Here is a 58,496-nt window from a genome sequence, read left to right as displayed (position 1 = left end):
GCTGCAGACAAACAAATGTAGATGCTCATATAACATCTTTTTTCTCTCCTTGGTGAAGGTTTAAGAGAAATGTAGCCACAAGAGGACACAAGCCAGTCTTATTGTGCTGGTCCCGAGCCCGGATAAATACAGAGGATTGCATCGGGAATGGCATCCGGCGTAAAACCTTTGCCAAATCAAACATGTGAATCAAACCTATGACTTCCATACCTGATCGGTCAAGGCCCTGGTTAACAACGACCGCCGTCAGTGTTGTTGACCTACAGGGTGCCGGTGAAAATGGACCCGTAAGAAGAGAGAGAAGCGGAACGCTAAGAGTATAGGACTGAGAGTAGGGACGTTGAATGTTGGAACTATGACAGGAAAAGGTGGAGAGTTGGTTGACATGATGCAGAGGAGGAAGGTAGACATACTGTGTGTCCAGGAGACCAGGTGGAAAGGTAGCAAGGCTAGAAGTTTAGGAGCAGGGTTCAAGTTGTTCTGACATGGTGTAGATGGGAAGAGAAATGGAGGAGGAGTTATCTTGAAGGAGGAGTTTGTTAGGAATGTCCTGGAGGTAAAAAGAGTGTCAGATAGAGTGATGAGTCTGAAGCTAGAAATAGAAGGTGTGATGTTCAATGTTGTTAGCGGGTATGCTCCACAGGTAGGATGTGAGCTGGAGGAGAAGGAGAAATTCTGGTTGGACTTTGATGAAGTGATGCAGAGCATGCCTAGAAGAGAGAGAGTTGTCATTGGAGCAGACTTCAATGGACATGTTGGTGCAGGAAACAGAGGTGATGAGGAGGTGATGGGCAGGTTTGGTATCCAGGAGAGGAACGCAGAAGGACAGATGGTAGTTGACTTTGCAAAAAGGATGGAAATGGCTGTAGTGAATACTTTCTTCCAGAAGAGGCAGGAACATAGAGTGACCTATAAGAGTGGCGGTAGGAGCACACAGGTAGACTACATCTGGTGTAGACGGTGTAACCTGAAGGAGAACAGTGACTGTAAAGTAGTGGTAGGTGAGAGTGTAACCAAACAGCATAGGATGGTGGTGTGTAGGATGACTCTGGTGGTGAGGAAGATGAAGAGGGCAAAGGCAGAGCAGAGGACGAAATGGTGGAAGCTGAAAAAGGAAGAGTGTTGCATGACTTTTAGGAAGGAGTAAAGACAGGCTCTGGGTGGTCAGGAGGTGCTTCCAGATGACTGGACAACTACAGCTAATGTGATCAGGGAGACAGGTAGGAGAGTACTTGGTGTGTCATCTGGAAGGAAAGTAGATAAGGAGACTTGGTGGTGGAATGAGGAGGTACAGGAGTGTATACAGAGAAAGAGGTTAGCTAAGAAGAAGTGGGACACTGAGAGGACTGAGGAGAGTAGACAGGAGTACAGGGAGATGCAGCGTAAGGTGAAGGTAGAGGTAGCAAAGGCCAAACAAGAAGCTTATGATGACTTGTATGCTAGGTTGGACAGTAAGGAGGGAGAGACTGATCTATACCGGTTGGCAAGACAGAGAGACAGAGATGGGAAGGACGTGCAGCAGGTTAGGGTGATTAAGGATAGGGATGGAAGTCTATTGACAGGTGCCAGTAGTGTGATGGGATGATGGAAAGAGTACTTTGAAGAGCTGATGAACGTGGAAAATGAGAGAGAACAAAGACTAGAAGAGGTGACTGTTGTGGACCAGGAAGTAGCAAAGATTAGTCAGGATGAAGTGAGGAGGGCACTGAAGAGGATGAAGAGTGGAAAGGCAGTCGGTCCTGATGATATACCTGTAGAGGTTTGGAAGTGTCTAGGAGAGGTGGCAGTAGAGTTTCTGACTGGGTTGTTCAACAGGATCTTAGATGGTGAGAAGATGCCTGAGGAATGGAGGAGAAACTGTGCTGGTGCCCATTTTTAAGAACAAGGGAGATGTGCAGAGTTGTGGCAACTACAGAGGAATAAAGCTGATGAGCCATACAATGAAGTTATGGGAGAGAGTAGTGGAAGCTAGACTAAGGGCAGAAGTGAACACTTGTGAGCAGCAGTATGGTTTCATGCCAAAACAGAGTACTACAGATGCAGTATTTGCTTTGAGGATGTTGATCGAGAAGTACAGAGAAGGCCAGAGGGAGCTGCATTGTGTTTTTGTAGATCTGGAGAAAGCTGATGACAGGGTGCCCAGAGAGGAACTGTGGTATTGTATGAGGAAGTCTGGAGTGGCAGAGAAGTATGTTAGAGCGGTGCAGGACATGTATGAGGACTGTAAGACAGTGGTGAGGTGTGTGTAGTGCATTCGTGTGTTCTAGTGCATTTTGTGTGTATTTTCATACTTCGTCCTTGTTTATATAACATATATAATTAATTTTATTTTCCGCACTATAAGACTCACCTAAAAGCTTTAATTTTCTTGAAAACCAACAGTGCACCTTATAATCCAGCGCACCTTATATATGCAAAAAATATTAAAATACGTCATTCATTGAAGGTGTGAGAGAGGAGTTCAAGGTGGAGGTGGGACTGCATCAGGGATCAGCTCTGAGCCCCTTCTTGTTGCTATGGTGATGGACAGGCTGACAGACGAGGTCAGACAGGAATCTCCATGGACTATGATGTTTGCAGATGACATTGTGATCTGCAGTGAGAGCAGGGAACAGGTGGAGGAGAAGCTAGAGAGGTGGAGGTTTGTCCTGGAAAGGAGAGGAATGAAGGTTAGCCGCAGTAAGACAGAGTACATGTGTGTGAATGAGAGGGACCCAAGTGGAAGAGTGAGGTTACAGGGAGAAGAGATCAAGAAGGTGGAGGATTTGAAGTACTTAGGGTCAACAGTCCAGAGCAATGGAGAGTGTGGAAAAGAGGTGAAGAAGCGTGTCCAGGCAGGATGGAACGGGTGGAGGAAAGTGTCAGGTGTGATGTGTGATAGAAGAGTTTCAGCTAAAATGAAAGGAAAGGTGTACAAAACTGTGGTGAGACCAGCGATGTTGTTTGGTCTAGAGACAGTGTCCCTGAGGAAAAGACAGGAGACAGAGCTGGAGGTAGCAGAGATGAAGATACTGAGGTTCTCTCTGGGAGTGACCAGGATGGATAGGATCAGGAATGAGTACATCAGAGGGACAGCACATGTTAGAGGTTCTGGAGATAAAGTCAGAGAGGCCGACTGAGATGGTTTGGACATGTCCAGAGGAGAGATAGGGAATACATTGGTAGAAGGATGCTGAGTTCTGAACTGCCAGGCAGGAGGCCTAGAGGAAGACCAAAGAGGAGGTTTATGGATGTAGTGAAAGAGGACATGAAGGTAGTTGGTGTGAGAGAAGAGGATGAGAAGACAGGGTTAGATGGAGGACACTGATTGGCTGTGGAGACCCTTGAAGGGAAAAGCCCAAAGGAAAAGAAGAAGAAGGAGGTGAAGGTTTAAGAGTAGTGTGCCTGGAAAACAACTAATGAGCAGCTAACAATCTTCGTTAATGCTGCTACTGCTGTACTATGTATGGTACTAATGCAGGGAGAAGGGAAAATGTTTCACAGGCAGGGGGCACCAATGTTAAGATGCTTTTGAACATGTAAAACACTTTGTTACTTTCACAACATAATAGAACTGCAATTTATTTACTTCTTGCAAAATAAGTAAATATATTACATTTATATAGTATTATATTATATGTTTTATGTAGTATATTTACATATATAGTATATTTCCATATTCATGACTGCAGGTCACTGCCTCTGGCTCTGCTGTAAATAAATGAGCAGGTTTTCCATGCAGCACCACGGTGGCACAGAGGGTAGCGCTGTTGCATCTCAGCAAAATGGTTCTGGGTTCAATGCCTTTCTATGCCGTTTGTATGTTCACCCAGTTTCTGCATGGGTTCTCTCCATGTTCTGACCTCCTCCCCCCCTAAAAACAAAACCTTTCGCCCGTGGCCAGCAGGGATCTGCTCCAGTAGACCCATCACCCACAAGGCAGACGATTGTGATCGTACTCGTTCAAGGAGCATCAAGATGTCTAGATGGACGGATAGATTGATGGATGATATCGTTTACCTCAAATGAACTGTTTAGGTATTAACCCTTAGTTTGACCCATTGTGATGAATCTGAATTGCACACCATCAGTCCCTTATGCCTGAGGTTTCATCATTATATCAACTGCTATGAAAGTTGTAATAAACTATGTTGTTATTCTGAGTGTCCTTCAAGTTAGTCGTGTGATTCATGGATCAGTGGTCACCAATAACCTTGTACCTATCTTGTGTTTCTCCAATATTTATCTGTTTGAATGTCTGTATCATAGAATATTAGTTCTGTCTCTGGAGGGAAGATTAGAGTCTAGACACTTCCGGAGGCGTTTGTCACTATTAATAAGTCCTGTCTTTGTTATTTGAACATTGTCTCAGACGGCCCTGGTACTCTGACTTGCTGTTCCTCGTGCAGCTAGATAAAAACTACATAGACAGTTGAAATCATTTTATTTCTCATTATTACATTTCCAACAAAGAAGGAAACATTTTGTAGAATATGATGTTGGACTATTGATTAAGCTATGATTTTTAGATGAAACTCTATTTAAGACATAGTACAGTGACATAATAGTACTTAGTAGTACCAGTTTAGAAATGTATAGCAGCTTAGCTCTCCATTACATCAGGGTTAGAGAATATCATGATTTAGCCCAAGTCCACTGCCTGTTGTTGACTACAATCAAGGGAAACACCAACGCCTCCAGTTGTAAATGTTCTCAGGCATTAATGACCTCTTGTTAATCTGGGTCAATCTCTGTCTGCACCTAGAGATTACTTTACGGTGTTGCTCTAAGTTCAATTTTCATGCGATAAGTTCTGGGAGACATGGTAGCCCCAAACACAGGTGTATAGTCTGGCTCTCCTGCGTCCTCGGGCCAAATGAACGTAAACTTCCTCAGCAGTGTCACCACGATGATAAAGAGTTCCATGCGAGCCAGACCTTCTCCAAGACACATACGAGGACCTGAAACACAAATTCAACTCGGATCTCAAGAGTTTGGTTAAACAGAAAGTCATCTATTGTGTTATAACTGCAAATGGTTATTTGTGTTGCCTTACCAGAAGAAAAAGGCATAAACGCCTCTGGTTTAGAAAACTCTCCGTTGTCATCGAGGAAATTTTGAGGGTTAAATTCATGAGGGTATTTCCATTGTCCCTCCTCATACAACAAAGAGCTCAGATTTGGGATAATCAATGTACCCTGAACAGAGATTGAAGCAAATCAATTAAGAGGTGTTTTATTAAGGCCACTATCTGTATCATCATTTAACCATGAGATCAAACAAATCTGATACCTACACTGAACGACACTGAACAAATATTAAAATAAAGTCAATATTTATAAAGTTAGATCAGTTAGAAGTCACAGAAAATGTTGCCGAGGTTAACTTTCCTACCTTTCATCTATTTATAGGTGACTTTTACCGAATACAGACCTAAAATTCAATTCACTGTACTGTCATCATTATTTTAGCCTACTTAGTCACTTACTTTGGGAATAGAATATCCCATGAGCTCAGTGTCTTTAGTCGTACAGTGGAAGACGCTGAGTGGAACAGTGTTTGCTATCCTCTGTATCTCATGGATCACAGCCTGAAAGCACACAGATTTAAAGAAATCAAGAAAGAAATCAAGAAAAGTAAGACAGATGCTAAGTCCCCGAAGAGCACACTTGTGAAGTTGTAACCTGGGAAGCTGGTGATAACATGTACACAAAGAATAAGGACCATCTCACATCAAGAAATAATTTTAACCTCTTTCTATAATCTCACTGAAGTGCTATGAATCCCAACATTCCCTTACAGGTCTCGAATTTTCACCTTTTTGAATGATCCTCTGGCTCTTCTAGTCCAAAGTTATAATTAAAGTCATGAACAAAATGGTGTGGTGCTTCTACCTGTGTGTATGGCATCTGGTGTCTGTCATCGAAGCTGGCCTCTGTCTTTCCTTGCAACACATCGTCAATCTCCTGTTGACAACGCTCTGAGAGTTGGGGGAGGGCGGAATATGATGCCGTTAGGGTCACCTTGCATAATTCCTGAAATGATGAGTTCTAAGAAATAAAACAAGTACTTCTGAAAAAAAGTTGCCATTCAGCCAGGTTTCAAGAATACTCTTAGGTTCAAACTTAGATGTTCTGAAAAGTTTAGTCTTAAAAAGTTGGCCTTAATAATTTATAACAACTTACAAACAATTCAGCTTCTGAACAAAATCTGAACCTATTGTGTTTGTAAGTCAGGCACTGTCTGTTTATGTTCAGAAGTTTGACGTTCGTATCGCGGGGAACAGCTGTATTAAATCTCAATCTATAACTGGGAGAACAGACTGGTTGGGACGAGGGAGATGAGTGATCAAGATGCGTGCTCGACAGCGCTTGCGGCCGAAAGGAGTACTACACCCAGTTGTTCCCCGAGATATGAACATCCGACTGTTCCAAAGTCTGATGTTCGTATCTCGAAGAACCGGTGTAATCTACAAGAGGTCGATAATCTGTTAATTTTATGTCTTTGACCGTGTGACCCTGACAACATAGGCAAATTGAGTTTTAGAGTTGAGCCTTGACTTTGGCACAGCCAGAATGGTTCCATCCTATCTGAGGTGTCATTGGGAGTCAACTGTTCACTTATATACCTTGAAGGCAGAACCTGATCTGTTCTGAAACAGGAATTATGATACCATTTCTTAAACCAGTAAGAGGAATAGTGACTCCATTTTGAACCATTTAGTTTCTATGGTTGGCTAGAACAGCAGCTTCTTCCAGGCTCAGAAGTTCTCAAAGGAAGGTGCTATATAAGCATGTGTCTTCTGCATAGAAATGAAACCATAATTTACTTCACTTGAACATAATCCATATGTGAATGTGCATACCTTGTATATGTGGGTGGGTCATCAGGTAAAGGAAACCTGTCAGCAGGGTGTTGGAGGTAGTGTCAGTACCAGCAAAGTGAAGATCTAGCATAGACATAGACAGTCGTTCCTCTGAAAATGAAGTACCATCACTGACTCTCTGAAACGAGACAATAAGTGCACTTATAGCCTGTTTCCAGACACACCAGTATACACACACAATCAAACACAACTAAACACACCTTATCCATTTCATCAAGATAGCAGTCAACAAAGTCCCGTGGGTCATTAGGGACTCTGGTCTTCTTGTGCTCAGCCAGCAAGCCTTTGGCAAGATTTTGACAAGTCTGGAAAAGATAAATTACCTTTGAAAAATGTTTGGTCCTTCACGTTTTTCTTTGTACCACTGAACTTCACCTGGAGGTTCAGGAAAAAACAAAAACTTTGTTCTGATGTACAAGTTTACACACAGGGTTTATGAAAATGCGTGACAGTTAACAATCAAATTGGTGTGCCTGCTTCCACGACACATCTACAGTATATTATCAAACATACAATTACACAATTTTGATCCTAGATTATTTTACCCACGATTACTTCATAATATTTTCATGTTTAACTTACTGTCAATACACATTGACTAATCAATTCATATTTACAGTATTTCATAGTTTCCTTGCAAAGTTTAGTGACTTTACTGAGTCTTTTGGTTGTTTTTCTGCCTACACTTTGCTATGCTGGATGTCATCATTGTTCAGGCATTCTCTTTTGCTGCTATGGTTTTTTTTCTTTTCAGGTTCACCTGGCTTCCATTCTTCCTCATCAACCCGACCACCAAGCCAGCTACGACTAACTCTGTTTTATTTTTCATTAGTTTTAGAGGGAGTATTTTGTTATTTTGTTAATCTTGTTAACTCTTGTTTGTCTCATAGTTTGCTGCTTCCCCAATTTTGTGCTCTTGAGCTCCCGCCAGCAGCCACCACTAAGAAACCTACGCTATTCTGCAGCTGATGTCTACTATATGAAGTTCACAGAGATGTGGATAAAAGAAGGAGGAAACGCTGCAGAGGACGCCAGCAGGAAAGAAGAAAAGACCACAGGAAGTGACATCAGAGCAAACTGTTCACTGAGTCTGAGATTTACTGAGTCATTTTAACATGACATGTGAAATCTGAATCTATGGGTTGTTAATGTTACATTTTACAGACCGTTAGCATTAGCATTAGGCTAAATCCTCTCACCATGTTAGAATGATCGACCCTTATCCAGGGAACAAATTTCTTTGCTTAGATGAACACAGTTTTTTGTACATAAAAATATTCACAATGAATTTCCAGCATACCTCCACGTTTTTAAAGCTCTGTCTGAAGGGCAGCGGCAAGCTACGAATCATGGGGAAAGAGTCGTACAGCTGTTGAAAAACAAATAGTATTATTTTATCAGCACTGCAGGTTACAAAAAACATTTCTCAAATAAGAAGTCACAGTCGGCATTTCAATTGAAAACTTCTGATGCATTGCCGTGATGTTTGTCAAAGACGTCTGTTCTCCACCGGGTGAGCTTTTAGATTTTTGGTGACCCTCTGACTTCACCTCCAGTCTCAGTAAAACATGTGTGATATTCATAAAATGACACTACCGCCCCAATGTAGTTTCACTCCGTCCCGCAAAAATCAGATTTCATGTGGTATGGGACTGATCAGACTACAAACGAGACATGCGATATCAATCTGGATGGAATGAAAATCAGATATAGGCGACCAGTAGTGATGTGACGATGGGGATCGAAGCTCCGAAGCGTGTGCCGAGTAGGGGAGGGGCGTTCCCGCGAAGTGCGTATCGAGGCTTGCTTCATCCAAGGGAGGAGCTTAAAAGGATGACGTCCGAAGCATCGCCGGGCAGCGAGGCTTTGGGAGTGACGTTCCGTGTCGACGCTTCCATCACGGGAATGCCCCGCTACCCGGCTGATACCACGTGACTGATTCGGCTCATGATACATGCATTAACACCGATATAAAGCGATCACACTCCATTCAGAATGTGGTTGTTTGGTGGAGAGTTGTGGTTAGATAGTGTGGAGACAGTTAGGAATTTGGATAGATTCAGACATATTTTGGAGAGAGGTATAGATAGTGTGGAGAGAGTTAGTTTAGGAGAGAATCAGGAAATGGAACCTGCCACAGTGGAGAAATCGTTGTTTTTAATAATTTTATATATACTTATATATACTATAAGTACATATTAATATACTAATATATATACACTAATTTATAAATTTATAATTTATAAGTATATATACTAATTTGATCCACAAATAAAAACCAAAGATGTCACAAAATCATAATCATTGGCCATATATCAATGTAACAGAAGCACAATCATTGTCCCAACCCCAACCACCCTCCCGTCACTCTACATGCTTTTTTTCTTTTCCTCATATCCACATAATCACTTTCCATACTACCGGTCTGTGTGTATGTTTATATATACAGTATAATGTATTAAAAATCACTAAAATATACATGTTTTGCACACTTCTTTATTTTGCTGACAGTTTTATTCCCAGGCTCTCTGCAAAATGCTACACACTACAAACCCATGCTACCTGATATTTTGCCATCCAGTAGATGGCGTACTAGAGCAAATGAAGCCTCATGAAGCTTTGGACCAGGGTGAACCGATTGGGATGAAAAGCTTCAAAGCTTCACGGGGCTTCATCCGCCCATCACTAGCGACCAGTCTGAACAAGGCCTAAGGGTGTGAGGTAGGGTACGCTCCAGACGCGATGCCAGTGAACCGCAGAGCAACATATAGGACAGACAACTTACTTTCAAATGTTTCTTAAAATACAAAATAACGAGGATGTCACAGTTCGGCGTGGCAGTGCTGGTGTGTGGCAGGGAGATGGGCCAGGCTTGTGGGTGGAGCCACGGCTCCACACCTGATACTCACCCACACACCAGTAACTGAGTTTCACACCTGAACATCATTGGTGTAATCATCATGAGGCTTTTTAAGCCAGGTTGGAAGAGAACTCGGTGTTGGTTCGTTTTTCAAGTTTGGTTTGTCCTGATGTTCTGATTCTTGCCTGTCTGGAGAATTTTTGACTTTTGGATTAAATCGTGGATAAAACCTCTGCCTATGGTGTTTTGCACTTGGGTCCACACCCTGACCCTCTTGACAGAAGATCAACAAATCTATTTAGAATTGGCTAAAAAAGTAGATGAAACCAAATTGAAGTACCACCAAAGAAAAATCCTCTAGTATAGACAAATGCATTGTCACTGTTTGCTACTTAATGTTTCCTCAAATGTTAGTATTGTCATTGTCAGTATGTAAAACATTAGCATTTACCACGGTCCTTTAAAGTAGCTGTAATCAAGCCACTTCTCAAAAAACCTAACCTGGACCCTACTGTTCTAAATAATTATCGACCCATCTCAAATCTCCCGTTTTTATCTAAGATGTTGGAGAAAATAGTCGCTAATCAGTTATGTGATTTCCTTAAATCCAACAGTTTATTCGGGAATTTCCAGTCAGGTTTCAGGGAACATCATAGTACGGAAACAGCACTTGTCAAGGTTAGCAACGACCTTCTAACCGCTTCAGACAGAGGACTTGTTTCTATACTGGTTCTCTTGGACCTTAGTGCGGCGTTTGACACAATTGACCACAATATTCTTCTGGCACGTCTGGACCAAACAATTGGTATTAAGGGATCAGCACTGATGTGGTTTAAGTCCTATTTAACTGACCGTTCCCAGTTTGTTCACGTTAATAACAACTCCTCTCAGTCAACTACAGTTAGTTATGGAGTTCCTCAAGGCTCGGTTCTTGGTCCAATACTGTTTATCTTGTACATGCTTCCTCTGGGTAATTTGATAAGGAAACACTCCATCAACTTCCATTGTTATACCGATGATACGCAATTATATCTCTGGATTAAACCTGACGAAGTCAGCCAGTTGTGCAAATTACAGGCGTGTATCAAAGGGATTAAAGATTGGATGACCAATAACTTTTTGCATCTCAATTCTGATAAAACTGAGGTTGTTGTGCTCGGCCCAAAAACTGTTAGGGATGTAGTGCCCAGTGATGTAATAACCTTGGATGGCATCACGTTTGAGGCCAAAACCACTGTGAGGAACCTAGGTGTCATCTTTGATCAGGATCTCTGGTTTAACACACACATGAAGCAGGTTTCTAGAACGGCCTTTTTCCATCTCAAACATTGTTAAAATCAGACATATTTTAAAACGGAGTGATGCAGAGAAATTAATCCACGCTTTCATCACTTCCAGACTAGATTACTGTAACGCACTTTTTTCAGGCTGCCCCAAAAAGTCGCTGAAGACTCTTCAACTAATTCAGAATGCTGCCGCCCATGTTCTAACCAGGACCAGTACCAGAGACCAGGTTCTGACCAGGACCAGTACCAGAGACCAGGTTCTGACCGGGACCAGTACCAGAGACCAGGTTCTGACCGGGACCAGTTCCAGGGACCATATTTCTCCTGGCCGCCCAAAAGAGTCTGGGTCCTGCCCGGAGTTTCTTCCTCATCGAGGGAGTTTTTCCCCGCTGCTGTCGCTTATGCTTGCTCTGGAGGGTTCAGTTGGGTTTCTGTCTGTTAAAGCACTTTGAAATGTCTGTTGTCATGATTAAGCGCTATATAAATAAAACTTGATTGATTGATTGATTTAGCTCAACGTCCATGCCTAACATTCCTGAGTCAGTGTTGTTACCCGGGAAACATGCTTTTACTCACCATAGACCATGGTCCATTAGCTAACTTGGCGTTCTCATTAAAGCACTGAATGATCACCTTGATGAAGTCGTCATCATAATCGTAGCGTTTACCAAACAGAACTTGGCAGATGATGTTGGAGGATGCATTATGAAACATAAGTTGAGGGCTCATGGTTTTACCTGTAAAAGACATAATAACTATTGAAGTGTGGCCCAGTTTGGTTGAGGACACAGTTAGCACAATGCTAAAGTCAACATAGCAACACAGTTACCAAAGCCAAAGTAGCTGGTACTGCAAAACCTGCCTTCCATACGGAGATGACATACCGATGCTGTTCTCCAGTGTTTTAATGGTGTACTGTAGCTCTCCATGAATCCTCTCCTCCATGGAGGTCTTCCCCAAACCAAAGTTTCTCAAGGTCATCAGGGAAAAGCGACGATGCTCCTTCCACGGTGATCCATAATCTGCCAGAATAATTCCTGCCACAGGCATGTGGACACAGACAGAGCATGAAGGTCATTCTCTCCAGTGCTAGACTTCAGACCTCTTCTACTTTGATACCATTTTCTGCTCTATTTACATTAAAACCAACATTTAATCCTTGGAGAGCTGAGGATGACACTATAGAATGGTTGTTTCACACTAGATGTACACAGCTATCTGATTTGACAGTGATCCACTGAGATGCCTGAAACAACTCTTGCTTTCTAATTTCTCTGTCTCATCCACATATTTTTGATCATTTCATAAAAGTCTGCTTATAAACTCCATCCCCTGGAAATGACATCAGCAACTCACAACACCTTAAACATAAGGGTCTTAACCTGGCCTTGGTTGTGTGGATTAATTAATTGGGTGTATACTTTCAGAGAACAGGTGTCAGTGACTGATGATGATGAATAACAAATCGCTATAATAATAAAATAATAAACTTTTAATAGGTCTAAAGTCAAATCCAGGCAGGAGTCAAAAGCGGAGAAACAGGACAAAGACGGTACAGAGGTGGCAGGCAAGAGACGTAATCCAATAAGCAATAAGCAATAAGGCCAAGGTCATTCACAGGGTACCAAAAGACAAAAATCGTTGTCAAAAGAGGCAGAGGTCAAAATCTACAAAGTCACAAAAAGATCAAGCCAAAAGTCGTGGTCGTAAGGAGACAGTCAAGGAATAAAGATTTGGCATACAAGGATCTCTGCACAAATACGAACTACACTGTGACAGCGCTGAACTGAAATGAAGGAACTTAAATAGACCAGGGTGCTAAACTAGGTGCAGGTGGAGCTGATGATAACTAATTGGTGAAGTGTGAGCAATGGGACAGAACTAAACAGATTGGCTAAAGAGCAAACGGAACAATCAGGGGAAAACAAACCAGGTGCAAAGAATAACGAACGTAGCAGTGACAGAAAACCAGAAAGTACATGACCTGAAAACCAGATAAACAAAAGACCAAGTCAGGAACGTATGGAAAAGACAAAACAGAACGTGGCAGATGCAGATCATCATATATTGTCAGTGTCCGTGTGTTCGTCCATTAGTCCACCAAATATCTTCAAAACCGTCGCAGATAGAAAGATGAAACAAAAAGGCACATTACTCAGGCAGCAGAGGGGATGAAAATGAGATGATGACCTTGAGAAAACTAGGTCAAGGTCAAATTTCAACTTTTGTACACTCAGGAACCGGATAAAGATAGAAATAGAAATACGAGGGAGAAGGCCAGTGTGAGTGAGACCATAGATCAAAGCTAGGGCTTTGATCTACCTATGCACTAGCTTTGACCTATGGTCAAAGTTAGTGCATAGCTTTGGCCCACCCTGAAAGGTCAAACCTATGCACTTCTCAGGTACTACCTTCAGGGTACCCTGACCTACCCTTCGCAGGATGTTGCAGTCTCTGACTGCCTTGGTTCCTGTTAAATACTTTAATTGCTTCAGTCTGTCTGAGTTCTTCACACTCCTCAGCCTCCCTGGGAAAGTTTACTCCAAGGTGCTGGAAAGGAGGGTCCGGCTGATTGTCGAGCCTCAGATTGAGGAGGAACAATGTGGGTTCCGTTCTGGTCGTGGAACAACGGACCAGCTCTTTACTCTCACAGGGATCCTAGAGGGGGCTTGGGAGTATGCCCATCCAGTCTACATGTGTTTTGTAGACTTGGAGAAGGCGTCCGATCGAGTCCCCAGGGATATACTGTGGGAGGTACTGCGGGAGTATGGGGTGAGGGGGCCTCTTCTCAGGGCCATCCAATCCCTGTACGCCCAAAGTGAGAGCTGCGTTCAGGTTCTCGGCAGTAAGTCGGACTTGTTCCGAGTAGCTGTTGGCCTTCGCCAGGGCTGCGCTTTATCACCAATTCTGTTTGTGATTTTCATGGACAGGATATCGAGGCGTAGTCGTGGTGAGGAGGGGTTACAGTTTGGTGGCCTGAGGATTGCATCACTGCTTTTTGCAGATGATGTGGTCCTGTTTGCGTCATCAGCCTGTGACCTGCAGCACTCACTGGTCCAGTTTGCAGCCGAGTGTGAAGCAGCGGGGATGAGGATTAGCACCTCCAAATCTGAGGACATGGTCTGAGGCCATGGACTGCCTTCTCCGAGTGGGGAATGAGGTCCTTCCACAAGTGAAGGAGTTTAAGTATCTTGGGGTCCTGTTCACGAGTGAGGGAACAATGGAGCGTGAGATTGGACGGAGAATTGGGGCAGCAGGAGCGGTATTGCAGTCGCTTTACCGCACTGTTGTCACAAAGAGGGAGCTAAGCCGAGAGGCAAAGCTCTCCATCTACGTTCAATCTTTGTTCCTACCCTCACCTATGGTCATGAGCGATGGGTCATGACCGAAAGAACGAGATCGCGGATACAAGCGGCTGAAATGGTCTTTCTCAGGCGGATAGCTGGTGTCTCCCTTAGAGATAAGGTAAGAAACACTGCTGTTCGCGAGGGGCTCAGAGTAGAGCCGCTGCTCCTTCGCGTGGAAAGGAGTCAGTTGAGGTGGTTTGGGCATCTGGTGCGGATGCCTCCGGGACGCCTCCCTAGGGAGGTGTTTCTGGCACGTCCAGCTGGGAGGAGACCTCGGGGCAGACCCAGGACCAGGTGGAGGGATTACATCTCAACACTGGCCTGGGAACGCCTTGGGATCCCCCAGTCAGAGCTGGTGGATGTGGGGGGAAGGGGAGGTTTCCGGCTCCCTGTTGAAGCTGCTGCCCCCATGACCCGACTACGGATAAGCGGTGGAAGATGGATGGAAGGATGGATGTCTGAGTTCTACGTTTATGACTTTTATTACTACTCTTTCATATCATCTTGTATCTTATGTTTCCCATAACTGAGCACACACAGATAAAGTCTGTGTCGACAAAAAACACACTACATGCTAATGGGGATGAATTCTACAGAGTAATGAGGTGTGAAAGTCGTGGCTTCAGCCGGTCAGAAAGCGTTTCGTTGGTATGCAGGACTGGTTTCCCCACACCACCGGGTTGAGTGAGACAATGTTTGGACTAGAACTGGAGAAACAAAGCAGCCTGTCCTTCAACAGTTTGAAAAGTGAGGCCACAGTTTGCACAGGGAGTCTCCAGAGATCACAGGTATGCACCACATTGAGACTTGGACACTGCAGTGAAGAATTAACGCTAAAAAAATCTTTTTAAATGAATTTTGAATTTTGAGTTTTCCAGGAAACGGATTACTCCTCATGAGGTGTAGGATTTCATCTTATACTTGATTTGGGGTTTTTATTTGTGTAAAGATTCTGAAAATGTGTTTGAATGCCAAAACCCAGAAATTTTATCAAGGCTATTTTTTCCATTAAAACATGTTTAATGGTATGGGAATGATTTGATTCATTCAGTGGACATAAAGGCATATAACAGATAGATACACTTAATTGATCTCAAACTGATCTTAACATGTGCTCTACCTTGATTCCCGGTGCTGTCATTGACTAGAAGATCTTGGGGTCGTCCAGCAAACTCCGTAGCCTTGCTGGTTAAAGCCTCCTTCATGGCCTTCAGCCCGCTGATGACAACAGCTGGTTTGGAACCCATGAATATACTGTAGACGTTTCCATAAGCCTTCCTCAGCTAGGACGGGATAACAGTTATTGAATTACATATTTTGTAAATGTCAAACAGCTTCACATGGATTCTACTCTCTAATGGGTCTGTTAACTAAAAAAACCACAGCCTTTATTGTAAGATTTATAGATTTACTTTAATAATCCCCGACGGGAAATGAAGAGAAATTGGTTACGATTCATTTGAGTTCTGAAGTGGCATTTTGTTAGAAAACCAAATTGATTTGAACAATAAATTTGTTAAAACCGTAAGCAGAACCCAGCACTGTGCTGCTTGTTGGGTTGTGTGTTAACTTCACGGCGACTCCTGGAGGAAGACACCTCTGATAAAGTTCCAATGATGAGAGGTTGGAAGTTCATACTTACCAAAAACCCTCGGAGGAGTTTGTTGAATTTTAATGAATGGAAAACGATTAAAATCCATATTTTTATTAACAATGGTGGAGATCTTGTTTGGTTTTGGTCATGACATCAAAAGACCTTTGGTAGCTTTTGATGTCTGCCATATTTCATGCATTAAAGATCAATGGACCTGATAAACCTTTGCAGATATCCATTGTAGAAAAAGCCGTGTTTATGACATGTAATAGTAGTTGTCTATAGTCCGAGTTCAACAGCAGTAACTATTCAGATAACAGGTTATGTAACAGCTTGAGAAATACACTTTTGCTCCTTTTGAGTCACCCTTGTCCTCATTTAAAATGAAGTGCAAATATTATAGTGTTTTAATGTGACATCTCCATGTATCATCATAGTCTAAAAGACGTGACATGACATGACCTTTATACTACATGGTTACAACACACTATTACCGTCAGCTGTTGAGACAAGATGTAAATATTTAATTTTCTCAGACACATTTTAAATACCTATAAAACTAAGTTAATCAATACCAAAACAATACAAGAATCAGGAGGTCGGAATCATCAGTCTAAGGAGTGAGCTCACCCTCTCAAAGTCTTTCAAAGGGTTCTCCAGGCTCAGCTGCAAAATGTTCCCCACTATCGGCAGGGCCAGGGGACCTGGTGGAAAGTTCTTGGGCCTCCGAGATTTGAGCTGAAGAATGAAGAAGACGAGGCAGAGCCATAGCAGAAGGACTGAAGCCAGCATGGCTGAATGGAGTGGACTGAACTGCTGAGGACAAGCTGCTGGACTTTTGCTTTACAGGTGCAGATCAGCTGTGTTCACCGTCCTCCCCCTGCTGGTTGGATGAACATGTGCCGCCGTGACGCCTTGTCCTGTTTCTCTTCAATTCAAGGTAGGAAGATTTGCACTAATGGAGAGAATAACTGATAAAATGGACATCAAAACCGACTTACTCTCTTTTCCATTTCCGTCCCAACAGAACTTGGACAGCCAGTAATTGTCCCTCTTTGACTGATGCTGGTCCAACAGTCCTGTTTTAGCAGCCTTTAGATTTACTTCGAGTTAATATCCTAGTTATAGGTTGGTTGCAGTTAATGATTTTGTACCTTCTGTAGTGAGTCATTTGTGTTTAAACTGACTCGGTCGGCAGTCTGTTGTATTGACTTTTGATGGTTTATTTCCCTCTGAACCTGAGCCTGTCCAGATCTATTCTTGTTAGACGAGTTTGGATTGTGTTTGTGTTTAAAATGTACGGAAAGGCCTTATTATTATCCCTTAAATATTAAAATGCATAATTAAAACCTTAATAAACAAACATTACATTCAACCTGAAAACTTTTTCTTATGCATAGTAATATTTTGAATTCTATGCTATATTTTCCCAAACATGAACTTTTACATATTGTTGGTTTTTCATTATTTTGAAAATATTTATTTTTTCCAAATGCTACTGAAGCTAATGCTAGCCATAAGGATTTGCACACATCTGTACCAGGCTCAGCTTCAGATTAACCGTTATGAAGAAATAAATTAGCAGTCAGTAGCAACAGGATGAAGATTTGGTCCATTTAACATTATAGATTATAGTCATTTCATTGTAAATCTACGGCAGCGTAGAGCTGCCACACCAAGAAAATAAAAACCGGGACGTATCACGTTATTTCGTGATACGTATCACGAAATTCCGAGATAGGACTTTTTAAAGTGGTTTCATTTACTGTCTGCTGGCCATCAGTAAATCATGGCTCCTTTACATGATGCCATTAAATTATATTTCATGCTTGGCTTGAGACATGGTGAGATTTTACAGTTATTGGGCTCCGTGGATGACATTTATATAAGCATGCGTACCCTAAGACGACACTTGAAAAACATGGGGCTATACGGGAGGAAAAACGAGTCGGACCCTCTTGAGGTAGACTCGTTCCTCATTGATGAGCTGGAGGGACACGGCCGGCTGCATGGATACAAGCTCCATCATCTCAACTGCATCCAAGCTGGATATGTTGTCACCCAAAGTACGGTGAGGCATTTATTAAAGTTTTTCGACCCCCGTGGTGTTGAACAGAGACGGAGAAATCGCCTAACGCGGCGCATGTACTTTAACCCAGGGCCTAATTTCATGTGGCATGTTGATTCATACGACAAACTAAAACCATTTGGTGTCTGTATAAATGGAGCAATGGATGGCTTTTCAAGACTTATGATATGGCTACATGCCTATTAAACAAACAGCGATCCCAAAGTAATCGCTGGGTATTTCATAAAGGAAGTTGAGAGGAGGATGGGGACACCATCCAGAATTCGCGCAGACTTCGGGACAGAAAATGTAACAATGGCAGAAATGCAGAGGTTCTTGCGATGGAGTATGGATCGCCGCCTTGTCACCAACTGTTACATCGCTGGGTCCAGTAACCACAATCAGCGGATCGAAAGCTGGTGGGCCTTTTTGAGAAGACATCATGCCCAGTACTGGATGAATCGTTTCCAGGAACTGAAAGACAAAGACTGCTTCTCTGGAGACTTCTTGGACAAGCAACTTATATTGTTCAGTTGCCTGGCCATCATCCAGGTAAACTATGTCAGATACTGTACATGAACCATCATCGCGTGTGTGTGTGTGTGTGTGTGTGTGTGTGTGTGTGTGTTTGTGTGTGTGTGTGTCTCTCTCTCTCTCTGTGTGTGTGTGTGTTTGTGTGTGTCTCTGTGTGTGTGTGTGTGTGTGTGTGTGTGTGTGTGTGTGTGTGTGTGTGTCTCTCTCTCTCTCTCTCTGTGTGTGTGTGTTTCTCTCTCTCTCTCTGTGTGTGTGTGTGTGTGTGTCTCTCTCTCTCTCTGTGTGTGTGTGTGTGTGTCTGTGTGTGTGTATGGTCATGCGTGCGTGATCGTGAGCAGAGAGAGATAGAGTGAGCGCATCTATATACAGTATATGGTCCGTTAGCTATTCCCGATCAGAGCTGCACAGAAAAGAATCAAATTTTTTTGGAATTAGCAAAGTATTTTCTCTATTCCAATAATGGATCCCATGGATGTATTTTGTGATTGATCCATGATCTAACTATGATTTAATCCGTGGTTCAAAACAACGTTACCAAATTTTCTCCTCTCGCGAGATCTGTCCGACAATCCCACACGCACACTCTGGTGGTCTGAGTACACCGCCATCTACTGGTCAAAAGCCAGTGGGCTTTATATTGCAGCTGTCAAAATCCTATGCCTGTAAGCAACAATGTTGTCATGTATGTATGTAAATATATATTTTTTTCTTTTTTTACTACATAGGAAGAACTGCAGCAAGTTGTACATTTGTGGAACACCCATGTTATCCGGAGGAGCAGAAATGCAGTGGCTCCAAGTGGACGTCCCATTCTCATGTACACCATCCCTCATCTATTTGGAGGACAAGATCATCTGAAAGAAGTGTCTCGGGGAGCAGTGGAGGCTTGTAAAGAGGAATGCCAACAGAGGGGACCTCACCCTTGTGATGAAACCGTATTCAACATGTGTTACCTTATAATGACAGAGAACTTCTTACACTCTCCCACCACACCAGATGAAGCTATAGAGCTGTATCTTTTCCTGAGAGCATGCATTCTAAAAGACTTAGAAATTACTCTGTGATTTCTGGAATAGGCAAATAAAGCAAGCCTATATTGTTGATGTGATCCGTTTTTAACATTGAATGCATGAGGAAAAGAAACATCACGACTATGATGTTGTTGTTTTAATTTCTTGAACTATTTTGCCCACAGTGTAATGCTCTTGCTCATCTACATATAGCAGCAAAGAATTTAAATTTGTTTCCATAAATTCATGACAGATGGAGCAAATATGAGACTGTTTCTCATTACCATGTGATTTGTACTTCAGGGGAAGGGTCACACAACAACACAACTCCAGGGCTCTTTCTTGTGCTTTCTTCCTCGTGGCTGCAATTTTCTTTTTTACACATAAGACACATGCAGACCTAAGCATTACACAAAATAAACTGTTTTATTTTGTAGTAACAGCATTCAGATTCCCTTTCAAATTGCTCTTTTACGTAACAGTACATTAACATGTAGAGCAGGTATTGGGGAACTCATTAGATAACTCAAAATCAGGTAACAAGAGTATAGAAAAGTAGTTAGGTCTTCAGCTGCACTCTGGAAGAACTAACATCACACATGTGTTTTTTTCGTCAACTGGACAGGTAAAAAAATTCCCTGCTCTTATGGATTATAACACTATATGTATCACAAATGTAAACATAAAAAATAAACCATTTCCCAACATTAAGGTGCAAGTCTACATTCTTTTTGTAGCCGCATTTAGAACCACTGTAGAATCAAATTGCTCTTCTACATAACAGAGTAGTAGAGCATATATTGGGAAAGTCATTAGAGAAGTCATAATCAGATAAGGGTATAGAAAAGTGGTCAGGACTTCTCAATAACATTAACAGGTTTTTATCCATCAACTTGACAAGTCACAAAACGCTATGCTCTGAATATCTGTAGACATTCATTAGACACACATTAGACATGTGCACCACCAGCTTAGTTGAGATAAGCATATAACAAAGCTAAGCTAGGCTGAATTTGTATGATGTTTTGTCAATCAGTACACTGTCAAACTCAATACGTAGCTCTGGATAGGAAGCGTATGTCCATGGTAGTTCCAGAACTGGACCACATGTGTGTGCAACAGGTCTTCGTGCAAGTCCATCAAGTGCCGTGAACATGATGGTAATTTTGCTTACACATATGACATCTGACCCTGTCACAAACCTTAATACTCTTCGGAGACCTGCCTCATCTAAGCCTCTGATGTATTGTTGCAAGAAACGAAAGCTTTGGGTCTCAGCTTGACTTGAGGGAGAGGCATGTAGCATTTTCAAAAGCCTTTTGGTTGTTGGCTTTTTGGCTTCATACATGTGCAGGACATCTTGTGGGCTGGCGAGAGCTTCTCTTAGGGAGGAACCAGCAACGAAGGACATCTTTTCTGATGCATATCTTGGCTTTTGGATCAACTGCTTGTGTGCCACTTTCAGAAGGATGCCTTTTAAATTATTTTGTGTTGGAAGTGCTGTTACGTCCAAACGGTCTAAAAGATCAATCAGCTCATCTTTCTCCTCCCCTGAAAGTTCTCCTTTTAAGGCAGTGGTGATCAGACTTCTGTCTGAATGACTGACATATAGAAGAAGACTTTCAAAAAGCACATCATCAAGAGACTTCCTGCTCACCAAAAATAAGTGCCACTGTAAAAGCTGGGGAAAGGCGACAGGGAAAATAGCCGTGGTCTTGAAATCCCTTCAGTAGAATTCGCCCAATGGATTTCCATTCTTCTTCTTGCCACTTAGGACACAGAGATGGAATTCTCTGGTCCTCCCCTTCAGCTGTGTGGTCCAGTAGCTCGGTCCAAAATGCAGCATACACATCCCTTGAGATGCCATCTGCATCAGCACCTCTTTCATCTATGTAAGTGTATCTAAGTTCATGTTTGAGAAGTGCTGCATCCTTGAATTGGCCTATCATCTCCTGTAAAAGATTGACCCTATGAAGTCTTATAGTGATTTGCACAACATCCCATGAAGGAGTTGAACTTCTTGCTACCTCACCTACAGATTCTGACTCTGCAGTAGCATTGGCTGTTGGCGGAAGTGTGATGGAAGCTTCATCTTCTCTCAGTGCTGTGTCTGAAGTAGAGGATGCTTCACTTATTGGGAGAGGTATGCTGATCAATGTGTCATTTGAGCTTGTTCTGGGAATGAGGACTGATGTTATGATAAGGTCCTCACTGTTCTCTAAGTCAGGTAGATAGATCAAAGTGTCATCCATTTGGCCAGCCACAGGTTCTCCAAGATACGGGCCAAACATAACCTCAGATGTGTCTAGGTTTGCCTCAATGTCAGAAGTTTGAATAGGCTGGTCATCTTCTTCCAACATGTCATTCAATTGCTCATCCTTGTTGTTTGATGTTCCCATAATGCATTCTTCATCATCCTTATCTTCTGGGGTCTTAGTGCACAGGTAAAATCTCAACACTCCCATTCTAAGTATGCTGTACAGTTCACCAACTGTAATAACATCATCAAAAATAGCTTCCTCCTGATAGTCTAATATGTCATGACTAAATGCATCAATTTTTCCTACTTTATTTTCTCCCTTCGGGAAGAAAATGTCTTTGGCATACTGCAATATCTCCTCTTTTTTTGAGTCTTTGGGGACATCAAGGCTCCTTGTCCCCCCCCCCTACGTTTCCGGACTTGTTTACCCTCATGGATCCACCCCAACTCAATTTTTCTTGTCATTTTCTCAGCCCATTTCTTGTGTTTTGCATACTTTCTTCTCCTTTTCTCCTGGGTAGTGTTATCATCAGTATCACCAATCCCCATTCTTTGTTTGAGTTTGTCAAGCAGTGATGTTTTTGTTGTTTTTTTTGTGCCATGATGTTGCCCATGATCCAAACAAAAGTGTCTTGCTGCAATCCTATCCCCATACGTAGGGATGTAGCCAGCCAGGGTGTCATCATCCATACAATCAATGACTCCAGCATCAATCTGTAAAGACAGACATACTAGATATAATAATTACAACTCACAAGACTGCATTAACACAGAGACAGGGTGGTAGTAGATGGCATTCTCTGTAATATCCTTATCCTTACCGACTGGGGACTGGATTTTAACTTCACAGTTGTAACTTCGCTTTTTTTGTTGTGTTTTTTTTATCCATTATATTCATTAAATTGAATATTATTTCTGAGTAATGAAGGTCATCAAGTGTAACAGATCGTTGCTAAGGACGCCAGTCTGATCAGCGCAGCACAGAGTATAAAAAGAAGGATGCAGGATCTTTATCGTTTTTGTATTTTTTCCGACATTAAACAGCTTGGGACTATGCTGGCAGAAAATGAAACCTGCTGATGAGAGCCTCTGACCCGGTGGCACCCCATGACAACCTCCGAACTATAGCCTACGTCATCCCGTACTTGTATTACTATTTACTTTGTTGGGACTAGCCTATTGGGACTTTTACTATCTGACCCAGACACAGGAGGGTCCGCCACTTGCATTGTCTTGGCTCCGTTTCCATCTTTCAACAAGTGTTCGTGAAGCTACACGAGTGTTGCGAACAGTGCAGTCCCCCAACTGTGTTTTTCCCCCTCAGCATGTAGCTGCTTAACAGGCTAGTTAGCTAACTAGACTATACACAGCGCTGACCATACGCAACTCTTTAATTAGATGGTGAGCGGTCAAAATTAGCTTACATGATCTTGTTCCATGCGTTGGAGACAGTCCTCTGACACCCCGCGACCTCGTAGAAATCTGGACAGTGGAGAGTCCATGGCGATGTGCAAGCTCACTTGGGAGAGGCGTGGAATGATGTGGATGATAGGTGATAGGTATCACGCTATTTCAAGATATCACATTGTCACGTTACAACATAGCATCTTATCACGAAATTCCGAGATACGTATCACGAAATTTCGAGATAGTATCACGAAATTCCGAGATACGTATCACGAAATTCCGAGATAGTATCACGAAATTCCGAGATACGTATCACGAAATTCCGAGATACTATCACGAAATTCCGAGATACTATCACGAAATTCCGAGATACTATCACGAAATTCCGAGATACTATCACGAAATTCCGAGATACTATCACGAAATTCCGAGATACTATCACGAAATAACGTGATACGTCCCGGTTTTTATTTTCTTGGTGTGGCAGCTCTACGCTTCCGTATAAATCAGTTGTCATTAAATTTAATTTATCTTAAGCTGCTGTCGCTGCAGAAAGTATGTTAACTTTAAATCATTTGTTAACACAGGGGGGAGCCAAACTCCCAGAGGTGGCTTCAGTTTACTCCTCTAAACATAATATGATGCATTCAAACGTTTCATCCATGCTACGAGTGTCTAGATCAGGGGTGTCAAAGACAAACACACAGAGGACCAAAAAAACAAATTTGCTATAAGCTGAGCGCCGGACTGGTTCAGTGTTTATTAAAACATATTGAAATGAACATAGCCTATTGAACCAAGAGCTAACACAGTGTATATTATTTAATAATTAAATGAATTAAGCAGTATTTTGTCATGGCTCTGTCAGTAAGTTCAAGGGGGTTCATTTTCAACAGGCAAACAGCAAAAAATTAAATGTCCTTCAAAAACAAAATATGTTCCCTAATATCTTTATAAATGCATTAATGAAATTGCATGCATTCTAAACTGAAAATACATTATTATAGTGCATGCATTATTGCATGCACTATAATAATGTTGTGCATACATGATAATAATGTATTACTGTGCAAAAACATAAAAACATTTTTTAAAACTTATTGTACTGCTCTATGATCCTACCGATCACTGCTTTGAAACAGTCAAATAAAACAAATCAAATCACATCAATTGTGTCCTTTCTCTTGGGTCTTATCTGCAATTTCCCCCGAGTCCATTCAACTGAAATAAAAATAAATTAAAAAAGACAGATATTTCAAAAGTGAATAGTATATTGTTGCCCTGCCTGTAGGGAACCACAAACACAGTGTACATATACACATACATTATGCACCAAATTAAAGTTTGTCCTCAAGTTGATATGTTTGTGGCAGGGAAAATGTACATTAATAAAGCTGCAGCTCCTGGTGGATGTTTCCGGTCACCAGTTGTCAGTGTCTAACCAACATCATTCAAGGAAGGAAGAGCAGTGAACTGGTGGTGGTCATGGTCAAACAAGGCTCTTTGATGCACATGGGGAGTGAGGGCTGGCCGGTGGGGTCGACCCAACAGACAGGCCACTGTAGCTCATATAGCTGAGGAGCGTATTTTAATACAGAGATAAACTGGGAAAGAATTGCTCACTAACATTAGGGATCAAACTATTTTTGTTGTATTTTTAAAGATGTTTTGCAGGTTTAAAACATGCACTGAGATGCAGTTGAAGCTGTAGCTGTCACACCTGTACCGCCTATCAGAGGAGACAGTCATGGAACCCAGCTTGGAATAAATCTCATAGAAACGCCATGGCACTCATTATTGTATGGTCAGCTGAAATTAGAATAGCCTGATTCTATTTAGAGTACTGACTCACTTTAAAATCAGATTCAAACACTTCTTCAATGTGAAGCTACATGAGCAACAAGAATAATTTTAACTCCAATTGCAGTAGTTTCAGGTGAAAGTGTAAAAGCCACCTTCAACCTTTATCTGTAGGGAAGCAGAAAGACCTAGCAGACGTTCAGGCTGGCAGACGTCTGTTAGGGTCATCTATTAGCATTGTCATCATGCAGAAAGATGGAAATGGAGACAGAGATCACATGTTCTCTTAAAAACTCTTTAGTAAGTAACCAAACTGGTTATTTGGTGGCTTCTTTACCAGCAGCACGTAACACTGCCTGCACCACCTGCACCTGCTGAAGCATTGGTTCATCTTCATCACTACTTAATACCAAATTAAATTACAAGGTTGAACATCCCATGTTGTCTTAAGTGGAGGTTTCATTCACTGCCACATGTAAAACGTCCCAGATGGCTGTGTGTGTTCGCTCAGACATCCCAGAGTTACTGTCCTCATTGTGTTTGGTTTCTGGAGCACAACTCAAAAACCATCACAAGGTAGTTCATGAAATGTGTGCTCACAGTACGAGTTGCTTTTGGCTAGTTATGGATTTTTATCCTTTTTTTTGGTCATGATTCTGTTCAATTGATATGTTCCCAGTCTGTTCTTCTTCTTTCTTCTTTTTTCATTTAATGGTGGTTCGCAAGCAACGTTCAAGTGTGAAGAGTTCTCAGCCAGCCACAAGGGGGCAGTGCTATATTAGGTTCCTTGTTCTCTTGTGTTAGAGTCATGTGACACCAGGCTGTCATGTGACACAAACCGTTCCGTTGCTGCACTGTTGCTGTTATGAGGTTCACGTTCAGATGGACATTCCCTCATGGAGCTTGGAAGCTGTTTAGCCGTTCCCACTCTTTTATTGTAAGTTTGTCTTTTCTTTGGTCACAGTATTTTTGGAACTATGCAGTTTTTTACTTTATTCTGTTTACTTATTTAAAAAGAAATATATGCTTGTATTTACTTTTGGGAAGTATCTTGTATTTTTGTTTTGTGTTTTCACTGCAGGGCTTCTTCTTCGTTGTCATTAAAAACAATAATTGACATTGAGGAGTGTATTTCTTCATGAAGAAGCCATGGTTGTCGTCGAATGCTCCGTGCCTGACTGCGCTTTCAGGACGAATGACGTGTCGGAGGCTCTCGCCATCGCCCTGTTGACTAATCATGGACTTGCCCATCAGAGTGCACCGGCTGTCATGGCTGCCCTGGCCCAGGCCCCAACCCCTCAGGGCCCGAAACTGGACCGGCCGAGGGTCAACGTTGGTGTGTCCATTGAGGAATGGAACGTGTTCCTCCGTCGCTGGGAAGTCTTCTGCACTGGCTCGGGCATAGGAGCTGCCCAGGCCCCTTTCCAGCTCTTTCAGTGTGCTGGGCCTGAACTTGGTGACAGCCTGCTGAAAGCCAACCCTACCGTCGCCTCAGGGTCTTTGCCAGATTTCATCGCCGCCATCCATTCTCTAGCAGTCATCCCAGTTGCCACATGTGTACTGCGTACTAAACTGCTTCAGTTACGTCAGGAGTGCGACGAGACCTTCCGCGCCTTCACTGCCAGGGTGCGGGGGAGAGCAGAGACATGTGCCTACGCTGCGGTGTGTGAGTGTGGCAAGGCGGTGGACTATACTGACCACATTATCCGTGATGTCCTGATCAATGGGATTTATGACTCGGACATACGCCGCGAGGTGCTGAGCACATCTGACATCCTGAACAAACCAGTTAACGATGTGGTTGCACTTGTCGAGAACAAAGAGATGGCTTGTAATGCTCTCCCTTCCTTGGCTCTGTCGGCCATGTCATCATTCCAGCGCTTAAGGAGAGGCCCACAGGTGAGCTCCACCCCAACCCCAGGCCCAGCGGACAAGGCCAGGATGGCCTCGTACCCGGAGTGCAGGGGCACCTTCAATGTCTTTACGGAAGGGTCTCGCGGATGGAACACCAAGCCCCACCAGCTTTGTATTGACTGTTATAGGGCTCGCCGACGCAAGAGGCGACAGCAGCCACCCGCCAGCAGTCAACAGGCTACCATGGAGCTGGAACCGATCTCCCAGAATGCATCTTTTCAGCCTAGTGCCCGCCCTGGCCGGCGCCGTGGGAGCCATGTCGACTCGCCTGTCGTTCTCGAGCACCACATCTTCTCAAAGGGCGAATGGAGGCAAGCGAGGACGAGGGACCATCCTCGAGCTCAGATCACCATCTTTGTTGACAGGTCAGGTGGTCTGCGTGGCGGCCCTGATGGCCAGGGCTCGGGTACTGTGGCGAGGGTATCTGCCATCGGGGACACTGGTGCGCAGTCTGACCTCTGGTCCCTTGAGGAGTTCCTGGCCTGTGGTTTTTCGCGTGACGACCTGCGTCCCATCCGCCTCAGCATGTCAGCCGCCAACCACTCCCCCATCGCTGTCGAGGGCGCTTTTTTCGCTAGGCTCTCCACTACCTCCGGCAGTGGTGAAGTCTCCTCCTGCCGTTCCATGGTGTACGTGAGCAGCTCGGTCCAGGCGATGTAACTCTCCTACGATTCGTTACTCAATCTTGGCCTCTTGCCTAAGAACTTTCCGTTGGGTGACATCGGCAGGGAACCTGGAGGTGAGTCTGGGCCCGTCATTGTGCACACACCGAGCCACCCATTATCTATCTCTGCCATACGATCCACCAGCGGTGGCTGCACCGATCCGAGTGACCCTCTTGGTTCCCAGTGTTCGTGTCCCCAGCGCGCACGGTTCCTCCGGCACGCCCTGTGACCCTACCATTCCCTTGCATGCCGGAGAACAACAGCCGGATGAAGGATTGGCTACTCCAGAGGTACGCCTCATCCACCTTCAACACTTGCCCACATCGAGCGCTGCCGTGCATGGAGGGGCCACCCATAGAGATACACGTGGATCCTGCCGCCACGCCGAAGGCATGCCACACTGCAGCCGTGGTGCCTCTGCACTGGCAGCAGAGAGTCCACGATGACCTGTTGCGCGACGAGGCCCTTGGGGTCATTGAACGTGTGCCATATGGCGAACCGGTGTCTTGGTGCCATTGTGTGGTGGTCACTCGGAAGCATGACGGTTCCCCCCGCAGGACTGTGGACCTCTCCCCTCTCAACAAGTTCTGCCGGCGGGAGACTTTCGCCTCTGAGTCTCCATTCCACCTTGCACGTCGGATCCCGAAAGGCACATGGAAGACTGTCACAGACGCCTGGAACGGCTACCATAGATAGATAGATAGATACTTTATTAATCCCGGAGGAAATTGCATAGTGTGCCCTTGCTTGAGTCAGATCGTCATCTGACCACCTTTATCACTCCCTTCGGCCGCTGGCGCTACACAAGGGCTCCACAAGGTTTCCTGTCATCGGGGGATGGCTACAACCGGCGTTTTGATGCTGTCCTCTCAGACTATGAGCGCAAAGAACGTTGTGTGGATGATACTATTCACTACGACACCGATCTGGAACAGCACTGGTGGAGGACAATTGACTTCTTGACACGTGTTGGTCGCTCAGGCATTGTGCTGAACCCGGATAAGTTCCAGTTTGCAGAGAGAGATGTTGATTTCGCTGGATTCAGGGTGTCGGATGCTACCATCGAGCCACTCCCCAAATACTTGGATGCTATCCGGGATTTCCCTGCCCCAGAGTCTACGACGGATATCAGGAGCTGGTTTGGCCTTGTCAACCAGGTGGCTAACTGCGCCCAGTTGCGCGACACGGTGGCTCCGTTCAAGCCGTTCCTCAGCCCGTGCTGTAAGTTCTCGTGGTCGCCTGAATTGGAGGAAGCCTTCCGCCTGTCCAAACGCGCCATAGTTGAGGCCATCCGTGAGGGTGTGGAGATCTACGACATGCAGCGGCGTACCTGCCTCCGTCCCGACTGGTCCAGGCGTGGTATTGGTTACGTTCTGCTCCAGCAGCATTGCAGCTGCTCCTTGAGCGTGCCGAACTGTTGCCCAGGAGGATGGAGGATCACCCTCGCCGGTTCACGCTTCCTGTCCCTGGCAGAGCAGCGCTATGCGGCCGTGGAGGGGGAGGCCCTGGCCGTGGCCTGGGGTCTGGAGCAGACACGATACTTTACACAGGGGTGTGACAACCTTGTCATGGTTACTGACCATAAGCCTTTGGTGAACATTTTCGGCGACCGCACGCTGGATGACATTACGAACTCACGCCTGTTTAGACTCAAGCAGCGCACCCTCCCGTGGCGCTTCGATATTGTGCACCTGCCGGGCAAGAGCAACCATGCCGCTGATGCAACCTCCAGACATCCTTCTCCCTCGGGCTCAGCGGACGGCCTCACACTAGCATTGCCGGGCATGCCTGACGACGTGGAGTCCGCGCATATGGCCTCCATCTGCGACGATGCTGAGGGGCTCGGTGCCATCTCCTGGTCCCTCCTCGCACGGGAGACCGCGGCCGACGCATGCCTCGGCCGCCTTCTGTACTTGATTGAGCACGAGGATAGAGTCGATGTGAACGGCCCTGCCCTGGCGAGTCTGTCTACGATCTGTGACTCCATTTACGCACAGGATGGCATACCTGCTGTATTGTGACCGTGTCGTGGTCCCGCCATCCCTCCGTGACAGAGTCCTTCGGAACCTCCATGCAGCCCACCAGGGGATTTCTGCGATGGAGCGGTGCGCCCGTGCCATCGTCTACTGGCCTGGGATGTCAGAGGGCATCCGAGCCACCAGGTACAGATGTGCGGACTGTAACCGCAATGCGCCGTCACAGACAGCCACGCCCCCCCTGCCGGCCTCACTGCCGTCCACCCCGTTTGAGGCTGTGTTTGCTGACTTCTTTGACTATGGGGGCCACCACTATCTTGTTGTCGGGGATCGTCTGTCGGGCTGGGTGGAGGTCCTGTGCTCCACTGCGGGCACTGATATGGGAGGCTCGGCTGGCCTGGTTTGCCACCTTCGTTCGTTCTTCGGCTCCTTTGGCGTCCCAGAGGAACTTTCTAGCGATGGTGGCCCGGAGTTCATGGCGGGCCAGACGCAAGACTTCCTCCGCTTGTGGAACGTTGAGCATCGTGTGTCTTCTGTCGCTTTCCCGCATTCGAACGGGAGGGCGGAAGTTGCGGTTAAGACTGCGAAACGCCTCCTGATGTCCAACACTGGCCCGACTGGCAGTCTCGATCACGACCGTTTTCTGCGTGCCATGATAAAGTTGCGCAACACGCCCGACCCTGACTGCAGCCTCTCACCGGCGCAGATTGTCTATGGTCGCCCCCTTCATGGTTCGCTTTCCTTTGCCACCAAGCTTGAGAAGTTGTCGGACTCTCGTGTCCGCCCACTCTGGCGCCAGGCGTGGGCGGCGAAGGAGGATGCCCTTCGGACCCGGATGTCCCGTACCGCCGAATCCCTGAGGACTCACTCGAGGCCGCTCTGTCCGTTGGCACCCGGTACGAGGGTGTTTCTCCAGAATCAGCAGGGCCCGAGCCCCAACAAGTGGGACAGATCGGGAGTGGTGGTGGAGTCGCTTGGCCACGACCAGTAACGGGTTAAGGTGGATGGATCGGGCCGCTTGACTTTACGCAACCGGCGGTTCCTCCGTGGCTATACGCCACACACCCCCTATTCCCCGCTGCGACCTGTGGCTCCGTTGCCGCCTCCTGTGGCTCCGGACTGCTAGCCTCTGCCTGTCCGCCCATGCCCGGCGACGCCCCATGATGCAGGTTTGGGCCCCTCCCTTCTGCTGCCGTCTGATGGGCTGACATCCGGCCTCGGATCCGGCACCTCCCCTCCGCTGCCGTCGGATGAGGCGGCCTCCGACCTCGGATCCCAGGGCGACCCTGTTCCCTCCGGCGCCGTCCCGCCCGCATCACCTCGGGTGGCGCAGTCGCCGCCGCCTCCGCCCCTGTCTGCGCGACCGTGCCGCACTAGGAGACCGCCTAAGCGCTACGAGCCCAAGACTGGCCATTGGGTGGTGAACTGAGTCCTTTGATCTTTTGTAGCTTGCCGGACTGGGGGGGATGAAGAGTTCTCTGCCAGCCACAAGGGGGCAGTGCTATATTAGGTTCCTTGTTCTCTTGTGTTAGAGTCATGTGACACCAGGCTGTCATGTGACACAAACCGTTCCGTTGCTGCACTGTTGCTGTTATGAGGTTCACGTTCGGATGGACATTCCCTCATGGAGCTTGGAAGCTGTTTAGCCGTTCCCACTCTTTTATTGTAAGTTTGTCTTTTCTTTGGTCACAGTATTTTTGGAACTATGCAGTTTGTTACTTTATTCTGTTTACTTATTTAAAAAGAAATATATGCTTATATTTACTTTTGGGAAATATCTTGTATTTTTGTTTAGTGTTTTCACTGCAGGGCTTCTTCATCGTTGTCATTAAAAACAATAATTGACATTGAGGAGTGTATTTCTTCAAAGTGCATACCGCCACCTACTGTACAAGAGTGTGTAGCGTCATATCCCCACCTCTAGATTCTACCCATCAACTGGGTCTCTTTCAGAAAGCTGAATCATGCTTTCCTCACAACTTGGATCTTTTCTCTTTCTCCTTCAGTTCCTAGAATTCCAGCCAAACTCCAGTCCTGCTGCGCTGCTCTGACTTTCCTCTGTAGCCTCTCTCTCTCTGAAGAATACTTTAGACATTGCATTAAAATATGTTCCACATTTTCCTTAGCACCACATCTCTCACACTTGTCAGTATTCTCTTTGGTACTGTTTGGTACCAAAAGTGTCAGTTTTTGTTGTTTTTAGGTTTTTCTCTCCCAATAAATCAGTCAATTAAAAGGCTAAATATATGAAATTTTGCCAGTAATTTTCTTTCACCTTTATTTTCTAAATTCCTTAATGCCTGTCATTGGAAGTGTATAGAATAGCAGATTTTCACTGTGTACACACAGGACCTGATTGGTGCAAAAATGGTCGAATTGACTCCCATTATAACCACATATTTTTCATATACTATAATCATATATATATACATATTATATATTTATATATTACATATGTATATTATATATATATTACTATATACAATAATGCTGACATGTTATAATGCAACATGATCTTCATTGTCTGCAGCAAGACACAGCCCGCACATTGACCCCACAGCCCAGACACAGACCCACCGTCTGTGTTTACTCCTCCTTTCCTGTCGGGGTCGAATCAGTGTCCTCCATCTAACCCTGTCATCTGAGTCCTCTCCTGTCACACCAACTACCTTCATGACAGGTAGTCGGTGTGACAGAAGGACATGAAAGAGGACATGATTTTTTTTGGAGGTCTGTGTTTACACACCTGCAAAAATAGGTTTTTCCATTCAACCAATTGGTAAGCAGAGAGAGACATATGACGCGATTGTGTCATATGTCCCCCAAAAAACAAAAACATGCTTCTTTTGAGTACAAGACATCGGAAGCCAGAGGTCCAGGAATCAGGGGAAAAAACCTCACAAATTATAAAACACTACAATTGCTGCAAAGGAGCCGTCGACCACCTGGACCAGGTAATTACGCATCACTTATTTATTTCACTTACTGGTATTTATTTACTGTTACTCACTACGTTTGATTGTGCGATATAGCAATAGCCTATGCACTTTATTTCGTTGAATATTTTTCTATTTATCAAGAGGGATGTGTGAAAATGTATTCATGTCATTGTTTTTGTCCGTAGGCTTGTGGCACCTACTCCTACCGCCGGCAAACGCGCAGCTGGACCATGTGTCTTTTGTACCATCTGCTTGATGTCTCCTGCTACAACGCTTTCAGTCTTCTCATCTCTGTGTACCCCGGCTGGAACAGCTCTAAGTCCACGAAAAGCTGCCTTTATTTGGAGCAGCTCGGCACAGCGCTCGTCAGCCTGGCCATGGAGAACCGAACACAAATGCCTAAAGCACCGTTTTCGGCGAGCCTGGTCCGTGAAGTCCAGGGCCGGGCCAATCAAGAGGAAGATGGGGCAAGGGAGGAGCCACAGCCGGTCCCGGCCAAATCACGGAGGGCTTGAATGCTGTGTGCTGATCAGAAGAGAGTGTAGCCGGTGTGCAAAATGTGAAGGACATGTATGCAAGAGGCATTACAAGATCGTCTGTGAGCCCTGTTTCAAGAGCCACTGAACATTCACACACACACACACACACACACACACACACACACACACACACACACACACACACACACACACACACACACACATGCACACACAGAGAACAAAACATACCATGCCATGGCATACACTACACAAATATTGTTCTTTTATGTTCTAAAATGTTTGCAATTTAATGAATGTTAAAATGTTTATATGTATAATAAAATATATAGTTGTATAAAGGTCTCATATTTTTGTTCGTCATGCACCGGATACGTTGCCATGGTGAGGCGCATACAATTTTATGACATGATCCGTTTTGGACCATTAGCCAATGTGTTCATAAACTTTAAAATTCTCCTTGTACCAAAAACTAATTATGCATTAGTGTTAATATTGTTACCAATTACTGGCATGGTCAAGGTTGTAATATCATTATCAGAAGTATTTAACTATGCTAATTTTTCAAAATATTCCATATTTTGTGTTTTTCCCATTGGTAGAAAAAAAGGGTTGTAATGGCAAATTCCATATAGACATATATAATAATAATAAAAACTTTATATCTCTGGTAGGGCTGCCACAAACGATTATTTTGATAGTCGACTAATCACCGATTATTTTTTTGATTAGTCGACTAATCGGATCATACGTAAATTGAATGTAAAACATACAGCTTATCGCACCAGCATGAAGCTGCTCTTATATAACCATCAATACTTTTCATATGCTAACTAAAAATAAAGACAATTAAGAGGATAGTTCATTAAACCTTTAATGAAATATGCTTGTAGCAACAAACAATTGTTTAACTGCGTAGCATAAAGTGCAAACAGCTGAGTAAAATAAGGAAAAGGCACTTGCCTGAACAACACAAAAATAAATACTTCAGGTTTATTTTTTAGTTTTTTTCTTTTCTTAATTTGCCTTTGGCATCAAACATAGCAACAATGAGGTAGGCATCTGTAACTAAGGAATTATTACAGTTTTGATCTCACTGACTCAAATATAACAAAAGTGCATTTTGGGCTCAGTGCTCACAACTGTATTCAGCTTTACTACACTCCGACTCTATGCAATCCCAAACTGCACAAGGGTCTTGTTCATAGCCAGGAAAGTTAGCATTTCTCCATGTCTTGGAGAAAGGCTTGCTCTCTTTGGAGAGCAGATGTTCCCTGCTGCAGAGAAAATCCGCTCCGATGCTGTCCGTCACCAGCATGTTCAGCCTGGACTCAGTCAGGACGTTTGCTTGCTGAGGTGTGCATGTAGCTGGCTTTGTAACAAAGCTGTCTATTGAAGTAGAACCTACTTTTTTAGCACTGAAACATAACGTTAGAAAACATTAGCGTTACCACATTTCCTATTCAAACACATCACTGTTGTAGCGTTACAGAAAACACATGAAATATGTGTGCTAAGGGCGGCTAATGAATCAAATCGTCATCGCTAATGTTAACGTTCACAGCTATATGAGTAGTAGTAGTAGTAAGTTAGCTGTCTGTTTACGCTAATATTAGCCGCTAACTACCCAGTTAGCTTACCGAGACGACGGTCCCTCTTCATCGTTGCCACAACGTGCTTCCTTTTCAGGTGCTCGTGCACCGCAGTTGTGCTGCCGTGGAAGGCGACTTCTGTCTTAAAGATATTGCATTGCACACTTTTCCCTTTTGTTTTCGTAAAATGCTCCCACACTTTTGAACTCTGATGCCGCCGGGTAGCCATGACACCAGAGCCGGTGACATCACGGCTGGCCCCGATTACCTCTACTGCACAGGTGTGTCAAGGAAAGAAAGGTAGGCGCGGCCGTGGAGGTGCCGCAGCAGTTATGAGAGAAAAACAAAGATTAAAACAAAAAAAAAACGACTCGTCGACTATTAAATTAGTTGTCGACGATTTTAATAGTCAACATAATCGTGACTAGTCGACTAATCGTGGCAGCCCTAATCTCTGGATAGGGCTGAAGTAATGCAAAAGATCAGATGCAGATGGAGCTTACTGCAGGTACGCTGCTCGTGGCAGCACTGTGACCCTTCATGTTTCGTGTTGTGTCGTTTAACTGTTGATGTCAAGTCCCTACGTGTATGGAGATGTGAAGGATGAGAGCCCTGAGAGCTGCTCTTATTTTTCCGTGGATTATGAACTTTAGTGGACGATGTGGATCAGTTGAGCCTCAGGCTCAGCCGAGCGGCAGCACAGACAGCCGGCGTTTGGAAACGCCCGTCCGGCGTACATACATCCGGGATGAACTGCTGTCGTTGCGACCAGAGCCTCACATGAACAGGGTGCGTTAAATCTATCCACCAGTGTTGGATTACATCCCCGAGGAGCTGATCCGAAAGAAAAGGAAGCGAAAACGGGGGAAGAAGGGGGGCATCCGAGTTCGCCTACGGAAGAGATTCACCCGCCCACCACTACCCTCCATCGTTCTCGCTAACGTGAGATCCCTTCACAACAAAATCGCCACATTACGGCCATACGCCAGGTACAGTCTTGATTTCCGTGAAGCGTCACTGTTTGTTTTCACTGAGAGCTGGTTAAAGCCATCAAAGCCAGACTCACTCTACGAAGTCCCGGGGTTCACTCTGGTGCGAATGGACAGAGGAGGGGAGAGTGGCTACGGTGGGATCTGTGTTTACATCAACGATCTCTGGTGTCGAGCCTTCTCCACTAAAACCAGGATATGTGACGACCCCAATGTGGAGATCCTGGACATGACTCTACGACCGTTCTACCTCCCTCTCACTGCATCTTACTGTTTCCTGCTTATGTTCCCCCGAAAGGGCCAGGAAGAGCTGCACAAGCAGCAAGAACCATCGCTGACCGTGTACACGAGCTGCAACTACAGTTCAAGAAGCACCAGCAGTTGTGCTAGGAGATCTGAATCAGTGCTTCCTTGACACTGTGCTGCCAGGATTTGAACAGTATGTCATGGATGCGACCAGAAAAAACAATATATTGGACAAGTGCTATGTAAACATTAAAAATGCTTATGTAGCCAGGGTTGGGCCACCTATATCGACCTCAGATCATAATGTTGTGTGCATCACTCCAGTCTATAAAAAGAGGAAAGCCTGAGAAGAAAGTAGTTAGGACTTGGACAAACGAAAGCAAGGAACAACTAAAAGCATGCTGGGACTGGACTGATTGGGACACTCTTAGAGACGGTTCATTGGATGAAATAACCACTGTCATAACTGACTACATTAATTTCTGTGTAGAGCTGGTTGTTCCTACAAAAGAGATAAAAATTTATCCCAATAACAAAACCCATGTGACCAAAGATATTACAGAAATAATAAATGAAAGGAAAACTGCCTTCATAAACAAAGATTTTGGTGCACAAAAATTAGCAGAGAAAAGGTTAAAAAACAGAATGAGACAGGCAAAGTCTGCGCATAGACAACGTTTAGAAGACTCATTCAAATCCAACAACCACAAGAAGGCACGGGACACAATGAAATCTATGACAGGAATGTCATCTCCAACCAAACCTATCGTGACAGAATGAAAGCGCCTTAGCCAATGACCCAAACACGTTCTTGGCCAGGTTTGAGTCATTAGACAACTCCTCAAAGTGCACTGAGATACTCAAGGCTGTAATACCTGCCCCATCAGACAGAATTACCATCACTGAGGAAGACGTGAGAAGAGTGTTTCAGTGTACCAATACTAGTAAAGCTAATGGGCCAGACGAGTGCAGTGCTTTCCTCCTCAAAAACTTTGCATCTGAGCTGGCTCCAGTGTAGCAACCCATATTCCAAAACTCTGTAGACACACACATAATTCCCCTGTCTTGGAAAACCTCACACATAAAACCACAACCAAAAATCCAATGTCCCAAGGAGCATAAGGATTATAGACCCATAGCCCTCACTTCAGGGATAATGAAATCCCTAGAGAAAATATTACTGCAACATCTGGTTAGTGTAACCAGGGACAAACTAGACCCACGTCAATACGCCTACAAAAAGGGCTGCGGTACAGAAGATGCGGTTGCCACACTGGTCCACATGATTACAAAACATCTAGATCAGTCAAACCACAACTATGCAAGGGTGTTGTTCTTGGACTTTTCTTCAGCATTTAATACGATTCAGTCTGATATATTGGTGTCAGAGATGGTCCAGTTAGAATTAAATCCATACCTGATTCACTGGTATGCATCCTTTCTAACCAACAGAGTACAGAGAGTGAAGGTGAACAAAACCATCTCCTCAGCATTAATCACAAATGTTGGTGCACCACAGCACAACCTCAGCCGTACTCTTCACTCTCTACCGACAGCTGTCGTACTGCAGAATGTCTGTCTGAGGGTAAGAGTAATAGACCAGACCAGTACATTCTGAAGTACTCTGACGACACAGTGTTAATATCTCTTCTAAATAACTCAGTGACACTGGACTGCACCAACAGAGGGTAAATAAGGTGGTTGAATGGAGTAGCAACAATGCTCTCATCATAAACACAAATACGACAGAAGAGATTGTTTTTGGCACACCACCAGAAACACAAAGTTCCTGTTACTATTCATAATGAACGGATCCATCAGGTGCGTTCATACACATACCTTTCTTCCTTTTTGATCATCTTCCCATCTTTTCTGCCAAATTTCCTTGTCCATTGCCCTTATCATTGTTTTGCCCTCTCCTTTTCCATAAGGTATTGTGATTGTTATGTTCTTTTCCAGAGCCCTTTTAGCTAGGTTATCAGCTACCTCATTTCCCTTCACCCCTGTATGAGCTGGCACCCAGCAGAACTGTACCTCAATTCCACCCCTGTGAAGTCTGAACAAACTGTGCTGTACTTCAATGAACAAATCTTCCCTGATTATGTTTTTTGACTGTAGGCTTTCCAAAATAGCAACTGAATCTGTACATACCACCACCCTATCTGGTCTGACCTCCTCCACCCACTGTAGACTGATAATTGCAGCCACCATTTCTGCTGTGAAAACTGACAAGTGGTCCGACAGGCGTTTTGAAATGCTCACTCCCAACAATGGTATGTGCACCCCTACTCCCACACACTCCTTTGTGTTCTTAGATCCATCTGTAAATATTCTGAGGTAGTTGTAATACCTAGTTCTTAGGTATTCACTAGTTCTTTCACCCACTTCACTCAGCCACCATTCTTTCTTCATATTACAAACAGTCATGTCCACCTTTGCTTCAGGGTAGTTCCATGGAGACAACATACTGACTGGACTGGGCTGTGTGAATTCTATATTATCTATCCCATATTTTTTGGCCCATTCATTTCCTGTCCACCCAAACCCTTTCCTCTGAAATCTGGAATATTCCCAGCAGCTTTGTAAAACGTGTGCAGCTGGATTCTTTGCCCCACTTCCTTTAAGCTTGATCCAATAAGCTAATGCTACCCTTTCTCTCCGTAACTCCAGAGGCATCTCTCCTGTTTCAATTAACAGAGCATTAATGGGGGTTGTCTTCATGGCTCCTGTGCATACACGTGATGCTCTCTACTGAAATCTGTCCAGTCTATGTAATGATTGGACATAGTGTATGCTGCACCATACACTATGCATCCATAGTCAAGTATCGACCTCATGAGTGCCCTATACATGTCAAGAAGAGCCTGTTTATCTGCCCCCCAGTCACATCCAGCCACAGCTTTCAACAAATTAATGACTTTTTTATATTTTGTTTCCATGAACTCAAAATGTTTTTTCCAAGAATATTTACTGTCAATCCATAGGCCCAGATATTTAAATTCAGCCACCATCTCTAGTGGCTGACCACACATTGTTATATTCTCCACCTCAATCTTTCTCTTGCTTGTGAACATCATAGCAGGACTTATTTTCTGACATCTTAAAGCCCCATTGATACGACCATCTCTCTACTTCCTCAACTGCTCTCTTTATTTTTTCCATCACATGAGAAACATTTCTCCACCTCATCATTTCTCCACCTCATCCAAACTGCCCCATCATCTGCATACAGATGATGGGGCTGATCTAATACCTCCTTTTATGTTTACAAAAATATCATTTATCATTACGTTGAACAACAATTGGCTAATAGCACCCCCTTGTGGGGTACCGTTTTCCACTTCAAACTCTTTTGAAAGTCTTACTCTTATTCTCCTGTCTGAAAGAAAGCTCATTATCCAATTATACATTCTTCCATTAATGCCCATTTGATTTAACTTAATAAGTAAGCCTTCCCTCCACATTGAATCATATGCTTTTTCTATGTCGAAAAATACAATTACCATTGTTTCTTTCATCTTTAATGCCTTTTCGATATCATTACTTACCCTAACTAGTGCTTCTGTAGTGGATTGACCCTTTCTAAACCCACACTGAATATCTTTTATTAATTCCCTCTGTTCCAATACATATGAAAGTCTGTGTACAAGAATCTTTTCCATCCATTTACACAGGTGGGACGTGAGTGCTATTGGTCTATAGTTACTCGGGTTAGTGTGATCTTTCCCTGGCTTGTTAAATGGCAAAATAATTGTCCTTTTCCAACTACTTGGAACATCTCCATCTCTCCAAATTGTATTAAAGAATTTCAACCCTTTCTTTAATGACACTTCAGGGAGATGCCGGAACATGGCATAACGGAGCTGATCATCCCCTGGGGCTGTGAACCCAGTACCTTTAAGCACTACGTTAAGTTCTTGCATCGTTATTTCCATGTCTAGTGTTGTTGTAAAGCTTTCTTCTGCCTTACCTCTCCAAGTTCTCTAAGTATCCTCTCCTTTTGCTGCCTATGCTTATCACCCAGGTGTTCACCGCTATGCACAGCAGCAAATGTCTCACCTGACACATCTGCCTTTTCTTTGTTTGCTATAGCTACCCTCTGACCACTAACCAACGCTGGAATTTTAACAGAACTTCTTTTCCCACTCATTTTCTTGAACATTGCCCAAACATTTTGAAGTCTTATTTCTCTTCCTATGGATGAACAATAGTTTTTCCATGTTTCCTTTTTTGCTTCCTTAATTATCCTTTTGGCTGCAACCCGTTTCCTTTTGTAATCTACAAGGTTCTCTATTGACATGTTCTGTCTTAACATCCTGAGAGCCTTGTTTCTTTCTTTAATTGCTCTACTGCTTTCGTCATTCCACCAGGGGACTACTCTGACCTCACCTTTTGTTGTTCTTTTCAGAATACAAAGATTTGCACTATTTAAGATATGCTCTGTGACTTCACTAGAACATTCATCAATATTTCCTTCAAGCGTTACCATGTGTGCAGTCTCCTTACAACACAACCTAAATGTTCCCAGTTCGCTTTACTAATGCACCATCTGGTGACTGTATAGCCTTATTGCTTACACACATTCTCATTTATTGTGGTACTAATTGGAAAATGATCACTTCCTAGTGTAGTGTCATCTTTAACACACCATTCACAAATACTCACCATTTTATCTGACACCAGAGTAAGATCTAGTACTGATACTGCTCCTCTGATTACATTTATTCTGGTTCCTTTTCCATCATTAATACAAACCAGATTTCTCTCATCCATCATTTCTTCAACTACACTCCCGTTATTGTCTGTATGATTACTGCACCATAAACTTTTATGAGCTTTGAAATCCCCACACCATTGTCTTAATTTTATCACTTTTCTTCTTCATGCTCACTGCTACACTGATGGCATGGCAGATAAAAGCCACTAAGTTCTCTTTTTCACTACCATGGTACTGTCATCCACTTTACATTTATGTGAGCATGTCCTTTGCTCTGGTAGAAAGGGCCCTTGCATTTGGGTTTGATTTCCTTGAGTGCTTGCCCTCCCCACTGTAACCCTCTGTCCCTTTCCACTGATATCCATACTGTGAGCTCCCTCCTTTCTTATTCTCTTTAGAGCCTCTGCATATGAGACATTCTCCGTTATTTTGACTCTCTGAGCTTCCCTTGCTTCTCTCTGAACTATACATCCTCCGTAGTCTCCAGTTGCCGATGGGTTGTGGCAATAAACTGGTGTGCCCTAAGCTCCAAAATGATCAGGAGCTGAAAGCAATTCTCATTCAAAAGGTTTATAAAAGTAAAACTCTATGTGAAACCATCAAGGGTGCTTTTGGTAAGCGTGCACTTTTATTTGTCACACATTCATGCAGTATGTAGATACAAAGATACATGTTTTACATTTCAGGATGACAGGGAAGACAATGACCAGCATTCATGGGCTAGTATTTGCATTAGCAAAAGACCTGTAGACTGTCTACAGGACTGTCCTGAAGACTGTCTACAGGACTGTCCCATAGACTGCCCTGGCACTATCCACAACAGTGGAGAAAAACAAAACTGGGAACCTGACAGAAGAGGACCTGATGGACCATGCCTTAAACAGTAGTTAGTGATGGTATTCCTGACACTAAGGGTTCTGAGAGTGGTCCTAGCTCAAGCAGTACAAGACCCGATGGAACACACAGTCTTGATGAGGACAACTAGTCTTCTTATTTAACCCTTGTTGCTACCATGTCTGGTGATAGCTCTGAGGATGAAGGATTACAGCAGGCAATAGTTGCCAGTATGGAGAGCTGTATGTGAGTAGTGCACATAGATTGAGTGACAATAAAGGATGGTCTTATCATTTGCATAGACTGTTGTTAGTCCATACATTGTACATCAAGAATACGACTGAATTGGTTTTGATATACAACCGTGACGCTAGATGGGAGTACTACATATTGTACCTTTGAACATGGACGGCTTGTTAAAAACTATGCCATTAAAAACCTCAAATATGAGGATCTTAATGGCGAGCATTAAGACCCCCATGTTTGAGAGAACAGAAGGCATCAAAAACTTTGTTCTCAACAGTAACGGGACTGCGTTTTGTTTTTATTTGTTGTTGTTGTTGTTTGTTTTTTCACTAATAATTTAAATTTGTACAACATATTGATTTCATCAATGCTTTCTGATATTACATGTCTTCTTATTTTGTTGTTTTGCATTTCATGCTGTGATTTGAATTCTGCCACAATTTAATCAAGACATTCGGTCATTGAATTGTTTCCACCACTGGCATACATTGTGACAGTGAAAGTGTACACTGTGATTAACTGGTGGGAACGGCTGATTCCTGATTGTGTAAATCAGCAAAACAAACTTCTAGTATCTGAGATGTTTTAATTAGTAGTCAGAGTTGTCTTGGTTGCCTCCCGCTTTCGTTCTTGCAGCCAGTCACCCTATGAGGACTGCCTGATCAAGGGAGACTCTTTTAATGTTTATGCCATATTCTATTCCATTTATTATTACTAATGTTTTCACAGAAGTGTTAACCTTAATACATAATTAATTACAAGCTTCCATGAGATATCAGGTATCTGAAAGCAGAACCATTGAGGACCTTGAGAATGCAGAGGCACCTCTGCTTGACTACACGCTCAGTGCAGGATGTCTGAGGCTTGTTCGGTCAATCAGAGACAGGGATCTGCTGGTACAGGGCATTGTTGTTTCAGGTCATCCACAGGCTTCAAGGTCCATTTCATTTAGAGTTAATCAGAATACGGAAAAGAATTTTACCCATCAACCAACGTAGACTAAGTTTATGGACTTGATTATGTCAAAAATGTCAGGCTGGAACACGTCATTCTAAATGAAGTAAAGAAATAGAATTGTTTTATAGATTCTGTGAGGAACTGAAAACTCCAGACACATCCAGACAGCTTTTGCCCCATGTTCTGCTTTGAACCAAGCAGGTCGATAATCTTTTCACCATTCACTGTCACCAAAAGGGAGCAACAAGAGAGCTGGTGGAAGTGATGACAACCAACTGGAGAGACTATCTTCAGGATGCAGAAGGTGCAATACTTGACATAGATCCTTACCTTCAGGTTGACTAATATACATGTTTTATTAATGATAAACTATTTTTTAGGTAAAGTAATCAAAGGGAAAATTTGATTTAATGATTGGTGACTCTGATGTATTTTGTAGAAGAATAAGAAGAAGGGCCATCCAAACTACAGAAGATATTGGCCTTTGCTGCTGGTGCGTCTTTTGTCCCTCCCATCGGGTTTTCACCAAGTCCGTCTGTGGAGTCCATTCATCAGGGAGACGATGACTTCTCTTGACACCCATGTTTCCAATGGCCAACACATGTGTTAACTGCATCAGGTCGCCGCTTCATGTTTCATGTCAGAAGAAAAGTTTGACTGCTTTGGAGAACACCTATTGATTCAGTAGATAGATAGATAGATAGATAGATAGATAGATAGATAGATAGATAGATAGATAGATAGATAGATAGATAGATAGATAGATAGATAGATAGATAGATAGATAGATAGATAGATAGATAGATAGATAGATAGATAGATAGATAGATAGATAGATAGATAGATAGATAGATAGATAGATAGATAGATAGATAGATAGATACTTTATTAATCCCGGAGGAAATTGATTACCATACAATATGCATATGCATTTGTTGCATATGTTGTTTGTTAGTGTCACCTTTTTCTCAAAATGTCATTTAGACGTTGTTTGTTGGTTCACAAATCAATTAGAAACACATCTGAAAAACAACGCACATGCATAGCCTCCTTACTGAAATATATTCAGGAGTGAGGAAAACACGTCAAAGCCATAGTCCCATCATTTTCCAAAGGATTCACTAATGAATCCTGTTCATTGTGGTCTCATTGATTTTTATAATAGATGGGATTGTAATGTTATTATTAGTCTGAAGTTCTGACACAGGCCCATGTTCATCGATGATATAGTGGGTATCCATATGAATAATGTCATTTATAACAGGTTGAATACCAGTGTTGTTAATAACACCTGAATGCTATAACTGAAGCAGTGTCTGTCCCCCTTGTGTGGAGAGACCATGGTTGTTCCATTGATTAATGAATTCTGTTACTGCCTCCTGAATTCTTGGCAAATAACCATAATGCAAACAAAAAAGAAGCACTTCATTCAATGAATCGAGGATACCTTCTTCTTCCATGAAGTTAAATATAGAGTGTCTACTAACAACTATTGAGTTCTACCCAGTCTTTCAATTCTCTGATTGTGGACTGAAACACCTGTCACGACACTTTCCAGGCCTCTGCTCTTCAACATTAAATGTGCAACGAGTATCTTCTCCATGGCATGATCGCACCTGACCATTGCAGGTAGACCAAAGTTCTCAAAACCCTCCATGAATGATGACACAACACTTGATGCCCTGTTGAAAGACCAGAATTGGTATTATTACACCACACTAATGGGAAACATTGGAACAAGACTAATCTTAAATGTCTACCTGAGGAGAATGAACTGTAATCTGATTTTTTATCCCACATATAATTTAAGAAATGTCTGTCACTGTCTCCTCAGTAATGTGGTGAATCCACCTGAAAATGCACATGTGGAGCATGACGAGAACGCTTTTTCAAAATATGATACTGATTCACCATAATTAAGAAAAACTTATTTTCATATGGTCCATGTGGGATTTCCTTATTTGTCCATTAGAGGGCGCAACATTTGGAAACATTGTTAGATGAGAAAGTATCAGTTGAGATCCAATCAGACCAAATCACTGTTTCAGGTTTTGTTGGCACAAAGTCGGTGAACATGGTCGCTACTTCCGGTTCTTTAAAAATATAAGACAACCGTTAGCCTTTCAAATAGGTGGTGCTTTTGTTTTGAAAACAGGAAGTTAATCCACCCTCGCTGTAGTTGACTGAAATTCGGGATCAGGCGTCGGATCCCCGTGGTTCATTGTTTACAGCGACTAATCACGACCTGTCTGAACGATACCGTTTACAAAGACATTATGACACACATAGATATCCCATAATGCTATTGTGAAACAAATAACCGCACATTTGGTACATTTCTGCTGAGAAGTAGAACATCACTGATTCCTTGGTGTGGAATGCAATAGACTGATTCCGCCTGTCCAAAGGGAGTACAACAGCACCGTCACCATAGTGACAATTTTAATGTCAGAAATTTTATTTATGGTGCTGGATACAAGAAAGTGAATAGAAAAAGTGGCAGCTTTTAAATTAAATCTCTGGGGAAGCTAATTATGTGACCAGAAGGAGGAAAACTGAAACCATTACAGTTCAAGAAGCAGCTACGGTTTATTGTTACATCAGATGTCTGAAAGTACAGTTTGATTTTTATAAAATAACAAAGACTGCCTGAAAATGAATGGCAAAGTGTGTTTTCTTTATAAACATAACACAAAAAAGAAAAGAAAGTTGTGTTTGACCAATTTTTTCTTTGTTTTAACTGCGCTTCTTGACAATAAATCTTACATCCTTGGAAAACCTCTTTATTCCCTTTTTAAACGATGCCACACTTGTAAGGAACACACATTGTGAGATGAGCAGCAGAGCTAAGAATCTGGGTGTCTCCCATGGAAAATGTGAAAAATCTTCTCTGCCTAGTCAGAAAGCTTATTCTGCCAGTGAATCTTGTTTGGTGGATTGGATGATTGACATGTGAAGAAGCAAGACATACTGGCAATTTAACACTTAATTCATTCAACAAACTGGAGTGTAGAAGAACGGTTCGAGGCTTCATGAGGATTCATTTGCTCTAGTACGCCATCTACTGGAGGGTAAAATATCAGTTTGCAGAAATACTGTGAATAAAACTGTCAGCAAAATAAAGAATTAAGCAAAACATGTATATTTTAGTGATGTGTGTGTGTGCGTGTGTGTGTGTGTGTGTGTGTGTGTGTGTGTGTGTGCGTGCGTGCGTGCGTGCGTGTTTCCCATAGGGGAATTATTTTTGTTTAACTCCAAATACTTGCACACGTATGTGTGTATATATACCTATACATATACACACACACACACACACACACACACACACACACACACACACACACACACACACACACACACACACACACACACACCGGCAGTATGGAAAATGATCATTTTGACATGACAGAAATGAAAATCCAGTAAACATGTACAGTGAGGGGGGGGTGGTCGGGGTTGGGGTTTGGACAATGATTGTGCTTCTGGTTTTATTTAAAAACAGTATTTTTGTCCACTGTGGAAGGTCTTAGTGATTTATTTTCTTTGACAATATTGTAACAATCCCTCAGTGTCATGAATGCGGACAAGGATGACAACTCCAGACTTTGGAGGTAGTCTCTGATAGACCTCGCCCTGTGGGGTGAGCATTGTCATCTTGGAGGATGGAGTTTGGTCCCAGACTGGGCAGATGTGGAATTGCCGCTGGTTGCAGGAACTCATCTCAGGACCTCAGTGCACTGACATTTCCCCCAATGATGACAAGCCTTGTTTTTTCAGTGTGGGAGATGGCACACTGCCTCCACCAAAAGAAATAATCTACCAAACACCATTTTTTTGTTTTTTGTTTAGTTTGTTTTCATTACATGAATTGCTGGAGTGATTAACTTACATTACATTATCTTATCGTCGTTATAATTTAAGAAGTATTTTTGTTGATAATTTCCTTGAAATAACATGAGAATGCTAAAGAATCCTAAATTAAAATACAAAACTTTTTTTTTAAATTTTGATTTATGTGATAAAAATAATGCAGATGTTTCAAATGCACTTTTCTGTTGATTGTCTAATTGTTGTGACTTTTTTGTGTGTGGCGGCAGTGGCTCATCGGTAGAGCGGAGGTAACCAGACATTGGCCAATCGGTCCCCATCGAACCGTCGATAGAAGATCTTCTATCTGAACCATTGATGCAGCCTCACTTAGTTTTGACTGGTCTTTGCTGTTTTAAACGTTTAAATGAATACATTAATAAAGAAACAAACACACAACTCCAGAACAGACATACCCACAATTGGAGATCACCATGCAAAATGAAATTGCTAGAACAAAAGTTACCACGGGAACCCGTGGAAATTCCACGATAAAACAATAACATCAGACTTCACACCAAACATATAAAACAAATGTGTTGGTTTATAAACCAAGAACACCCGTTATAGTCAAAAATCAACGTGGTGACGTCACGACTTTGTGTCGGCCAATCATGGATGGCGCTGGGCGGGCATTGTGAAGCCGTAGATGAATGCTAGCAGGCTAACTGGAGAAAGAAAGCTAACTACTGGTGAGACTGGGAGAGGAGCTAATGCTAAAGGAGCTAATGCTAAAGGAAAAGGCTCCTGTCCAAAGAGCAGGTGTTCAAGAAATGTTAGAGAAGTGATGGTTCTGTTAGTGACTACATGAACACAACTGTATGGAGTTACTAAAGAGCGTTCTGTCAGCCCCCCAGGAGCATTGTGGGTACTACATGGACTGTCCCATTCCAAACAGAAACCACAGCTGGACAGACTGTTGGTGCTAGCAGCTAGTTTCACTCACTAATGGTTGTTTTGTGTGTGGTTCTGTTTGGACCCTCTGCTCTGAACATGAACATTGTTAACAGTCCTGACTCTAGATGGTGTTACCTGGAGACCATCAGAGGTCCTCCTAACATAGCAGATGTCTTAGGACATATTGTTCACCTGATTCCTTCTGGCAGTTGTGCCGTGATTGGTTGGGCGCCTGATTGACAGGTAGTGGGCGGAGTTGGTGACAGAGTGACAGCGTGAGAAATTTTCAAGTGAGCTTATTGGTTACTAGACGATCACTGCTGTAATGTATCTGAGTCAACGGCTTCAACACTATTTGGAAAATTACCTTTCATTGTAGAAATCAATGCGTGTCACATTTCTCTCCAATAAGATGAATTTGACCAAATTTAAATTAATTAGCTCGTGTATTTGAAAATGATTTGTGGTTTTCATTTTTGTTGTGTGTATACAGTACATGTATACGTGCACTGTGTACATATACTGTGTACATGTACTGCAACAAGCGATTCATACAGGGCGCGCTCCCGCGGCTGACTTGAACAACTGTGCGCGCTCCGGATCAGCTGGTACTTCAGGCCTGTCTCTCCTCCTGCTACCGGACCTGAATACGTTCCGAGCGGACCGATGAAAGACGGCGTAGCGGACCCTCCTCTTCCTCTCCAACGCATCTTCATCCATTAACTCAGCGCGAAGTCACGGATATTCCGTCCGAGGTGAGTGTAGCGATAACCCCCCCTGATCGCGGCCAGCAGCGCCCCTTCAGCGCGGAGCTAACGCTAGCTGCGTGCTAGCCGCTGTGGACAGCTCGGCCCCGGGTCCGTAGCTCGGTAGTTGTCGTTGACATTAAGGAATGTTCAGTTCTCTGCTGCACGTAATCGATTTAACATCGATTAAATATCGTCTGGGAGCAAACATGGATCAATGGTTTGATTATCGGTGCGTTAAACTGGCGACTGTTAGCTTAGCAACCGAGTTGATGTGAACAAGCTAACAGCAGCTAGCTGGAGCTACAAGACACAGGCCGTGTGTGTGTGTGTGTGTGTGTGTGTGTGTGTGTGTGTGTGTGTGTGTGTGTGTGTGTGTTTGGTAACAAGGCCTCGTTAAAAAGGCCGTTTTACAGTAGGTGACGTGAGGTCAGATAAAACGCGTCCAGCTTTAGCTGCTGTAGCAGCTTTAGCCGAACGCGCTGCTGATGACCTGGAGCTGCGGCCCAGCAGACGCCCGTGTTCACCGGATATTGTTCTCCAGACGGCTCCGATCATCTTTTTGTAATCAACATTCATCGATGTGTGTTTTGTTGGTGCATATGAGCAGTACTGACTGATTTCGGAAGCAAAATAAGCCACCTGGTACATGGAGACGAGCCTGGAAGGGACGTTTGTACTCAGTGAATCCAATGTAAACCAAGGCAGTCAGAGACTGCAACATCCCGCGACACCCCTTAATTCAACACTTTAAACTAACCTACACATGTTTATGCGTCTGGTTCTCTGATAATGTTGCTTTTTGTTTTGTGGTTATATCTCATCAGGTTTCAGAGATGTTTATCTAGAAAAGGTAGAAAAGTGAAAATTTGACCTTGACCTAGGTTTTCAAGGTCAAAGTTGTGATCCAACTTTCATCCCCTTGCCTTCATGAATGTAACGCCTTTTGTTTGGTCTTTCTATCTTATCCGGTTCCTGAGAGATGTGCAAAAAAATGTACAAAAGCTGAAATTTGACCTTGATCTATTTGTCTCAAGGTCAAGGTCATCATCTCATTTTCATCCCCTTTGCTGTGGAGTAATGTGCTTTTCTTTCATTTTTCTGTCTGCAACGGTTGTGAAGATATCTGGTGAACAAACAAACAGACGAACTCTGACGATTACGATAAATCGCAGTTTTGCTGGATATAAAAACAAACACAAAAAAAACTCACCGCCACAGTGTGAGAGATGCCACTTGATATATAGGACTTTGTGTTTTGTGTTGTTTTTTGTGTGTCTGTGTGTTTTTGTTAAATTACGCATAACATAGTAACCCGTAATTACATTCTAAATTCTATGGAAGATGACTGGTTCAGAATTGACAATTTTCAAGCTACAGTATATATTTTCATTGCAGGCATATAAAATGTAAAATATTTACCAGCTTCCTTTACCTTCACTGTATTGGAGGTAAAACACCTGCACTTCTTATGAATGAGCCCGTTCGTTACCAGCCATTTTCAGAGCATTTTGACTGATATTTCAAGACCCACAGAATATAGTGTTCCATGACTATGTAAATTCTGCAACGAAAAAAGATCCAGCTCTCTTCTTTTATTGGGTAAAATATTTTTCTACCCTTTTCCATTCTTCAGTTATCAGTAGAGCATTCGCTGGTTTCACCAAAAAAAAAGTTTTTTTAACCATAAAACTGAGAAAGAAGCTTTTTGTGAAAAGCTTTCCTATAAAACGACACAGATTAAGTAGCGGTTTTTAGTGTGCATTTGCACATCAACACTCGCGGATTTTTGTTACAGTCACGTGATGCAGTACGCGCATTCTATTGGCTGACGGCATCCAGAAGTGCGCTACGTTCCGTGAGTCTTGGATTTCAGTGAGACACAAAAGTGTTTTAAAGGTAATACAGATAGAAGGTGGTTTAATATCCGTATGGGGGGGGGGGTTCAGAAATGTTTAAATTACCATAAATAATAAGATCGTCCCTCTATCACGGAATTTGTTAATCTTGTGGTAGAACAATAATATCAGACTTCATAGTAAACAACTCCTAGAATGGGACCGGGACACCGTTCCTCTTGGAGGACGACCTCCATCAGAGTTCTCCACCAGGGGGCAGCGCATCCCGGTCTGACCCAGAACCGGCGTCGGCGAGGAAAGTGAATGAATGAATATATAAACTTTATGACTCATAAAGAAAGAAACAGTAACAAATATCCAACTGTCAGCAAGTTCATCAATGTGGACGTCTTTGACGTGGAGCTGTTATTTGTCAGAAAATAGACTGTTTTAACTCCGTCCATTCTGTGTGTACATGTAGACACGGGTCACACACACTGACGTCACAGGGAGACGCCCCCCGGATAGAAAAAGTTTCGGTTACAGCGTCCATACGACAACACAGACTCTGCGTTTACAAAAAACTTCACTTTGTTCAGTGTTTTCATCCCGCATATCTGCGTTGTTGTGTGGACGAAAGGTGTAACCGCAACAAAAGCCTCGCTGCCCGATGCCTTACGCCATACTCACGTGATTCCTGCTGGCAGTGGGTGGAGTTAAAACGTGACAGAGTGAGGTTTTCAAGTGAGCTTATTCAAATATGTAGAAGGGAGATATATATACATATATACAATATAGCTGTCTGATCTATAGCAAATCTGTTGAACTTCTCGGCAGCTTTAAACAGTTGAGGGGTTGCAGTGAAGAATATGATTCAAGCTTTCATTGGTTCACCCGCTCCATGATGTCAGTCATCTTTTTTCACAATTGTGACACTCTTGTCATCATATGGTATGTGATATCAAATTATCAGCTATAAAAAGCAATGCAGTTTTGAGATTTAGTGGTTTAATTTGTTTAGAATTTGATTTTTATCACATGGTCATTGGATTGTTACTATTACTACTTTTACTATTATAAAAGTAACAAGGTTATACAATTGATACACAATTCTAAGAATTCTAAGGACAACGTTTGCTAAAGAGAAATGTACCCAGCTAGATCAATAGCTCCCTCATCACCCCTTTCCCATTACCAGATCACACAGTAGTGTCCCATTCATTACTTAAAAAAGAGCATTCATACAGCTAGAAGGACTCATAGCATGGAAATTGGTTATTTTTTTTCCTGGAGCTACAGAGAAGCAACCATTCGGTTAATGAGGCAAACAGACTTTGGTGCATCTCTGTAAGGACATTCTGTTATCACACCCTCAGAAATAAAAGTCTGAAAGAGGAGAAAGTAAGGGCTTGATGTTTGCCTGCATTATTGAGCTGTAGGATTGTTTTAATTTATATGGTTTTTTTTAAAAAAAGTTCCTGTTTAAAAATTGACCATAAAATTTTCATGATCGTTAGAATTTCTTCACGTGTTATGATGCAGTCAGTGAATTTTGTTCAAGTTACAAGTTAGCATAAATCCAACTTTACTGTGTGCGTGTGTGTGTGTGTGTGTGTGTGTGTGTGTGTGTGTGTGCGCCCTTTGGTGCTAGCATACTGTAGTCATGTTAAATTTTACAGTTGCTAATGAATGAATAGTATAAATACTACTACTCTAGTCTACTACTGCAGTCACTGTGCAGTATGTCTTTTTTAGAAGTAGTTATCCACACCATGGAAAACATTGTCTCCAGGTTTACCCCATGGGCAGCTTCTTCATCACCCACAGTGGTGTTCTGTCTCTCTTCAAAATAAATGTATATTTTTCCTTTGCCCAAAACTTCAAAATAAACACCATCCTGTTGATCATACAGGGCAGCAACGCACCACAGTCTCCTAGCATTGCGACCATCAGGCTTCGTACCTTGGATACTTTACTGTTTATCATGGATACTTTGCTATTTATAATGGGGGCAGCAGTAGCTCAGTATGTATGTGTAATATACTGTATATATAAATTATTAAGTGTGTATGTATACAGTATTCCCTCGTTACTCGAGGTAATGCTTTCCAGGACCACCCACGAAAAACTAAATTCCGCGATATAACAACAATTATTATTTATGGTAATTTAAATTTTTCTGAACCCCCCCCATACTGATAATAAACCACCTTCTATCTGTATTACCTTTAAAACACTGATACTGTTTAAGATACTTTTGTATGAAAGAAAAGTGTTTCTACAATACACAAGTAAGCACGAATAAGTGAGGAATTACTCTATACAGTAATCCCTCGCTTACTATATATATACATTTATATGTATATGCAAATATATGTGTATATATATATGTATGTGTATGTATTTGTGTATCCCCACTTATATATTTGAATAAGCTCTCTTGAAAACCTCACGCCGTCTACTTCCAGCGTCTACCCTGAAGTCGGGGTTGCTAAGCAAGTTGGCTCCGGTCTTCACATTTGTCCATGTCTCTCACTTATGGAGCCGTTTTGTCTTTGCCAAACATAGAGGTTTATATTCTTTGATTGGCTACAAGGTTTTTAACATGTGTAGCCACAGTGATGTTCTTATTTTTAGGAAAAAAAGGCTAAAATCTACAACTTTTTTGGGCTCGCGAAAATCCTCGAGCGATAAACTTTTTCTCTCGGTAGCGCCGCTATTTCCATCGGCGCATGCCGACGGAAATAGCCAAAGTGACCCAAACTCCCCCGATCATTAAATATGCACTCCTCTCATGACCTCCTCTCGTCCAATGAAAAACAAAGATGCTATTTTTACAAGTTAAACCCGCGAATTGGTGTACGACAAGGCAAGGACGATCGATCGAAACAAATGAAGAATCCAGCGTTATATAGAGTTTGTGTTTAAATTCTAATTGAACAAAAGGTGAATGCTGAGAGGGGGGAGGAGTGGGGGCAGACCAATCAGAAGGTAAATGAAAGATATTATCAATACTTGTTTGTAGTCTTAGACTTTTGTTCCCTCTGACCAGCAGGAATAACCAGCGATGATGTAAATGTGTTTTCACCTCGCTTGATGTTTTATATGTCTTTTTAAATTGAAATGAAAAATCATGTTATTGAATTAAAAAATAAAATAAACTCTGTCATACCAATGGTGTTGGTGGTGGTCAAAGTTAAAATGTCTTCTAGTCTCAGTAAACTACCAGTAAACACTGAGTAATATTTTGTATGACTGTATCTTCAGAGTGAATGAAGTTTTCAATGGTTGAATCTCACATTCATTCCTGCATAAAGTAGGACAGAAATAAAGAGAGTTCAGCTTCAGCTGCTGGCTTTAGTGGCTTTTTGGAGGGAAACTGAACACAAGATTTTGTCCTCAGAATGCACCAAAATGCAGGAAAACAACCCTATTTTCTAAAAAATTTGCCGGGGGTGGTCCCCCAGACCCCCCCTCACATCGAGCATTGGACGTCCGCGCTCTCCACCACTGTCTTGGACGCAGAATGTGGCTTTTTGTGGCTTTCTCAATTATTTTTACAATGAGCCATAGTGGCTTAGTCACACTAGCTCCTGGTGCAAGCCCAGTCATGTGTGTAATGATATAATATTTACTACCTGGAACCCGTGGAAATTCCACGATAAACAATATCAGACTTTCTTTGTTTTTTTTTTCTTTGCTGTGTCTGACGAAGCCGTAACAGGTCCGTGTGTGTGGGACGGACGAACGCAAATATGAAGTCCACTTCGGTGTTACGGTCTGGCCATCCGGGTCGATACCGGCTTCGTGAGTTTGGTCCTGGTGAATAATATATTTATTTATACATGTATATACATGTATATTCTGGTGTACTTCCGGTTTCGGGTCGCTGCTCGTGTGCTTGATCGACTGGTGCGTAGAGCAGTGATTATGTGTTTTTAGTGTGATTTTTTTTTTCTGTCTATTGCACTTTTTTTTATTCGTATATATTGAATTCAGCTAAGCCTTCTTTTATGATGTGACATTTTTTGTGATGCTTTGGTGGCGACCCGCATCTAAATCAACCGCTAACATCGGAGTTAGCATTAGCAACTGCTACTGTTTAGCTATATATCTATCCCATCGTAGAAGAATAGCACACATTTGGTGTTAAAATGGTAAGTGGGTCTGCAGTGGACTGATTGTTCTGGAAATTCACCGGATTAATTACACCAGAGATGCCCTGTTACAGCTCGGACTTAACCCATCTTCAGTCACAGACACAGACTGGTTCCCTGAGATAATACTCTGGAGCGATCCATCTCACCTCAGCACCTCCACTTCCCACAAACATAAAGTAACTAGAAGAGGGAAAAAACAGGGTGGAATTTGAGCCAGACTGAGGCAGGAAACATGTAAACAACGGTCGCTCCTTCCTGTGATTCTAGCTAACGTGCGCTCACTCCGGAACAAACTAAATGAGCTGCAAGCTAATATAAACCATCTGCATGAATACAGGACTGCCTCCATTCTTTTACTGAAACATAGTTTAGCAGCAACAACAGTGACAACACGCTGCACATTGATGGCCTCGCCCCCCCATAAGACTGGACAGGGACAGTGAGGTCACCGGTAAACAACATGGCGATGGCGTCTATCTCTATGTGAGCTCACGTTGGTGCTCAACAGTCGTGGTGAGGGAGAAGCTGTGCACTACTTACAATGAACACCTGGATGTCTGCCTCTGACCCTTTTATTAACCCGGGGAATTTCCACAGCTTTTTTATTCTGGTATATATCCACCCAGTAGCCAACGCTGCTACTGCCACTGCACACTTTATGAGCCATCTGAACAAACTGGAACACATCTCACATCAATGCTACAGCTCTGTATTAGATGCTCCCCTTCCCCCATCGGTACTGCTGACCGCAACATCATCATGCTTGCTCCAGCTTAAAAACCTGCCATAAGGAGGTTAAAGAAAGTCACCAAACATATCAAGCAGTGGACTAACGACAGCATTCAAGAATTTCAAGGATGCTTTGAATCCACAGACTGGAGTAACTTCTTGACACCATCAATTGGAGAAGCAAGTGGACATTGTCTCGTCCTATATCAACTTCTATGTGGACATCATCCCGTCCCAAACCATCACCATCTTCGCAAACAATTACCTCTAGTTTACTAAGAGACTCTCCAAAAAAAAAAAAATGTCAACGGATCAGAGGCCAAAAAGAAGGTTAAAAGTGGGTAAAGCGTGCCATTAAAGCTGTGAAGCTAAATTACAAGAACACAGTGGAGAAAAAATTCACCCAGGGTAACCTCCGCTCAGCTTGGCAGGGTCTCAAATCTATGGCTGGTGTGAACATCACCAACTCCAATCACAAAACCATCCAGGTGCAGGCAGCAGTCCCACATCACTTCCCAACGACGTCAACTGCTTTTATACCCGGTTTGAGACTGACAACTCTGTGGGCAGTGGCTACTCATTTCCATACAGTAGGCACACAACATGGACTTGAGCGTCTGATGTCTGGCATCTCTGGAGTCAGAGAGGCCAGACCCCAGAGCGTCTTAGCTCTACTAATGGTACGTGGATGCCTGGTAGTTAACTTGCAGCTGTTTCAACACCTGCGTGAGCAGTTTGGATGAAAAATTTGATCCGTGCTCCAACGGAATGATGCTCGGAACACTTCATAATGAAGCAGCACATAATTATTGACCAACGCTGCACCTTCCACTGTAGGTTTGACTTTTTGCTCACTGATTTACATCACAAAACATCCTGGAATAAAACGTTAAAAATGCTCCAGAATCACCAACAGTCAAATTGCATGGACAAATCACGAGCAAGCCAAGTGTGATATGTTGCATTTTTTCCAACTTTTAAACCCCTGGCAATTAGCTTCAAGCACTAGCTCATATGCCTTGAGGGCAGCAGATTTCACCACAGCGTTATTTAAGCCATCACTTACTCAGAGCAGGAAAAGCTTCCTGAGTTCAGCCCGTAACCATTAATGTGCAGGTGGGGTCACGCCACCCCACACTATAGCCAAATGTACAGAAATGGGGAAAAATGTTTCAAAGTCTTGCCATTAAATCTAAGAACAACTCAATCTTTGGCGTTACCTTAGACAACGGCCAAAAAAGATGGAATATCACTCAGGATTACTTCTACAGTAACTTTACCTTCTCAGGAATAGGCTCTGCTCCAGCTTTGTGTGATCTGTCTCTTGCCGCAACTTCCCTCTCAGTTTTTAACTTCATCTGCAACAATTCCTTTTTCTACAAACCAGGACCTGCTCCTGATAGCAGAGTGAGGACTTTGGTGTACGTGGACCAAAATGCAGCCTCAGCAGTGCCCAACACTCCCATTTTAAATAGCTTAACCGTCAAATTCACATTTAGTCTCCTTGATTGTTTTGTCATGACATCAACTTCGCAACACTCAGCATTTATAGCCAGATTATTCTTTGTACAACCCAGAAACTCTTCTGATGGAGCTTTGACAAATATTTTGTTATTCATCTTCCATTATCTTTGAATACTTACACCTGCACAGATGGTGTGATATGAGGAAGTCTGGAGTGGCAGAGAAGTATGTTAGAGCAGTGCAGGACATGTATGAGGACTGTAAGACAGTGGTGAGGTGTGTGTAGGTGTGACAGAGGAGTTCAAGGTGGAGGTGGGACTGCATCAGGGATCAGCTCTGAGCCCCTTCTTGTTGCTATGGTGATGGACAGGCTGACAGACGAGGTTAGACAGGAATCTCCATGGACTATGATGTTTGCAAATGACATTGTGATCTGCAGTGAGAGCAGGGAACAGGTGGAGGAGACCAAAGAGGAGGTTTATGGATGTAATGAAAGAGGACATGAAGGTAGTTGGTGTGAAAGAAGAGGATGCAGAAGACAGGGTTAGATAGAGGCAACTGATTCGCTGTGGTGACCCCTGAAGGGAAAAGCCCAAAGGAGAAGAAGACTTACAACTGCACAGAGATGGGCTTATGTCAAGACAATTAGCTGCCATCTTATGAGTCCCACGTTAGTTGTGGATGTAAAATTTCTTAACTGCATCTGCTCCTCTGGATCTCCATCTGGCCTTTACCGTCAACACAATTGACCCTGCAGCTCCCGGCCCACATCTTGAGTTTTGCTTTATGTTCAAATACTGAACTCCCATTGGGTCTGCATCCTGGTTTTATAAAATGTTACGCATGTTACCATTAGCCACATGCTTACACAAGGTGCGCAGCTTTATGAAATATGGAGTTGAAGTGGAGAACAAACTAAAAAGTAGGAGTTTATTATTTTTAGAAGTTAAATGGTTGCATTAGATACACAGTAAGTAGCTTAAATACTTGAAAACATTAGGCTTCATTGTGTCGATCGTATCATCTGTGTCTTGTGTAATACAGATAGTGTCCTGTATCATAAGTAAAGGAACAGGAAAATCAAAAACATCCAGGTGTATTATTTGAAGTACATAATTAAAAAAAGTTTCAGTGGCATTTTTTATGATCAATGGGGATCTTGGCCAAACAAAATGTATCATAAGTCACAATGTGCTCCCTCACAGCGGAAGTGATGCAATCTTAGACATCAGAGTGAATCCATGTCAGCGCTGTTATATATACGGGAGGCCACAACATAACAAGCAAACATTATCACACTTATTTATCAAGAAATCATCTCAAATCATGTCATCATCATCCAGCTGCATCATAACTGCACACTATACAAGCCCCTATATAATACCAATCAAGAAGATAACAACACAAAATCTGAGGTAATTGTTGTAAATTGGTTTGTGTCCCCCGGGGCTTGTTACTAATCAATTGACCTGTCTCACGTTTGATATTGTTTACTTGTCGCGAGTGCCATAATGGTGTGATGATCTGTTCATAAAAACATTTATACAATACCTCCAGTAGCTCCAGACATGAATTAATTACCCACTAAACCTTGGGAATTCAGAATAAATACTATGGGTTGTCTGAAAATGATCTCACCTTCAAATCTCTGGAAATCATCCGGGGTAAAGTGCTCATGACAGATTATTGGATCCTTGGTCATTTTCACCCTGTTTACCTTTACTCTCCATTGCTCTCCAGTCTTTCCAGAAGGTGTTCTGGTGAAAGACAGGTTCTTATCTTTGTGTCTAACTCCTGTGGTGTTGGAACAACCATTCACCTCACAGGTAACCATGATTTTATCAGATTTATCGCTTCATTGATCGTATTGTGCTGTAATGGCTGTCCTGACTGATGAAGCAGCTGGTGTCATCGTTGACCTATGACCCCACGTGACGGAGCTGCTGCAGCGTAGATTTTAAGGTGTCCGGACACCAGGGATGATGGCAGACATCAGGAAATGTTGTTTTTTTCATGATAATAAACAATATTTGTATTACTTTTCAATTAGTTTCTTACACCTTTAATAAGCAGCGAGCAGAGGAATGAAGATGTTTATGTTCCAGAGCATATTTGATAACCATCTATTATTGTTTTTTCAGGTGTACTCCTTTCAGTTACTGTTCTTAGCTAGTATTCTCTCACCTAGTGTG

The 58,496-nt window shown here is 43.1% G+C and overlaps 2 protein-coding genes across 3 annotated transcripts in view; one reads left to right on the top strand and one right to left on the bottom strand.

The window, feature by feature from the left end:
- Positions 1-4,473: 4,473 nt before the first annotated feature.
- LOC137593957 (cytochrome P450 2F2-like) lies at positions 4,474-16,744 on the bottom strand. Its single transcript, XM_068313096.1, has 11 exons — positions 16,583-16,744; positions 15,479-15,641; positions 11,896-12,048; positions 11,588-11,748; positions 8,166-8,234; positions 7,066-7,170; positions 6,845-6,983; positions 5,874-5,959; positions 5,468-5,569; positions 5,036-5,177; positions 4,474-4,940 (listed from the first exon to the last, which is right to left on the bottom strand). Exons 1-11 carry the CDS (start codon positions 16,742-16,744, stop codon positions 4,753-4,755), a joined length of 1,470 nt encoding a protein of 489 aa, XP_068169197.1. The 3' UTR covers positions 4,474-4,752.
- Positions 16,745-47,966: 31,222 nt separating this feature from the next.
- Positions 47,967-58,496, top strand: part of siah1 (siah E3 ubiquitin protein ligase 1) — a 15,101-nt gene continuing 4,571 nt past the window's right edge. The window contains exon 1 of one of the 2 annotated variants that reach the window (XM_068313761.1): positions 47,967-48,122. Coding sequence is in view for 1 of the 2 variants with exons in the window: in XM_068313760.1 (XP_068169861.1) it covers positions 57,980-58,130 (151 nt within the window). In the remaining variant the exon portion in view is untranslated. Of the gene's footprint in view, positions 48,123-54,048; positions 58,131-58,496 lie in introns of those variants that run through there. The other variant, XM_068313760.1, reaches the window with a different exon arrangement.

This window comes from Antennarius striatus, chromosome 4 (genome assembly GCF_040054535.1).
Source record: "Antennarius striatus isolate MH-2024 chromosome 4, ASM4005453v1, whole genome shotgun sequence".
Taxonomy (NCBI): Eukaryota; Metazoa; Chordata; class Actinopteri; order Lophiiformes; family Antennariidae; genus Antennarius; species Antennarius striatus.
The sequence above is the reverse complement of the archived record's forward strand: the minus strand, read 5'-3'. Positions and strand labels throughout refer to the sequence as shown.

What these genes read in the sequence shown, in the direction of transcription:
- LOC137593957 (XM_068313096.1), bottom strand. Translation starts at nt 16,744, where the DNA reads ATGCTGGCTTCAGTCCTTCTGCTATGGCTCTGCCTCGTCTTCTTCATT. An exon ending in AGAGCTTTAAAAACGTGGAG is followed by an intron (nt 7,171 to 8,165) that starts GTATGCTGGAAA and finishes TATCTTTTCCAG; the next exon opens with ACTTGTCAAAATCTTGCCAA. An exon ending in ATCTTGATGAAATGGATAAG is followed by an intron (nt 6,984 to 7,065) that starts GTGTGTTTAGTT and finishes GTCTCGTTTCAG; the next exon opens with AGAGTCAGTGATGGTACTTC.